The 51,893-nt window shown below is 43.8% G+C and overlaps 1 long non-coding RNA gene across 1 annotated transcript; it reads left to right on the top strand.

Moving 5' to 3' along the window:
- The first annotated feature begins 11,925 nt into the window (after positions 1-11,925).
- LOC107312667 lies at positions 11,926-51,618 on the top strand. The gene is made up of 5 exons (XR_001554542.2): positions 11,926-13,530; positions 14,239-14,371; positions 21,661-21,802; positions 49,952-50,193; positions 50,567-51,618. It is a non-coding gene; the product is annotated as an uncharacterized LOC107312667 (long non-coding RNA).
- Positions 51,619-51,893: the final 275 nt, after the last annotated feature.

A 51,893-nucleotide genomic window follows, 5' to 3' on the forward strand; every position in this document is an offset into this window, starting at 1 on the left:
ATAATGACCCCTATGCACTCACAGTAATGGCAGCTTAGAATCTACATATCCAGGAAGTTTAGTAATGCTGGAGACAGCTGTGTTTAGCACCGTGCTGCCTTTTATTTTCAATCGTTTTTCTCATTTAAAAAAATGTGTGTATCTCATTATGTCTTCAGCTCTGAGCCAGCATTTAATTCCCTGATTGCATATGGTCGGTACATCATGTGCCATCACACCCACCAAAATAATGAAATGACAGTTCCCTTTGCAAAGTAGAAGACTAGAAATAACTTACTTTCTGCTGAGAGATGCTATTAATTTTTCTCCTTCTTTTCCCCCTTCCCTTTCCCTAGAAGAAGTGAGTTGCTTGGTGGCCAGAATTCAGATCTCAGGAAGTATATTCTAACTTCTCTGTGACTTGTTACACACTGGCAGCATTGCAGCTTTGGTATTTATGGTCTATCACACATGTTAGAGGTATTTTGAAAAGCTACAAGACACACCAGCCTTTTTTAAAATTTATTTCATTAATGTATTATTCATTGCCCTCTTAATCTTCCTTTATGCCACAGAATAATTCTCTTATTTCCCTTGATGTGACAAAGCGATGGGCTTAAGAATATTGCTCTCACCAGGAAGATGCTCACACATTTCCCTTTGCAGTTTGAGCCGAAGCCCGGTGAGCGGTAGGTGGCTCTGTCAGCTCTTCTTTGGGAAGGTTGATTAGCACACCTGCGTTCTTCCCCCCCCCCACCCCCGTCTGTTTTTCCAACTTTATTTATGCTGTTCATCTTGTTTTAATCCCCTCTTCCTCCCTCAGTATTTCCTTCAACTTGGAGAAGCTTCTCCCTGCCTAATTGAGAAAATTTCTTGTGGCTTGTGAAAGAGCTTAAAATAAGCCTGAAAGCAGTGAGAAGGCGCAGTGGGGATTCTTGTCTGGCTAGACAACAGTGTAAGCAATGCTTCTGGTGCAGCAGCATCAGCTGGGAGGTCTAGAAGAGCTCCCACAGCCCAGGGCAATCAGTGCCCATCTGCTGAGCACACATGGTACACGCCTGGTTATGCCAGAATGCAAAGGCTCCTGTTATGGAGGTGTGTGGATGGGCACATTCCCTTCATTTAGCACCAGGGAGGACTGTTTAATATAAGAATCAAATTTAAAACACAGGGTCTCTAATCTCTTTATTAATTACCACTAGGCAATACTTTAGGGAGGGAGCTGGTGCAGAACAGCTGCAGTACTATTGCTATGTGCTGGGAGCCCCAGCTGGGCTCTGGGCTCAGGGTGGAGGCACCGAACATGCAGCCCCACTTCTCCTAAGTTCCCCCACCTACAAATTGATCAGTGTCTTTTGTCAAAACCCCAGTGACCTGTTTCCACTGCCTTTATATCCCTGCTGAAGTCTAAGTGGTGAATGTTGCTCCTGAGGGTGATAAAGGAGAAGCTGTACATTTATCCCAAAGGTATCTGTTACAATTTAATAATGTTTTTTTTTTCCCCCCCTTATTGGTTTGTTTGTTTTTTTCCTTTCCACATGAACTCTGCTGACATCCATTTGAGTAACGCTTTCCTTCCACTGTCATTTTATCAAGTCCCCTGTTGCTCCAGAGCAATTTCCTTCAAACCGATGGTGCTGATGGCCCTGGGTTTGCATGGCAGTTGTTATTGCTGTGCAGTTTGAGCAGGGGTGGGACTGTGTTCCAACGGGAAGGCTCTGCTGAAAGCAGGAACCACTTGGAAAAGACACTTGTCAACAAGCCCCAAAGTCATTGCAACCTTCATCTTACGTGGCGTTGTTTATTCTGCTTGACTTCAGTGAATGGATCTCAGAGAGTAAAGACAACACCAGGAAACAGGTGGGTGTTCAAAGGGAAGTAAATCTAAATGTGCTTTTCAACAGCCTTCACCTTTCAAGGTGCCAGCTCTTGTGAAGTTTCCTAGGTTGCCCACGCTCTTTCAAGCTGAGCTCCCAGTCTTTATGTCCCTGGTGTTGATAGTGTCCCTGGGAGCACAGCCCCTGATCTGCCAGCACCCACCTGTGTGTTACAGTCCACAGTGAGACATCCTTTTTCCTACCAGGTATTTTTTAAATAAAAGGCAGACTCCTTAGCGGGAGCTTGGTTATTCATCAATATTATTAGATTCTCCCTTCCATCTCCTAGTGCTAGGAATAGAAACCTATGAAATTACTGTGGAGGATGCACTCTTAAAACAAAGCACCGAGTAAGGAGGATGTGGGGGGAAAAAAGTACAGCTGAAATAGAGCGAGATTTTATGCACCAATGCAGGGGGAATGTTGCGTACAATACTAGAAGTATGAGCTGGCAGTAACCTGGCAGGGGAGAAGCATGTGGCAGGCAGGATGCACCATGCCCTTGCCACGCTGCTGGTGCTTCTCTCTCCCATCTTAGGTCACCCATGCAGCTTCTGGACAGAGCCAGCAAGGCATGAAGGCACTTTTGAGGAAAACATTGTTTTTTTTCCATGCTTTCAAAGCCGAGATGTATAGAAACCCAGAGAAAACTGATGTTGCCTTGAAACCTTGGAGAAGCATTTCTGTTGCGGTGCAGGGGCATGGACATCTCACGTTGGCACAGCAGGTAGCAGATGGGGTCGTGTTCCAGCTGGTTTGCACTACATGAATCAGGGAGAGGGGCAGCAGCAGGGATCCCTGCCCCAGCAGCACACCCTGGCAGGAGGCAACCACACCTTACTGGTCACATTCAGGTGTGGCATCACATTTATTCAGTGGGAGACACGAGGAAACTGAGTTTAAAGTGAGGGATGTACCCAGAGCACTGGGTGTTAAGCAGGTTGGAAGGAGAGGTGCTTGAGGCTCCATCTCACCCAGTTATGGCAGCAGGTAGCTTTCCAGTCAGTTTTTGTGTTCCTTCTCTTTGGGAGATGCCTGTCAGCCTTGTCACAGCCTAACTTGAGCCTGGGGAACTTCTCAGTGGGTAATGCCTCATTTCTAAGTTAACAAGCAGAGAAATAGAAAAGGCAGCCTTCCCTCTGACAGTAACAGGAGAGAAGCCTTCATCCCACTACTGCAGCCACTTCACTGTGGTGCCTGGTTATGGTGCCTGTTAATAACCTAAGACATCACGGGAACACAGCTGCTGTTCTGTTTCTGCTGCAAAAATGCAGCATACTGATGTGGCACTGCCTACAAAAGTCCTGGGCTTCCCAGGAAGTTACTGTGCTGCCTTTCCATCACCTTTCAGGCAAGGGTTAATAAGGCCACGGCGTGGTAGATGACAAAATGTAGAACTTTGTTCTCTTTTCTTAAGCACAAGGTTCACCTGTGGTTCAGTGTTTCACTAAAATTAAGGCTGACAGCTTTTCCACATAAATTAAATTAATGAGATGTTTGAACTGGTGCTAAACTGTTTGTGCGGATCTTTGCTGCTTGATATCATCCTTGTGCTCCTTTCCCATGGGCACCCTCTTGTTGCTCCCCTGGCCACACTGGGATTAAAGGAGCAGTTGCTACCAGCACTGGGAGCACATAAATTCATCACTTTATGCAGAATCATTCTTGTGCAGAGGAAAAATTGTACTTTCTTTTCAAGCAGTTTTCTGTCTCTCTGACCAAGCTGGATGCTTTAGCTGCCAGTCTTTCCTCATGATGCTCATGCATTAAGGAGGTTTCTCTGCTTTGCCCATTTTTGCAGGGTTCCCACTTCACATCCACTTAACTCACCCTCTTCCAGCTCCATGCTGCTCCAGTCACCTCCCTGCAGTTCTCACTCCTATTCTACAGGTGCTGCTGCTTCCTATCCCTTTCATTTAGAATGACATGGTTTTACAGGGGCTGCTGATTAAGCTAACGAGCTTTTTTAGGCTGGGTTAAGAAAGTTTCAAAGCAAAGGAAGAATATATGTAGCTTAGATTTGCATTTTTGCTTTGGTTGGAAGCAGTGAGTGGGGTCTGCTTGCTTGTGGTGATGCTGCTAGGAGCTTAGAGGTTGGATTCAATCTGGGAGTCAGCTTGGAGAGGTGACAAGACCCTCACAGTGATGGGAATCTTGCCCAGTGTTATATCTGTTCCTAGAATTCCTCTAGGAGGGTGCCTGGGGTACATAGTGGCTATGAGTGCTAGTGTTTTCATGATAAGGAATGCAGTACTGTGTGGAGAACATCTAATTTGTGGAGCAAACAGACAATAGCAGCCTTGTAGAAGGTGAACAGAAGAAGCAGCTTTGTGCAATTTGGTAAATTTGAGTGCTTCCTTTGCTGTATCTCTGCTTGCTTTGTTACTGCAGGGCAAAGAGGCAGTGAGATGGGAGCTGTGGTTGCCCGGCTGAGGAGGGGAGGGAGCATGTCTGCTCTTTGTTGCTTGAAAATTAATCTGCTAGAGGAGTTAATAGCAGTAGAAGAGATGAGAAAGCAAAGTACCAACTATTGTCCTTCTGTATTTGAAGAGATCTTTAGCTGTGGTCTTATGCCTTAAGGAATCAGTGCTGTTTGTGGCCACAGAGTCTGTGGTTTGTGGTTGAGAACAACACCTGTTTTTTTAAATTTCAGATTGCCTCATTTCATCTTCGTTCACACCATTTACTCTGCAGCTCTGTTACAGTTCAAGGTGGATGTAGACAGTGCTGTTGATAAGCACTTGATTATCATCTTTGCTGTGTTTTGGTCTCTGTTTGGAGCAGTGGAAATGCCACCCGAATGGTCAGCTTGCATGGCTGGAGCACAGGTAGAATGAGCATCACTTGTTTGCAGAAACCCACGAGTTAATTAGGCTGCCAGGCTGTTTTGGCAAAGGGGAAAAAGTCACGATCATCACTCAAACAAATGCGGTATCTCTTGAGCCATTGGTATTATTGCAAATATTACACTGAACGGCAATTTACCAACAAGAATAAATGTCACCAGAGCAGAAGAATGCTGTCCTTCTGGTGAATGGTATTTGGCAGAATGGTTTGTTACCCAGGATTCCTCTGCTCTGAGGAGCTGAAATGGGATTGAATGTCGAGCTGTGTTTACTGGGTGGTCTCCTGGCTGCTAACATTTCCATCAGGTCAATGTATTCATGCAGAATCCAGATGCTGTTTTATAATCAGAGCTTTTGATATTCTTTGTGCAAAACTTTCTGCTTCTTTCTGAATCATCAAATGAATAGTCTAGCCATTAAGTTATTTTTAACATAGCATCCCTTTCCCTCTCTGTGCAACCATGATCTCTTAATATATATAAACACAGGGGTGTTTAAAGAAGCAAATTAAAGATCCATCTAGCCAAATACCTTGGATTTAGGGAGCAAAAAGTACAGAAGACAAAAATGAACATATTACACAGCCATGGCTGTATAATTCATCAGCCACTGGGGAGAGAAAGGAAGATGGGTGCTCTGATAGGGATGGTTTTGGTTGAATAACTCTTCATATGAGTTGTTTCTGCATGGATGTCCAGTTAGAATGGTTCTCCAGAATTATTACTCTGCTGCTGTTTAATTATTGCCATAAAGATCCATCATAAGGACCCGAGCCTTTTGGGCTGATGCTGTGTTTCTTCAGGATTATCAGTGAGTTTTGTGTCCTTTCCTGTTTGTGTTCTCATCCGAGTTTTACAGCAAACAGCAATGAGAAATGCCAGAGGGCAACTTTTCAATTCTTAGCAAAACAAAAATATGTGCCAGGACTCATGCATATATTCATGTGGACACCTGTGTTATTGAAACGCATTTCCTTTGCTATTTGTGGTGTATTTACTTGAACCATTCTAAGATTCAAGTAATGCATAATACTAAAACTCTCCTGTGGTGCTTGGTAGGAAACACAAAACTTTTTATGCTTGGAAATGTTCCATTATACATTACTCACTCTTTCCTTCAAATGTAGAGCCTTTTTCTTGGCTGGAACCAATGCAACCCCCAGAGGTTCTCAACCTTCTTTGCTCTGACCAGGGTGAACCTGTAAATTCCTAAGGTCAGTATTTGTTTAAAAAACACGTTTCAGGGAAGCCCCATTTACCACCTGGGACTGAATTTACTTGTCACCAAGACATCTGCATTGTTGGTTAGCTTGTTTAGTTTATAGATTGGTGGGTTTTCTCCTCTTTTCTTCCCCTGTAGGGAGTGAGGTGACTTCAGAGAAATATTGGCCATATAAGGACTCAGTCTGTGTCTTAGAAGAGCCAGTGCCTCATGGCTGTCAATGGATGACAGACAGCTAAGACAGTACAATTGGGAGTATAATGGTGTAACGTTTGGTGGTAGTTGTGGCAAGGTCCTGACTCACTGCTCAGATATACTCCTATCCATCTCCTCCTGTTTGACATATGTCCAGAGTAAAGCTCTAAGGACATGTGCAGAACTTTATTGCTGTAACAAGCTTTAACGGCCTGGACAACACTTGAGATGAAGAGCAGCCACAGGCTTTTAATTTGGAGCAAGGGAAGAACACCAGGGAAGACAAATATCACATATCTATATACATCTGTGCTATGGTATCACGTTACCACCCTGTCCCACTGGCACAAGTCCCCAGTATGAGGGATTTAGTCTGATACAACACTGCTGTGAGTTAGTGCAGCCCTACTTCACCCCCTGAGAGCTAATGGAATTAGTCAAGAGTTCCTCCTGTGGGAAATCAGTGTGCTGGGTGCTTCCTGTAGATGTGATCTAAACCTCCTGCCTTGTTTGCTACCATCAGGCTGAAGGAATGACACTTGTTCTGTATCTTCCAGCCGAACCTGGATTCAGGGTCTCTTACCCATGAAAAATTATAAATCAAAATAGTGGGACGTGCCATGCTGATAATTGATTCTTCCAAGAATATTTTTTCCCAAAGCTTAAATTATTTCCAACAACAAGTTATAATGAAGAATAACTGTATTTATGAAGCAAAATCATTAACAATGGATTAGACAGTGGAATCCAATTTTCTGTTCCATCAGCGATGCTAACACAGACTGAGATTTCATTGATGTATTGGGCATCATTGTCATCCTCTTAACTGAGAGAAAAATTGTATTTGCAATTTTCCACTGGCTGCACTTGGTAGGCAGAACTGCATATTACACAAAGGATCAAGCCAGAATCCTAATGGAGAAAATATTTACAAGAAAATAAATATTTCACAGGCATCTCATATGAACTCTGTATTTCATTGTATTTAATGTATGATTGCAACTATTCTACTCACATGGATGTGGATTTTTCTTCTTAATTGATGAATTAAGGAGCTAAAGGTAAAGAAATATGTTTCTGTTGTGGGTGTTGTTAGGGTTTTGTAATAAGTGTATACAGGGTACAGGAAACTTTCTAAGAGCAGTGTGTGGAGTTATTTTTTTAATAAGAATAGAACTTGGAAAGGAAAGATTAATTCACCTCTTCCAAAGTATTAAGCCCTAAATTCCAGGCATTTGAGGTTCTCATCCTTGCTTTTATACCACGTATGATCAGCGCTGCTGTGGCTGACCCTGCTCCCATGTGGCTTCCATGCAGCTTGCCACAATGGGCTTCACAGGTGGAAGAATGGAAACAGACATAATCGTGGGTAGTCAGGGTTACTCTGGTGGAATGTGCCCCATTAAGATGAGTAGAGATCAGGACTAATCTAAACCCAGTGTCATCTGCAGGAGCCTGTCTACTCTTCTCCTGGCCAATTGGGAATGTGTTAAGCAGTAGAGGCTTGGTAGTGAAACTCATAAGGGAAAACAGAAGATTAATTCTGCTTCTTGCTTCCTTCTACCCCAGAGTTCAAGTCTTAGCATTTTAAGTAGCCTTTAGTGGACTAAACTGTACAAGGGATGTCCATATGACATGTGTGGTGGTCACTGAGAAGAGATGCTGGCTGTGTACATAGTAAAGCTGCATCTTTACCCTACTTCACACAGAATCAATCCAAGATAGTGTTTGCTGGATCTTGTGAGAGACCTTTGGTTCTTCAGTGTTGTGTGCTGTTATTGCAAGGTTAATGGCTTTCAGAATCATTAAGGTTGGAAGAGACCACTAATATCTATTCCAATGGAGAACTCATTGCCACCATAATGTGATGCTCTGGGAGGTTAGGTCTGTGAACAGTGGGCTTATTCTCATATATTGGTCATTATTTTCCCCCTCCCCTTTCTAAAATCACTCCCTGCCAGAATAATATACCTGGATGTCAGACCACTGAGTTATAGTGAAATGAAATATCAGATTTTTATCTCAACGTTATAGCAAGGCTGTGATACTACTCTGTTTTCTTCTAAAAGAAGTGTTTTTTTTTCATCTCAGAAGTTGGGGGGGGGGGGGGGGGGGGGGGGGGGGGATACTTTATTTAAGGGAAAGCAATTAAAAACAAACAAACAACGTTTTATTTGAAAAATATACACGAAAACTTTAACTTCAAAAGCAAAGCAAGCATGACTTTGCTGTAGGCTTCTAATGAAGTTTGTTTCTTCTACCATAATAACCCTCAAACTAATCAACTTCTGATTCAGCTCCAGGTGACTGAAAGGAAATTCAAGCAGAAAATAAGAAAGCCTGGTTGTGTTCAGACTTGTCTTCATGCAACCATGGTATTTTCTCACTGCTGTAAATTCTAGAGGATTTAATCTCCAGGCATGGGCTGCCCTCGTTGGAGGGCTGGGGGTGGTGTTTGGAAGGAAGACTTGCTAGAGGAGGTCTGTCACAGTGCTTTGTGCCTCTGCCCATTAACAGAATAGCTAAATACAAAACCAAGCTCTAACCTGGGGTAAGCAGCCAACAGGGGCTTTATTCCTTGCCTTCCCTCATTGTGCAATTCAGCCACTGTGTAGTGCCAGAAAGCTCCCCTGTTTCCTGAAGGATTAGCAGCCCCAGAATAGCACACTGGTTTTCTTTTGCAGAAAGCCAGGACCTACCTGGGACCTGATGCTGCAGTCTCTGTTTTATGTTGCCCTTTGGAAATAGCTCTGATGAAGTTTCTGTGGGGCTGGATCACTGTTGGTGTTGAAGGATACAAATGCAGTGCTGCCCTTGCTATAAATCTCAGCACAGCAAAGATATTACACCTCCTTCACTAACAGCATGGGGCTGGGTTAACACCTCCAGCTGTTGAGTTATTGTGTAAATAACATGAGGTCACTATCTGCATCTCCAGCATGTAGTGATAAAGAAAACCATCCATCGAGTACCCCAGCCTGCTCCTCTTGAAGCTTTTCTGTCCATTGTTCTTTCTGGGCACGGAGTGCAGGACCTGTGAGCTAGGGCTGGGCTGCAGGTGCTCTCAGGGAACTTGGAGGCCCTAAGAGAAAACAAGCTACATGGCAGAGTCCATCCTATGACTGGAAAAGAAATTAATTTCTTGCTGTTGAGGAATTCAAGTCAGAATGTGCCATATGCAGCATTTCCCCAGGGGATGCGTCTGGCAGATGTGTTTGTTGGTGAGCTCCTATGGCCCACATCAGGCTAAACAAATGTTCAATAATTACCATTCAGAACCATTCAGTTCTGCCTTCGAAACCAGAGAAGCTCTGGGATGCATCTAAGATGGACTTCCTGCTTTGTAGATTTCCTTTGTGAATTCACATCTCCCTGCCATAGGATACTGCTGTAAGAAGTGGACCACCTTCAAATGAGTAAGGAGGGGAACACTTAAACCTGTGCCCTACTGCTGAGGAAGGATGGAGGTTGAATTGGAGGGGGCCAGAGAATAGGAGAGTGTGGAGTAGGACCTGTCTGATTTCTTTTGTGTGAGTCACTCAGAGAATATCGGGAGGTCACAGATTAGGAAAATTCTTCTTAATGCTGAAACTGTTCTCTTTATGTCACGGTTGTGTATTGCATGTCAACATCAAATACAATGGAGAAAAATTATTCTGTTTAGAAAATCATCAAAAGCTGTCTTCAAAGAATAATGCGTCAGGCCCGTGTAAGCACTCTGACGTTTTTGATGTTGCCTTCATACTCATTAGCCTTTAATGACTTGATTGAGTGCCTTTTTGTCTATCAAAAGTTGCAGAGATTTCTAACTCTATGAGCAACTTGCTTATCAGCAATGTCTGCTTTTGTTAGACTTCCCTATTGCATTACACTTTGTGTGCTTTTAAGCCTTGTATTAAACAAAGCAGGGCTTTTGCTTTTTTTGGGCAAACACCCTTTACAAATTCTGCAGGGTTTGTCCATTTCCAAATCAAATGGATGCGTTAAATTGGACTGGGACAACGAAGACCCAAGGGATGGCAGGAGATGCCACCTTCTGAAGCGTAGCCTTCATCTGGCTGAGCCGCGGCAGCTCAGTGTAACGAATCAGCTCTGTTTACCGAAGTGCTCCCGGTGTTTGCTGTGTGCATCCCTAAATGTCATGGCTGAGAAGCAAGCGAAATTCCCGCAGGTACAGCAGTCTCAGCTGTTGGCTGTTGTTAGGGAAGGCAGCAGATTTCTAATCTGTGCAGATATTTCTTTTTAAAGCAGTTGACTCTTCAAAAATAGATCTTTGATGTGGTAACGATATCTAGAAATGAAGGGCACAAACAACCGACCGTGTTCCTGCTAGCAAAAATCCTGTCTGTGAGTGCTTTCTTGCAACTATGTTGGAGAAAAAAGCCCTTTCTAAAGTGCTGCCATTAAGCTTATCTGTTGTATGGGGCTCACATATAATAGCTAGATGATGCGATTTACTGTTTGCCAGGGAATAGCATATGCAGTGCCCTTTTTCTTTTAATTATTAGATTAATATTTTTTTTTAAATGAAGTAATGTATCTCCATTACTCCGAAAGCAGCACATCTCCAGAGTGCATCATCTGCTTCCACCACCACGTGGTGCATGCAGGTATCGCTCAGTGGAAGTCTGCATTGTGGGGTACAATTAGTACCATTCAAAACATACCATATGCTTGAGATAAACTACCTTCTGCAAGTGTGCTGCCTAGGAGGAGTCTACAGCTCGTGTTTGAGAGGATTGACAAGGTGTTTGGGCTTCTGTGAAAGAGGGAGAGATTTAAACCTGTGAAGGAACTACAAGTTCTCATCTTCCTTGGTGGTCTGGGGTTCTCTAATCCAAATACTTGCTTACATTTAATTACAGACAGACCCTGGAGTGACACAGCGGGCTGTGTGCAAGCTGAATCCACAGCTGAGACAAATTCATTTGCCACATGTAACACAAACACGGCTGAGCACCTCACTCTGAAACGCCACAGAGATCAGGTTGGAGGTGATTGTTGGTTTAACAGCTGCTTTGGAAATATATGCTTGTTGTAAAATTATGCTTATCAATGAAAGCAAGCTGGAATTAAGCCGTGTGAATTGCTGGAGTAAATATGCAAGTAAAATGCAATGGAACTAACTGATGGAGCCCTGGCAATGTGGTAGTTGTATCTTGTGATTTCCATAGATACATGTGACAGTGTTTTGCAAACACTGTACAACACCTGAAATGTTTCTGCTACTTCAGAAATAGTAATTGCATTTAAATGCCTTCTGTGGAAAACATTCCCAAAGTGTTTTTTGAATGATGATAGCAGAATGGGCTTTCAAAGGTCACTACAGCTTCCTCAGCTCTAATCTCAACATTCTTTCCCCTAAACTTGATTTGAAAGGAAAAAGGAGATGGCGAAAGCCTTCAGCCCAAGGTTTGTGTGTGTAATTTTATGACAGGCTTCAGGGAGAATAGATCAGCTTGGGGCAAAAGGCTTGGATGGATGCATGTATGTGTCAAAGCTGGTTGTACCCAGCAGTTGTACAGGCCTGATGGGGAGTGGCTGAGGGAACTGGGATGGTTCAGTCTGGAGAAGAGGAGGCTCAGGTTGGATATTAGGAAAAACTCAGAAAGAGAATGAGCTGCTGGCACAGCTACCCGGGGATGTGGCGGAGTCACTGTTCCTGGAGGTGTTTGAGAACCATGGAGATATGGTCCTGAGGGATGTGGTGAGGGTGGGTTGGGGTTGGACTGGGTGATATTAGTGGTGTTTTCCAACTTCAGTAATTGTGTGATTCCACCCATGGTGGGTAGGGAGTGAGGGGTCCACTGGGGAGATACAGCTTTGAAAGAAGATAAGAGGAAGGGACAGAATGAAGGTTCAGGGCAATGATGGGGTGAGCGATCATTTCTGCATCATGCAGTGACTTTGAATTTGGCTGGTAGGTGGGGAGGACAGTCATCCCTTTCAGCACATGACGGCATCCTTAGCAATAAGAAGTTACAAAGAAAGGAAACTTGAACCTAAGGCAGCACTTTGCTGATGGGAAACTGTCTTTTCCTAGAAATGCAATTTCCAAATGAGGTTTGAAAGATCTGGTCCCAGTGCTGGGATCAAACCATGGTGGAGCCCTGCATGCACCATGTTGTGCTGGGGCAAAGGCTGGATCTCTGGATCCTCAGCCCCATAGAGCACAGTGAGTTCTGGCCACAGCTCAGATCCGGCACTGATTGTGGAGGCTCATCTAAAAATCTGGCTCATCTAATGGAGGAATAATTGAAACAGTCAGAATTATTATTCTACTTGCTCAGTTCTCCTTCATATCAAAAATGCATTTCCCCCTCTATGCTCTAATTAAAAACTAAAGGAGGAGGAGGAAACCAATAATGCCAATTACACATTTGGCTTATGAAAAAGAAAAGAAAAGCACACTCTAATGCGTTTGTGGACAATAAGTAGGAAATGATTCACGCTTAATAAACCTCTTTGCTGTTAATCTCCCTTAACCTAGGGGTTCTGTTACTTATATTGAAAAGTCTCCTCACTTTCTGTCAGGTTATTGCAAGGAGCAAATTTTCATTATTACTTTTTGTGGGGGCTAAGGCACCTGCTGCCTCTGGGGCACTGTGCAGCAAACACAGAGCATGCAGCCCAGTCACTGTCATGGTGAAAGTGTTTTATCACTCTTGTGTTCCTCTCAATCACCAAAGTGTTGGGAGAAGCAGAAGAGGATGTCCCAGGCCACGCGCTGGCACTGAAGAGGGCTTTTCAGTAGGCAAACCTACCATACTCTGTCCAAATCATGGCTATGGGCAGGTGTGGAAGGGCTGCTGGGGTGGGCTGCTCATGAAGGCTGTTGGAATTCACCACTAGAAAGGTTTCTGAGTGGGTTTCAACCACCCAGAGGGCTAAGGATGAGTCTGGGATGAGTCTGGAGGAAAGGATCCCAAAGCTCACCACCTCACTGGAATGCTCAGGGCAGAGGGGACGGATGCGATTAGCACACTGTGTTAAAAACATATTTTTCTCGTGTGATGCACAGACTTTCACAGCTTTCTCATCCCATGGAGGAATGCCCAGAAGCTGATGTTATGCTGTTATTGAGGAGTGTGTGTGCGTGTGTGGGGAGGGGGGGGGGCTGCAGAACAGATACTGCTGACAATTTCTCATGCTTAATGATTTTCTTCCCAGCAGTGTCATTCTCTGACCTCTGCCTTGTCCCTGGGTTTCATGTATTCAAAGATTTCTTGACTTCGGTCTTTGACATTAAATTCCTCCATGGTTATTCTGAAGGAGCCATGGCAGTAGAGGCCGAGTGACTCATCCTGTCTGTAAGAGACATCCTGGGAGGATGTAGATTCAGTGCCATCAGTGTCACTGAGAGCTGAAGATATATAACTGAGCCTCTGCTGCATGTATACGGCCAGGTCAAGGTGAGCTGAAGTGCATTGGTGGGTGGGGGCTGAGCAGAAGCACCAAAGCAGAGGCATAACATAAAGAGAAGGAAAAAAAGATAGTTTTGTGGAAGACTTAGTGTCAGATCCGAGATCTAGTGTCAGATCCAGGCCCTGCTGGTGCCAGGTTGTCAGAGAAAGGCAGCAGCTCTGCCTACAACCTCTCCAACCCACAGGGTCCACAGGGGAGTCCAGTCTCAATTTGGTGTCAAATCCTTCAAAGGCAACTTTCCCATTGATTTAATGTGCTGGTTTTGTTTAATCTCATTATTTTTGTGAATCCAACCGCGTGTCTGAAGTCCTTTAATTTTCTTCCTGTGAGAATGATATTCCGAATTCAGAGGTGGATAAAAACTAAAGCAGGAACTTATCTAACTGGATTATAAGTCCTTTATGTCAGACATTCGCTGTACAGCTGCATGTTGTTCCTCGTTAATGCAATCAATACAGCGCTCTTGCAGTGTTGTTACAGGCAGGTTACCCTTCTCAGGTTCTTGCCAGAGAATTTTGAAGGAGTTTGCATAAATCTGCTCATTTCTCACTGTGTTTATTTGAAAATGCTTTTAATTAACTCCAAATCAAATTTCTAAGTCTGGCCGTTTCTCCCTTCTGTGATTTGCAATGGAAATTTCACCTGGAAAATCAAAGCTTACAGAGGTCACATTCACTTTCATCTTTTCCTTTCAGGTCCTAATACATGAAAAATCTATCCTTGGAAGCACATACCCCTACTCAAACAATTCAAACACCAGGATTTCAACACGGGGCAGATTGATTGTAAGAATTCTTCACAGGTGTTGAAGTTCTGCAGCCACCACCAGTAAGTAAAATGATGCAAGAAACCCCACTCGAGTGAGATGCTTGTTATAGTAAAGAGCAAAAAAGGGCACAGAGAGGAATCCTCCTTGCAGAATGTGATCTCTAAATGCTTTCCCTTCCCTCCCATTTAAAATGCAAGAAGCAAGCAGACGCAGGGAGGCACTCGCTTTAGGTTCAAAGAGCTGTTAGTGTAAAGGATCGATAGATCCAGTGCTGTATTTAGTGTTGTACAAAATGCTGGACCAGGCAATTATTTTTGATTCATCAGTGTGCTAAGTGAAGCATTCAAGTGTGACGGAGAATTATCATATTTTCTTTTTTTTCTAATGCAGCTGAAATATTTTATCTTTAGAGGTGGTTTTTTGTTAAAGATGAATCTGCTGCTCCCAACAGGCATTGCCAATGCTTTGCTAATTGAGTTTTGGTTTTTAAGGGTGTTTTTTTTTAGCATTCACTCCATCTCTTATCCACAGGCAGCTGATGCTGGAGGGGCACTTCCCCCAAGGCACCTGGCTGCAGCATTACACAGCAGATATGCTTGCTGATCTTACAGGGGAAACCCTGGAGTTGAATCCCTCTGACTCAAATAATCTAAAAGGCATAAATCTAAACATAGGGCAACACACTGAGTAACCAACAGGTTACAAACGCTTAGCCACTTTGCTTCAAAACACTTCAGTAGTGCTGTATTCAGTAACACCAACAGCCAGGTGCTGTAAGGTCTGAAGTAAAAACTGCATGGAAAGCTCATGCACTTCTTTTTACATAGGTAATAGCTGCAGGTGCTTGCAGCATTCCTTTTTCAGCCCACAGGAGAGCTGAGATACAATGAATTTATGCCTCGAGCCTGCAGGGGATGTCCAATGGAAATGACTTGCAAGTACTGTTTCTTCCAGATGAGATGAACAGAGGTTTTGATCATGAGACTAATGCTGTCCTGGGGACTTTGCAAACAAAATGATGACTTTTGCAAATCTTTTCAGCTGCAGAGCAGTGAGCTAAAGGCAAAAAATTAAATGCCACGGTAGCTGCTGATAGTCTTATGTGAGTGTTATGTGACATTCTGGGTAGGTTATGAAGAGCCAAAGGACTTACACTTTTCACCTAGGATGTCTATGGCCTTGGGTATCTAGAGAAATAGGAACTTGGTAGCAGAAAAGGTGTTAGAAATGAGAATAGTATTCTAAGAGGGGACCTAATCTTGTGCCTGGGGGAGGACACAAACAACCCCCTAAAGGCCAAGAACATACCTGCTGAAGGTATGCTGCTCCTGAGAACAGCCTGCTGCTGTTTGGAGCTCTGAGGCTTCAACTCCCTTCGGGTGCTCAGTGCCTGTTGCAGAACATGTTGGTTTTATAATGCCGAAGTCTTCCCTTGAATGCTACAGAGCAATTGCCTCAATCTGGAGGCAGAGGGAACTGATTATCCCAGTTCTGGAAGATGTAGCTCCTTGCACAAAGTTGCAGCTTTTCATTATTCAGTATGATCTGAGCACACTGAAAAAGTACTGCAGCTCTTCAATTCCCTGTGCTGTAATGGATTAGGGACATGGGTTTGTCCTTGCAATCCTGGGCTGTGAAAATGTAAATGTAACCCCAGGTGTTTCCTTTTTGCTATTATCCTTAACTGAAGGCACCCTTGCTCAAAGACACACAGAGATGTTTGTTTCAATAATGTGTGTATAAACAATGTCCATCTATCAAAATCCTTCCCTGTCTTTCAGTTCCAAGCTAAATCCTGTTGGATCTTTGCCATGCACAATACAGAATTTCCTCGAGCAACAGACATGCTTATGAGGAGGTAGATTGACCAACAACATCGTTATTTGCCTTTCTGTCTCCCTCCTCTTTCTCCATTTAGAGATCAGCTCTTCCCTTCCCTATGGGAAGGTGTGTGATGCTGGTTACAAGGCAGCCACCTGCTAATGCTTCCTGCATTGTGACATTGCTCTCTCAGTTACTGCATTTCTGGCTATTTTCTCTTTGTGTGGCTGGTATTATTTTACAGGAAAGTCACGTCTTTATTTGAGAAATGGTTGAGTTTAGGCCTTTGTAACTCCAGTCTGACACCTGAATATATTCCTCTAGTTCAGCACATTAGCAGCATAATCCATAAAATGATCAGCAAATGTAAGGCAAAATAAATGCATTAGTGGCAGTGATCAGCACTATGAGTTCACTTCTTACTTTTTTAATCACCCATTTGCCAGGGATAACTCTCAACACCCCGTGCATCTACAATAATGCTTCTACGTGCATTGTAGTGGTTTATCATGGAAAAGCTGCAAGTTCCTTTGTCATTATAGCTCTGCAAAGCTCTGCTGAAGTCTGCCTGGGCTCATGAAAACAACCTTGTGGGAAATCATCAGCCTCAGCTGGAGCTTTGGATCTGGGCAATTCTCTGATGGCCAAAGGCCAGCCTGGGGCCCAGTTCCTTCCTGGAGAAGCTTCATGGGTTTCAGTTGCCCCCAGGCTTCTGGATGAGACCAGGGTAGGATAGCTGAGTTGTTTTCTGGTTTCTGGGTTTTTGTGCTTAAACTCAGCTTATTTCTTATTGTTATTACTATTATTTTATTAATATTCAGCAGAGAGAATTAAGAAGCACAGCTGGCCTTGCTTCTGTGTCTTCCTGTGTTCTCGTGGCCATTTGTCATGCTGTGCATCCAGTGGCTTACAACAGCTGGTTATTTCCTGTGTTATCTTTTGCTGACAGTAATTTCTGCCCTTGGTGGTGGTCTGGGAAATTGGCATTCATAATGATTTTGGGTGGCCAATTCCTTTCCCTCCTGGGTCAGACCACCCCGGGTACTCTGCGAGCTTCAGTCCTCTCCCTCTGTGACAGACTAGTCCCACTGCACTTCGCTGACACAAATTACTCAGTCAATTTGTGTTTGGACTCCTTTTTACATCTACCTTGTGCATTCTGCATGAGCTGTTAGTGGTTTTCCATTGTGGAAGGCTTTCTGCTCCTGCCAATTAGAGGGTGTGGGGAAAGATGATGGTGATACCTGGGATTCAACACCCAACTGTGTTGAAGACAAAGCTCTCCTCAGGGCACAAACAGATTATAAAAGCATGATATCTTCCTAAAATGGAGGCAGCTAGGGAGATTCCCCAAGGTCTCCCACCTCCAAAATTATTTCTGATTCTTCTTAGCCTAGTTGCTTTGGATTTCATTATGGCAGTAGCACTATGTATTGTTCAGTCATCATGGTATGATTCATGTGTTCTCAGGGCTCCTTCAGACCATTATCTAGAACTAGTTTCCCATTAGCCTGGGGATATATTAAGCTTTGTTGAAGTTCTTACTCTGCTTTCTCCTGGGCAGTGTGGGAGGAGATGTGTTGTACAGCTGTCCCGCCCCAGATTAGCGTTCATGCCCATCCACTCAAAGACTTCTATTTCTTTGCAAATGATTTTAGCACATCACTTATAACAAGCAGCACATTGGGTGTCTGTGCCTGCTGGGGAAGCTCTTTATAGTGTTTAACCTAAATACATGCAAAAACAAAAATAAAATAAATGAAAGCTATAATGGTGTACAGAGAGGCAGACAGAAGTTCTGCAGTAATTTCTAATAACCGATGAGGTCTTGTTGTGTTTGTGCTCAGACTCTGCCCTGTGCTGCTCCTCCTGGCTACCTGGGCAATGCCAGGTAGGGGATAACTGCTGGGAAGTGAGCTTACCTCCACATGACAACGAAAGAGAGGCTGATTTGTCAGAAGGGCATTAAAGCTTTTCAAGTTATTGCTTTTCAGAAGGAAATAAGCTCCCAGGAGAAGTTTGCATCAAGCCTTGGGTCACTGGACAAACATCTCCTGAGCCACCTGGGGTAGGCATGAATTTCCTGGAGGTACAGGAAACTCACAAGCAGCCCTTTTGGTTCACGTCCAGTGTCTCCAGCACTGAAAAGAAAAGCAGCACTGCCAAGAGCTCTGGGTCTCATCCAGCAAAGGTGCTGCTACATGGACAGCTCGCAGGCTGTGTGCAGCCTCATTGTGGGTGCAAACTCAGCTGTTTTGCAGCCTGCAGACAGTGCACCTGCCTGCACTGACTCACACCTGATTTTGGAGCAGCTCCTTTTGCCCTGGGCTGTCCTTCCTGAGCACCTGGCACTGTGGGAGGAAAGCTGGCTGAGGGTTACTGGAGTGGCACAAAGAAGGGAAATAGGCTGGCCAGAAAAAAAAACAGCCTCTCTTTGTTTTGAAATGAGCTCTACACTGACAGTTTGTTCTGCCTGTGTTTTGTTTTTGTTTTTTTTTAAATGAGAGGTTCAATGATGTGCTGGAAAATATGTACCAGCAGCAGGAAAATGGAAGGGAGAGCACAGGAAATATCGATAAGAAGGATATTGACAGTGATTTTTCTTCAGACCTTAGCTCTAAGGAACACTGCACATCTGAATATATGCCAGGTCAAGGGCTGCAATGCCTGGTGCCTCCAGCTTGCCAGTTTGCCACATGATTTCAAAGCTCCCCAACATGCTACGTCAGATGTTTGGCAGGTTATAGAAAGAAAAATAGAGTTACTTTCAATTTTTAAAGCACAGTACTTGGTAGTTCTGGGAGCAATCCCATCTTCATGCATGGGAAGCTACTACAATGCTTCCCAGTTCTATCATGTGGAGATGAACCGTGCTGTGCCATCCAGGTTGGGGTCATCAAACATCACTTATTTTTGTCCACTAGAGTGGATGGCTGCTCTGCCATTGTCTTCAATAGCGGCAAATATAAGCCAGTACCCTGTGCTTTTTAAGAATGCTGTTCTTGATGAGTGCAAACAACTCAGAGATGCTGCTTAGGCTATGAAATGCCCTTGAGCTTTGGAGCAGCTGTGCTGGCCAGGGATACCCATTTGCTTAGGATTGCTGTGAGACATAAGGATTTCTGTGAAAGGCGTTTCAAGCTATTTAAAGCATTTTGCTGTTTGCCTATAGCTCCTTCTGAGAGTGAAACTCAAGTGAAGAGGCTAGATAACAAAATAACATAATGGAATATAAAGTTTTCCATTGTGGACTAAACAAAAAATATAATAGTGGGATCTTTATAAGAAGGATATGGAGTGAATTTTTAAGGTAACACAATTTCTGAACATCTGAGGCTGAAGAAATAGGTTGCAGTACTTTGTTTTGTTTTTACGTCCAGGGCAGGTGCTCCCCAGCTCTGCAAGGTCTGGTTTCTCCAACAAGGCCACAGCACATCACAGGGCATCAGATCAATCTGAAAGGTTTCATGCTCTGTCCCTTTTTAGGTTCAGACTGAAGCACTCAGCAGCTTGCCAGAATAAATGTGTTTCCATTGAGAGAGAAATGCTTGGAGCACCATGGGGCAGATCACTAAATGACTTCTTTTTTTCTCCTTTTTTTTTACCTGGAAAGTCAAACAGAGCATCCCCCGTATCACGCCCCTGCTTTCGTAGTGGGGAGTAAACTCCCTCCAGTGTAACTTCATAACTTATGGCCTCAGGTTGTGCCAGGGGAAGACCAGGTTGGATATTAGGAAAAACTTCTCCAAAGAGAAGTCCCCAGTCCCTGGAGGCATTCAGTAAATGTGGAGGTGTGGCACTGAGAGAAGTGGTTAACGGACAGTGTTGGTGGATGTTTGGACTGGATGATCTCAATGGTCTTTTCCAACCGTAATGATTCTGTGATTCAATGCAGTGTTGGATCTTCTGTCACAAACCCACATCCAACATCTGGAGGGGAAAATGAAGACCCCAATAGGAGGTAACTACAATGGAGATAGGGCAGCTATCCGAGAGACATGTGGGCATTACAAGGCATGGACATGGACCCTGTAGTAATGCAGGTTGTCCTCAGCTTCAGGGTGGATGAGCTGAGTCCTCCCCTATGCCTTGGGATCTTTGTGTTGGTTGCACAGAGCAGCATCAAGCAAGAAATAGAGTTCAGTTATATCACCTGATATATATGATATATATGCTAATCCGTGGGTGACTCAGCACTGCCAGGGCTTGCTCAGCAGAGGAAAGGATTACTCTGTTTCTAATACATTATTTTGTTTTATTATTTTATATCTTCTAATTACCTTCTCTTCAGTTTTGATCCTGTCCTCTTGTAGCATCGAGGTTTATCCCCAGCTTCTCAACAGAGGCAGAAAAGAACATGCTTGGAGCCTCAGGTGCTCTGCGGTCCAGCAGCCACATCTGCAGGGCTTGCTTCCTGGCTGTCAGTTGGGTTGGGACTCTGGATGGTGTTTTTTAAGGGCTGTGATTTTACAGCATGTCAGGATCACACGTCCAGCTCCCTTCTTGGCATGGCACTTGTGGACAGTTGACTGAGTCTAAGTTTTGTGCTTAAAAAATATATAGATATTGTTTTTCAGCTGTGAGAGTCTGTTGCCAACTCTCAAGTCATTCCTCTGTCTTGTTTACTGCTTAGACTTGAAAAGCATAACAATTTTTGAAGGCTTTGCTTTTAAACTCTGCTCTCGTTTTTCCTCTGTGACTGCTTTGACAGACTCCTCTGATGTATATTTTAGTATAGGTTGACGCAAAGCTAATGAGAAGGCAACTGTTTATTTACAGAAATATGGGTCCTATTTGTAAAATTATTTCCTGGTGAGAAAAAAAACATTGCTTTCCAATTTCCTTACATGAATTCTGTTTTTTTACATCTGCATTTCTTTATAGTTCCCTTTTTACACTGTATATTACTACAGACTTACAGCAACCGTAGATAGATAACACTGCTGATTTATGAATCTGATTATTAAGTACTAAATAAAAAAAATTACTTATAGATTCTCAGGCTTTGAGGTATCTCTTGACCAGTTTATCAGGGGAAAGACTTCAAAACTCAGTTGTTATTAGCTTAATGCAGTTCTGTCTTCCATATAAACCCCAACCCTTGTTGCATACATCCTGCTCAGGTTTTTATCACTTCATATTTTGTTATTACCCTTAACAATAAAAATAATGGCACACATAAAAGCACAGCTAATATGTAGCAACACAGAGTGAGGCAGCTCTTAATGCTCTTACCTTATCTGAGTTAAATATGGAGCTCTGCTTGTGTTTCAAAATGTGATTGATGGTGTGGGTACACAGCTGGGACAGGTCTTTTTTTTTTGCCCAAGAAAAGGGCTAAATACTCACTGGCTGATGTGTATCTACTACGTCTAGCAGCTAAATCTGCTTGTAAGGGGATGTGCATGCTTTATAGTGCAGCCACAAGCAGAAACATTCCTCTCCAAAGAGATGGATGATAGGCATCAGACTCAGAATGCATAGGCATCAGGCTCAGAATGACTCATCAAGGCCTTCCCTAATTGAGGTTCACAGGTGATGTGACTGGACCTACCCAGGTGGGAGAAGATAAGTAGAAGATGCCCAGAGGTGGTGGGTCCTCCAGGTGTTGTGAAGGCCCAGGAGGAGCAGCAGAGATCTGAGCCTGTAGATCTGAAGAGCTCCCAAAGGTACGTCTCTAACTTTAGGCTGATCTTACTGGGGAAAAATGGCCATCTGTTCTTCTCTTTCTTCTCTGCTAGGGAGATTTCCCCCCCATCAGCAGCTCATGGCTGCTCAGCAGGCTAAACAGACTGGTGTGGGGAGCCTTCTGTGTGCCTTCCTTACCCCATCTGTGGAGCAGTAAAATGCTTTGAGATTGTCTCTGTGATGGTTTCCTTCCCTTCTTTTGAGCTCCCAAAAGCTGGTTTTTCTCCACAGAATGAATGGTTGCAACATTAGAGAGTGAGACCATACAGGATCTGACCACCCTGAAATTACTGGGTCTGCATTGGAGGGATGTGGAGATAATAGGTTTAATGCTGCTCCATGTTTTGCATTTCAGTAACTGGGCACTTTCCCACTAAGTCTTGGAATCCCTGTCAATAAAAGAAAAGGGAGAAATGAATAGGCTCAGCAAGAAATGTACCCTAGCGGAGATCTTATTGGCATGGCAAGTGGTGAAACCTGGCTGCATTCCTGTTCAAGACTTTGAATGAAATATGTTGTTTCAGTTTTTGATACGCTTCCTTGAATAAGAATTACAGAGGCCCATTACTTTGCCTTCAGGGAAATGGCTTTCAAGACATCTTCTGCTTGTTTACTTCTAGGCTTAATTTCACCAGGCGTAGTCTCCATTCAGGTTTTTTTTCTGAGGAAAGCATCTTCTGCTTTTGGTTCAAAATGAAACAAATATTTTTACCCTTTACTAAAACAAGCAAACAACAAAAACCCACAAAGAAAAGAACATTCTGAAATGTACCGTGTGCGTTTGAGAGAAGGAGTTTTAAGATGATTAGCCAACCAGAATGGGAAATCTGACTTAGACTTGTGTGTACGTTGGGACTCAGTGCAACCTCTCAGCAAGGCAGCACCGACAGCAGCAGCAGAATGAATGGCATTGCAGCTGCTGGGCGCAGCACAGCTTGTGCATTTGCATTCCGTTCACAGGAGCCATGCGAAGGAAGCCCGTGCTGCTGGAGGACTGCACCTTGCCAAATCATCTTGGCAGCCGCATCCGTGCAGCCCATCCAAGAGGGGTAAATGAGAGCAGGATTTGGCCGCTTTCTTTTGGTTAATCTCTCGTTTTAGAAGAGCTCTGTGTTTGTCTGGTTGGCACGTTGATGCTCAAGAGCTCAATTCTACTTGTTGAGGATGTTAGTAGTCTGACAGCAGCCTATAATTACGGGATGTCATGCAGGGCTGGTGATAGATACAGCAGTGCTGGAATCTAGGGGCTGCTAAATTCATGAGGCACTCGAGGGTATCTTAGCAGTGAAACGATCCTTGGTGTGACTAAAGCATGCGAACACTTCAGAGCAGGCTTAATATAAAGCCTGCAAATTGTCTCGATGAAGTAAATGGAAATATTAGTGTATGTGTACACATACAAAAATGTCTGTAGGCTTGGAGGCTTAAATATCAATTCAGTTTGAGAATTAGCTTACATTTACTTTGTGCTATCTTCGTTTATGTAATTATCCATGCTCAGGTTATCTCTCCCCACTAAAGTCCGTGTGCATCGTGGTGGTTTTATGTTATGCTGTAAGTGCATGTATTTATGCCACCAAAGCCAGTTGTCTCTATCTGTGCAAAAGAAGCTTTGATAATACAGTTCATGTGGTATCACTAAATAATTCAGTTTATCCACTGGCCATGCTGATTTTATTTCTAACTTAATACAAGTTTTGATCTGTAACCCTGTATACCAAGATGAGTTGCTTTCTAGCATTATTCATTGTTTCAGCCCTGATTTGTCTGGAAAGGTGATTCACCTTTAGTAAAGGTTTAATTCCATATTTATAAAGTATGATGTTTTCAGCTCTATAATCGCTATTCTGTTAGTCACAGCAGTCTTTTTGTCTCCTGGTGTATGAATGCAAGCAACTGTGCAAGCAGCCACAGGCAGACATCACTTGCTCTGCCATAGGACACTGGGTTTTCAGATACCATCTCTCCTCCTTGGCAGATTTGGGGTTTTCATGTTTCTAGGGCACTTTATGTAATTGAATATCCAACAAGAGCACTGAATCAGTCCTTTTGCTGATGGCCTGGCAAATCTAGCCTGTTGGTGACTGGAAAAAGCCTGGCCCAGCCAGGTGTCTGAACTCTGCTGTTCTGTGTTTGGTGCTGTTGAAGGTTGATAAAAAAGAAACACCATATGGAATCATTTTCTTCCTTAGGAAGATCTGAGACAACTTGCTGTTATATGAAACGGAATGAGTCCCTCATTGTTAAAATAATTGTCCCCAAAGAGTACTCTTAGTGAATCTGGGCATATTGAGGGGCAAGAAGGGCTATTTGTGGGCTGGCTCCTGTTGGCACACATCTCTGCAGGCATTGACATAGGAAAGTACAGGAAAAAGGGCACTGCTGTGCCTTGTATGGGCTTTCCTATGCATTCGGATTCCCCATTTTGGTTATGTGAATGATTCAATAAAGTAGAAAAAGTAAAGAGGGTAGGAAGGTCGTTTCATAAGCGAATTTCTTTAACTATGTACTACACTTCTGTATTTTTAGAGAGAAAAGGTTAAAAAAAAAACAAACCCAAAAAGCTGCTGTATTTGCTTCTTGGAGAAAAAAGATTCTGTGTGTGCAAGTTTGAAGCAGGCTAAAGGCAGCGGCTGTCAGTTCTAAGGCGTGCAAAAAGGCCAAAGCTCTGCCCAAAGTACTTTGTGGATTCAGTAGCTCTTCTTGTTCAAGTATATTTCATAGATGCTGTATAAGGCCAGGCTCAGGTGCACAGAGTTACGCAGTAAAAAGGGAAGGAATGCTGTAGTGTAAGGCATATTCACCCCTGTTCTGCATTGCTTAATGTTATGTTTGAGAAATTTTGGGCGTGGGAGGAGATGGGTAAGAAAGGGAAGGGGCCAACAACTTTTGAATGATGTCTGTCATATGTACTTTCTAACTTGCACCCACATGTGGAAATGCTGCTAATGAGCACATTTTTCCTTTGGTAGTATTCATGGAGCTACAGCAGTTCAGCACTTAGAATGGCAGTTTCTTACAGAACCAGTGAGCGGCAACTTCTATACTGAGCATGTCTAAGGTTTTCTCTTCAGTAGGCACATGCAGGTTCAATTAAACTCAAAGTGATCCTAGGGTGTAATGATACAAGTAGATGGAAAACAAGAAAATTGAGGGAAGTGCTTTTAACTGCAGTGATCTGAAGTGTAGAAGATAAATAATACATAGATTGGCATTGCTCACTGAAGTCAACCACTGAGTATGCTGGAGATTTTAGTGCTGAGGAACATGTGTGCCCTGAGGAAGTTCCTTCTCTGTGCAGTGCTGGTGGTGGCAGGTCCTCCTTTCTCAGGTTGCTTCCTCCACCTGATGTTAATGATCTCCTTGCAAGAGTTGGTGGAGTCTGTTCCCACAGCAGAGGACACCTGCAGTGAGGAGGGGGGAGAAGGGAAGGATGCTTGCTTAACTTGCTCCAGAATCGCTCAGTGGACTGCACAAAGGCCCTGCTATCTGCATCTGTGCTCCTGACTAGGAGAACTTTGCACTCGGTGGAATTGTCTTCCCTTTGCAACCATTGATAGATATGGCTCTGCTTGATTCTAACGAGGCAAATAAAGACACGCCTTACAAGCCAGCGGCAGTCTTCTATTGATTTTGAGTTGTTCTGCTTTCTCTTTTGACCAGTCATCCCTTTCTGTTGTGATAATTAAAGGACATTTTTGCATTCTGTGGCAGGAAGCCACTGTTTTCTGTTCAGGATATGTTGAATTCCCACATCACATGGAAAACTATTGGGAAATCCATAATTACGGGGCTTTGGCAGCTTTTAAATATTTCCATGGTTACCAAGGGGAAGGAGGTTCCCATTGGTGGATGCAATAATTATTTCAGTGACAAGGATGAACATGAATTTTGAAGTTCTTTGTTCAAGTATTATTTGTAGTACCAACTCAATTTTGTAGTGCACGGAGTTCAATTTCCATATTCACTATTTATTGATTTTTTTCAAAGCTGATAAATGGGAGGCATTAAAACTTCAGCTAATCCAGACAGTGGAAGGATGTGGAAAACTTTGCTGCTGGTACTTCTCTGTTACATTCAAGTAAGGAGGAAAGCCAGGCGCAGTGCTATTTGATTTCATTGTGGTCTGTGTGGGGTTTTCATGCCTGTGCCTGAAACTCTGTTTTTATTGATATAAAAATCCCCAGAAAAGGAAATCTGGTTAAAACAGACAACTGTAAGTTTGTACTTTTGGTATAGAGCATCAATAGTCCATCTTATTACAATGGTGTCTCCAGAATATGCTTCTCACAGTCAACAAGAGCCAAATAGTACCTGTGGGTAGGCTTGAGGTGCATGGACAGGGTGAACATCAGTATGTATATATTACACTGCAACTTCCTTTCTAGATGTTTCCATGAACAAAAGAGGGCAACACTGACTGAATGAGTAGCTTATGAAATCCTGCCCAGCATTCCAGTAGGGAGGATCTGACAGTAACTCTGGAGAGAGCCCCATTCTGTAGCACTTGCTCTGCTTGTGCAAGGGATGCGAAACAACGCCAGCTCTTGGGAACCACTTTCCTTTTGTGCCTGTTTCTGACTCCTCTTATCTTCTTCAAGGAGTGCCTATGTAGAGCAGAGGTGGAATGTTTCTATGCCGGATGACTTCTTGGTGCATTTACAACTTTAGCCTGACAATTACTAGAGTTAAAGATTTACAACTGGATACTCTTGCCAGTTTTTTGGGGGGCTCATTCTAAGCCTTAAATAACAAATCTTCAGATTTGTATCCTGTGGAGAGTCTCAGCATGTTTGTTTTCTCAAGGGAAGTTAAGGCACATATTAATGTCAAACCGCATTTGGACTGAAAGCATCATGCAGGATCTGTTTTATGGGATAATGCTCCATTTTTATTTCTATTTTCTGAGCCCACCCCCTACTCCTACCTACCCACAGCCCCAAATTAGGGCAGCTAGACATTTTCTGGTTGAAAAAGCTCAAATGCAGCTGCCCTGAGTGCATCTCTGTGCTAATGCCATGGGTGCATGAATAGAGGCAAGACTCAAGGCACAAACGTGGAGCAGTTTGCGCCGTGGCAGCTGCAGGCAGAGAGGCAGATCATGTGTTGAAAGGTAAATGCTTGAAAGCATGTCCAATTTAGCCAGGATTCAACCCAGTTAAAGCATTCTGGGGGGGCTGTGTGCAGGGATTGATTTTTAAATTATTATTATTTTTTTAATGTTTTTAGTTGGGACAGCTCGTCTTGCTGGGGGTTCACTCATTTATAGGCCTGCAGCCTGCTTGGCAGAATGTTTCACCTCAAGAACTGTGTTCAATGTTGTGTCCCTCACTATGAGAAAGACATTGAGGTGCTGGAATGCATCCAGAGATGGGTGGATGTGGTAATGAAGTTATGAATGGTTTGTTAAGTAGAAAAAGAGGGAACTGGAGTTTTTTAGTCTGGAGAAAAGGAGACTGAGGGAAAATCTCATCACTCTCTATAACAGCTGAAAGGAAGTTGTGATGAGCTGGGGTGGGGGTCAGCCTCTTCTTCCAGGTAACAGTGATAGGATGAGAGGTGATGGCCTCAGGTTGCACCGGGGGAGGCTCAGGTTGGAGATTAGGAAAACTTATTAAAATGAGTCCATGCAGATGCTCCAGAACAGTGGAGATGTGGCACTGAGGGACATGTTTATGGGCACAGTGGGGGTGGGTTGGACTAGGTGCTCCTAGTGATCTTACCCAACCTTAATGATTCTATGATACTAAAGGAAAAAGCAAAAGGAAAGACCACTTGCCACAGCTCCTAACCACATGTTCTAAAGTGATGCAGAACAGTGGAAAAGCAGTCTAATAATACAAATGGGAGGTTAAAACAAGAGGGTTTTTTAGATAAAATCTTGTAGTGGTTTCTAAAACTCAGAAAGCAACATGGATGCTGCTGCAAATGTTGAGATAATTGTGGGAAGCCTGGCTTGTATCCAGGAAGGCAATGAGTGTGGCTGCTGGTTACAACCTGATGCCATGGCTGCTGCTTTTTTAAAGCATTTAACCCTTTTAAAAGGGTTTTGTAATCCATCAAAAGTGCAGATGCTGTGGGGTCAGCAGAAAGCAAGCCATCAATGACACTTAGAAAAGTGCAGCAGGAGGATGGTAAAATGCAGAGCTGGTCCGCAGAGTAATTTGTACACGTGGAAAAAAAGCCCTCCTCCTTTTGGCCTATGATGTAACCAAGCCCTGAAGTAAAAGCTACCAATGGGGATATTTAACATCCTTTCTCCCCCACTGGAAATGAAAAAATAAAGCAGACAAGCAAGCCTGCCATCCTTCAAAGCCTCTGGGAAACAGGGACAGGCGAAAGGAATGGTGCAAATCAATCTACATTACATTACCTCACTAGAAGGACTTGAAGGGACTACAGAACATTTTCATTAATCTTGTATGGGGCCGCTCAGTGTCATCCTAAATTGCATCAAGACGAGATGAAGCCAGCACACACCGTCAGCACACAGGCTGGAGGAAAGGAAGGGAAGAGCTGGGCCAAATTCCCCTTCACAATAAGGTGCTGAAGAAGGGACTTTATGCCCAGCTCAAGAGCTTCATGATGAACTCTTGCTGTGACCAAGCAAGAGAAGCACTGAGTGCTAAGTGCCATTTAAAAGGGGGTCATATCCAATGAGAAGATCCCTTTGTCTGCATCAGGCTTTGTTCTATGACTGTCCTGAAGTCAAGGAGGTGGTGGTCTGTTTATGTGGGCAAGAGTGCATTTGGCCTCTTAATCCACAATGATATCATAGAATCACTAAGGTTGGAAAATACCACTGAGATCATCAAGTCCAACCCCCTACCCACCTCCGCCATGCTCACCCCCACGGCCCCCAGTGCCACATCTCCACAGTTCTTAAACACCTCCAGGGACAGTGACCCCACCACCTCCCTGGGCAGCCTGTGCCACTGCCTCACTACTCTTTTGGACAGTGATTTTTTCCTAATATCTAACCTGGAAGTAATTTTAGTACCAGATCCCAGGGGGCATTTGTTACAGCAGTGTCAAGTGTACCTTGGGAACAGAACCTCCTGGATGCTGCTCTGCTGCTGCTTTCTTGTGAACATCGTTTACCCCTTCCTTGCTCACAGGGTTTTCCAGAATGTTATGGTCGCAAATCTTCCTAACTCAAGTCTGATTTCAGTGTTTATTTAAAACACTCCTCCTTTTAGCAGTTCTTTGGAAGCTACAGTGTGAGACGACTCATTATAGCATGATGGAGGGACGTGGACATATGTATGCACCAGACTCACGTATGAACAAAACTAGAAAAGGAATGGTGAGGCAAGAAATAGTACAGCAAAGACAAGTGGGAGAACAAGCAAGTGTCAGATGTTTCAGCCTCCACAGAAGAGGAATGACGCTGCTATGGTTAGCCACAGCTGTAGCTCCTGTCCCAGACTGCAGGGATGAATAATCCCCATTGCCCCTTACGATGGATCCAGCAATGAGGCAGAAGGTGTAGGAGCAAAGAGTGGGACCTGGGTGACCTCAGGACAGGACGGAAGGGCAAAGCCTTCATTGCTTCCCTTGGTCGGAAGGGAAGGCATTGTGCTAATGCCAGGGCTGCTCTTGATCATGGCAGCAGTAGCTGTGTAGGTTGCTAGAAAACACAGAAATAAAGCAAATCGACCCAAAATGGGAGGCACTTGTGGGATGTGAGTGTAGATTGTGCTTGGAGCAAAGCAGAGCTGGCAAGGTGGTGAGGAGCTGCCATTGGTTTTGGGAAGTGAGAGCCAAGCCTTGTGTAGGTGTGACAGGGCTGAGATGCTTGGTCCCACGTATAGCACAGCCGTGGCTGTCACCAACCCTGCTCTCCCCACTGTACCAACTAGAAATAAGATTAGCCTGTGGCAGTGTCTGCCACTTTGTGGGTGCTGTGTTTTTTTGGGGGGAATGGTGGCTATTTGATGAAAGATAGCATTAAAAACTTCTTCTTGCAAATGTGTAGAGCCTCTGACAACCATGCTGCTCAGAGACATGGTGGGGCTGTGAGAGGGACCCTCTGGAGGTTGTTCTGCATGGTCTCCCTGCATGAGCCCTCCTGGGTGTGTGAGAGCTGGGGGTGGATGGGGTCCTGCCCAGATTCTTCACTGCTCCTTCCCACATGCTTCCACATGAACTGCAGGGCATGCTGCTGGATTTTGTGCTATCCTAAGTTCCAGAAATGCCCTTCAGCCTTGAGGTTTACAGCAATACTTGGAAAGGGTTTCCTGTAGGTAACTTTCCTGCCAATGTGTTTTCTGAACTATGATTGTACTTAGTATGAAATATTCTGGCATTCTGCATGAGCACCATCAGGGCTGAAAAATCAGTGAGCAGGTTGGAAGGGTTAAGGCAGTGTTGTGTGTGCCCTGGTGACCACCCTTGGCACTCTGAGCGTCCTTCCCTGGCTCCTCAGTGACACTTTGTGTTGTGTTTTTTCTGGAGCATCTGTGTCAGTGTGAGTGTGCTGGTGTACATGGTGTGGAAACACAGCTAAAGGCTGAAGCTGGAATGAAGGGCATTGTAGGTGAAATAAGCTGTGTTTGCTGAGAGCTGAACTATAAGCAGTAGGTTTAGGCAAATGCTTTAAAGCAGTCACAGTGTTACTCTGTGTTACTTGATGACCGCTTTGTTGTTATAAGCTGGACTTTGCCAATAACATTATCATATATTGTGTGGTTCTGAATGCTGGCTTAATCTCAGAGAGAGCTAATCCATTTCAAGAAGCAAAGTGTTGCTTTCATTGTATGCTTTAAATCATCACTTTCCCTTTTCTCTGGGTGAGAATCTGAGCCTACCACTGTGTAATTTAAGTGACTAAGATGGCTTTATATTGTCACTGTTGTCAGCAGTTCCAGTTTCCATCAAACAGATACTTTTTGGTGCGGAGAATTTAGTATTCACATTGTCATGCTGGGTGCAAACTTCCATGTTAAAATACAGCTTAATGCAACAAAAAGTTGTTTCAGCTCTCCCTGAAGTAGTCTGCCCCACTCTAGACAGACCAGTCCTGGGGATGGAAAGGGCACACATAGCTGGAACCAGCCTGGAACTGGGAGAGAAACACCAGGCTTAAGTGTGCAGGATCTGTCCCCACACCAGGGACTGGCAGGATTTCCTTTACCCAGTTTCAATCAGTGTGGCTTGGAGGCAGTTGCTTATTGATAGTTCTTAACAGAGGGAGGAGTTGTGCACATAGTGAAGAACTGGGGCTGCAGTGCAATCAGATCTGCCCATGCTTTGCTTCCTTCTCATGCTCTACTCGAGCTGCAAGATTTCTGCTTAAGATACTGAAAATCCTGCAGATTATTCATAGAAAGCAATGCTGCTGCAGCTGTCATACGGATGTCCCATTGGAGAGAAACTGCAGTATGAGCTGAGCCCTGTCAGGAGCTGGTCTTTACATCACCTGGTGCAAAAATGTGTGAAACTGAGAACTTTAATTAACTGCCTGAAAGCACTCCAAATACTTGCTAGCAATGAGTGGTGGGTCCTACAGCTTTCCTCTACGTGTCACCTTTCTGGGCAGCAGTGACTGGCAAAGAGGTGCTCCCTACCTGGTAGGATGTCAAAGAAGTGGAGTAGTCTCTATGGGGAAGACCTTGTGACAGGCAGAAGTTGTAGTGTCCCAATAGCTTCACAAAAGCTGGTTCTTGGCAATGCAGAGTGATGGCAAAATGCACCAGACCCAGACCTCCAGCATCGGCACAGGGCAAGTGGTCTGCTCCTCCTCTGGGTTTTGGTGGATGTGCATGGGAAAGAAACATCATGGGAAAGGATGTTTCTGCAGTGCCTGCAAACACAAGAGTTCAGCAAGTTTTTTTCTCTCCACAAACCCTTCCAGTTTCTCCCTATCAGCACTCCCATGCTGTGGTTAGGGGAGCATTCCTATGTGGGTGTATGCAAGAGCAGAATAGGACCCGTGATACTTAAGTCAGCCTCAAGTGGGAATCTGGAGGAGGAGGAGCACAAATGGAGATAACACTTCAGCTTGGCTTTGGAAAATTTGCTTTTTCATAGAAGATATTTTAATTTTTTTCAGTTTTTCCTAACTGAATTTGCAGTTGCACAAAGTTGAGCCCTGTTTGGAAACAGGCATGTTTTACTTGAGGAGGTGACCCATTGGTTGAAGATGCCTCCAGGAAATGATAGGATGCTGCTTATAGCATAGAATAAGAGAGCAACCTTCCTGCCTGAGGGCACCTATAGAAAACCAGACGAAAACTGAAGTCAGTCAAAAAGCCTTGGCTTTGAGATTTCCTTCCATCTTCTGTGCTGTAGTTCCTGGGGAAAAGGCTGACCTTTGAGAACGGAGTCACAGCCATAGAGAGGTTTGAAGGCTCTGTTCAGTTAGCTGAAATGCTTCCTCCACACCTCTGCTGGTGAGGTCTCTAACAGGCCAGCTCCTTGCTGAAGCAGATAAATTAAAAGGACTGAAAGCATTAATTGGTGGTACTCCTTGATGAAGGTAGAGATGTGTGCTGAGATGGAGGGAGCTGCCCTGGCGTTAGGCTGACGGTTGAGAAAAGCTGAAGGAACCTGTCCAATTGCTAAGCAGTGCTTCTGGGAAGACTTTAAAAAGAAAAGAAAAATCAATTAAAATCATCCACTCATCAGAGAGAGAGGAAAAAAATTATATTTGCAGGTCTCTGTGCAGCATGGGGAGCTCTTATAACAAGCACATGAAGCGTCTTTACAACTGATGCTTTCTTGCTAGGACTCGAAACTAAAACTAGTTTGCAACCTACAACAAATCTTATTGACAGGCGAGACAATGTTTAAAGCTCAGTATTTCTGCTTCAGGAGTTTCTGTTATAGAGGATGGTGTGACTGTTTTTCATATGGAAACACCATTTAATTAAGACTTAAACAGATGGTGAACAGGAACGGTATTGTAGGCTTCGTTGAAGTAAAATCTAAAGGGCACAATAATATTTCCACTTACAGCAGCTTGTTTTGATTCCTACCAACAAATAAATTAATTCCACGTGTCAGAGCAAAACATTTTCACTGTACAGTTCATGTGTTGCTGCTTGTGTGTTAGGTGCAGATCACAAAACAGGCACACAGTTAATCTCCAAAGCAGGTACACATCTACACGTGGAGCAAATTACGCAGTGCTTGAAATCTAGCGATAAATGCATGAAAGGGCAAAAAACCTCCTTTTTGTCATAACCAGAAACATCTCTCTGTGAGCTGCAATCTCACCATGTGCTGTACCCTGCATCCCCTCTTTGTGCTTGCCTGCTTGCAGAAAGCCCATAGAAAGAGGAAAGCAACTGCAGGATGTGTTTGTAGGTGGTGCTCAGTTACTTCTCCACTACAGCACAGCCCCACTGAAGGTTTTGCATCTGAAAACAAGAAAGCGCTGTATCTAAATCAAATTGCAGTGAAACTTCTGGAACTGAAGGCAAAGTGTTATTTTGATAAGGATGCTTGCCTATCAAAAGGGAGAGGCTGTGCTGGCCCTGCAGCTCACCTTCAGAAGGTGAGAGCAGCCCTGCTGAGATAAGTGCCCTATTTCTGGGTATGGCTCGGCAGCCTGTCTGCCTGCTGCCCTGAAAGAGGATTGTGGGGGACGAAGGTCACGGCAGATAAAGCAGGGTATTAGGAGCTGTCACGCTCTCCAGTCTCTCTGCCACTGCTCACTTCATTCTCACGTGAGGGTCAAGCGCAAATCCCAGCTCAGCAGTTGCTCTGCTTTAGCAGGAGTACTTAGGGTATTTGTTACGTCCTTGGGGTGGAAATACCTGTCCAGATGATGGTGCTCAAAAGACCCTGTAGATTGCCAGCAGAGTTGGGAATGTGAGCCTGGGCTGTAGCTTTTAAAGGAAATACTCTGAGAAATATAAGAATGGAGGCAAGCATCACTAGAGACGTCCCATTTATAATTAGCACAATGCTAACAACAGGAAGACTTTCCCTGAGCGAGACCTAATGTCATTAAACTTAAACCTGGCAAACATCAGTTAGTGGAAACAAAATTAGCCTTGTCTGGGAATACCAGCTCCTGCCTCAAAGTGCTATTTTCCCCAAACATACAGGCGACGGCCTCGGAAACTGTAATTAGAAAACCCTGCCAGACTTAAAAGGAGATTCTTTCACCCGCAAAGGCCCAAGCTCATAAGCTTCTCCTATCGCCCCACAGCTCAGTGTGTTTAATGGCCTAATTGCTCAAAGTGATAACCAGACCATGTTGGGAGCATAGAAGTCTGAAGGAATATTAACAGCATCAAATCGCATCTCAGTCACTCTTGTTTGGTTCTTAGGGTTGGCTAGATGTGCTTTTTGTCTTCTTGGTTGCTTGTTTGTTCCAACCATGTTGTCACCTATTGCCCTGTTCTTGTGTGATCTTCCTCCAGGCAGTATTCTGTTGTCATTCCCCAACTCACAGGGCTCCAGTTGTATCAGCATCTCCAAAGTGTGACAGCAGGAGCTATGTGAGTGTGGCATGAAAGTTAATAGCTGGTGAAAGGATAATTTAACAGAGCATTAAGAGGCCAGATTCTCAGGTGATACCCACTGATGAGAAAATCGCACCAATTTGCACCAGCTGAAGATGCACTGTGTGGATCTCTAGGTAAAAGTAGCTTATGTAGTTAAAATTTCACACTAACTTATCTGGAGAGAGGGAATTAAACAACAAGACTAAGCATCTCCCAGAAATAGATGCATCAGTGGGAGTTGGAACAAGGTTCTAAAAGTAATTACTATCCTGCCTGGAGTGTCAGATTCATCAATAAAAGCAAAGCCTTTCCGTAGTAGTGTAGCTGTATAAAATAGAACACACCCCACACTCTGCAATAATGGTTGGAACTCGATATTTTGTAGAAATACTGAAATAGTGGAGCGTGTCTGGGTGGAGAGGTGAAACCTGTAGGTCAAGGCTGGGTAAAGACTGTGCAGTTTGATCGCTCCTTTTGGGGCTCCATGGAAACGATCACTGACTGCGCAGTGTCTCATCCCTCTTCTGATGGCAGCAGATGGCCAGGGCTGCTCAATCCCAGATTAATCAAAACTCCATTTGGAAGAGGCACTGAGGAGCAGTCCGGAGATGGGACTGGGCTGACAGAGGAGGCAGTAGGATTGCATCTGCTGAAAATCCACATGGGCTTCAGGGTGCAAAAACAAAGATTAAAGTTCCAGGAACAGAGGTCTTCAAAATGAAGGGGAAAACAGGATCTGGGGCACCAGCCAGACTGTTCCCCTAGGCTATTTCCAGGACAAGAGCTTTTGCTATGGCCTTTGCAGAAAACAGTAATGTGACAGCATTGTAATGCTGAGGATCTAGAGATGTTTTATTTTGCTACACTGCAACAGCAGAGGGTTGTGCTCGGGGGGAGTAAGCAAGCCCACAGGGCACTGGTCACTGATGTGTGTAGCAGACCTTGCAGTTTGCTTGGCATGTTGTTCTGTGTGCGTGGCTGCTTCCTGAGGAACAGTGGGACTTGCAGCATTGCCTGGACATTTGGACAACACACACATGTATCCTCTTGCCAAAGGAAAGATTGGAAACCCAACCAACAGATAGAGCAATGCAAGATGTAGGGGAGAGTGTTGACTCTCAGTGCTTTGGTACTGCATTGCACCATCAAATGTCCTGCCAGAGGGTTAATGTACTCTTTCCTCCCTCTTACCCTTTCTCTATTCAAAGATCAGAAAGATAGTGAATAACTCAGGTTGCACCAGAAATAATGTTTCTATTTCTCTATGTCATGCCAACAGGCTGAAGTAGCTTTAGGCGGAGTTTAGTAATATATGATATTTGGATTGGACTTTGCTTACAAACAGCAGTCTGGGTGATCGTTTCTGCTGTTGTTATTTTTCTTTTTTAATGGATTTGATGGAATTGCATTTTTTACAGTGCCACGTGATGATGCTCTGATTGTCATTGACTTGAACACTGTTAGTCCTGGCCCAGCACTTGATCCAGAACTTTGTGAAGTCATTTCAAAAGCTCTTATTGATTCCACTGGGTGCTGTGTAAGATTCAGGAAGATGCTACCAAAATACAAGCCTTCTTGGTGATGCTTTCTCACTGATTTATGAGCTGCTGGGAAAGATAATTAAAAGGGAAATGACATGTAACTGCGATTTAGTGGAGACCAGTGTCTATGCAGTAATGAAAAATGTTCCAGAACTTTTCCTTTAGGGTGCCTACCTCATTTTGGGGGCTGCATAAATCATCCCCGCAGGTTTGCAATAATATTTTGGCTCACTTTCTACAAGGGATTTAAAGTCTGTGTTTGACAGTATTCCCTGTGCTGTGTTTCCTTCGCTGCATGAATGTTCTTTGGCATTCAACAAAAATCCAGACTGCTTATGTTAATCTGATTTCCCCAATCAAGCCACCCTTAAATGCATTTCTCGCTGTGTGGTGAGTCATGCTGTAATGATCAGATACAGGTTATTCTGGGTATTGTGCAAACATGAGACAATGTCTTTCTTGAAAGATGTGGAAAGCACTTCTCTCCTTATCGTAAGAGATAAAGGGATTATAACCTTTCTAACTACTCCAAGAGGATACCAAAACTTCTGATTGCATTTGAAAACAAAATCACTATATTTTAAACAAGAGAACAGAGATGTGATGAATTATCAGGTGAAATCAAAGATCCTGACTGGATTGGTGCAATGAAAGCATGGTGGAATAGAGATGACAGAAGTTGTAGCCATAATCTGTAGACAAGGAAGATGTGTATTAAAAAGCAATCCAGGACAACTAATTTGTGGCCAGGTTACCACAGGCGTAATGTTTAAGTTTCCTTCTCCCATGCTCTTTCTCTGCAGTTAACAGAGAATTTCTGGTTGCTTTAGTGTAGTCCTTCAGTCAAGACTGCCTGACTTTGAACAAGAGCAGCGATTTAAGTGTATTATTATTGTTATCAACATTTTGTTTCTGAGTTGCAACTGCACATGTGAAGTTTAATCCAAATGGCGAGACTGGGAGCTGGAGGCAACGCAGCTGGCAGCACTAAGCCCTAGCTAATTAACTGTGCTGCAAGGCAGACTTATTAGCTCAGGCAGCGGTTTCTAAACAGGAGGGGACTGGTTTACTTGTGAGGAAGGGGCTATAGTAGCATGGTGGGGTCAGCAGATCATGTTTGGGCCATGTAGGAGTGAGGTTGAAGAGTTGTGAAGACCAGGGTGGACCACTTTGGTGCCAGTTTGCTGTGCCACTGCCCAGAGACCATGCAATGCATGGCCACATACATTCTGGTGAGAAGGTTCTGCATCATGTTCAGAACCAGCAACTCTCGTGTGAAACTGAATTCAAGTTTGCAGCTAGCTTGAGTAGGAATATCACTGCAGGCTCTATTCCTTTGTTCTGCTAAATGGATATATTCTTTTCTCTAGGAAGGCATAGGGTTTTTTTTTGCTTTACATGGGTGAGAAACTGTAACTTTCACCTGGAAAAATACTGCTTATCCTTTGTCTACTGATTAATTTCTCATATGCACAATTTTTGAAGGGCTATATCAGGATGACGGCTGTGGTCCTCTCCTTTCTGCTACCTGGGATCCCATGGGAACAGGACATTTCCAAGAATCTGCTGCTTTAGATGCAGTGACCTTTTATGTTTGTTTTAAGTTATGTTGTTCTTTTATCTGCGACAAAACCTTGGAAACTTATAACAGTTCCCTTTGGTTTTTTAAACCTAAATGCAGAAATTTCATTAAGTTATTCATTCTCCCTCATTGTCATTGTGATCACCAGCCACGTCAATCACAGTAGCGCTTCAAAGAGTGAGGTTGAGCTGTGCATCAGATATAACTTTATTCTTTGTATTTATAAGGCAAAGCATAAATTCTAGCAGGTCCACTAGTCATATCTATTGATTTGGTACTTAATCACATGAACACAATGAATATTCAATGACTGTATGATATAAAAAGAACAATCAGAATAAGCTATTATAGGTGCTGGAATCTCATTTAAAATCTAATTAGGTCTAGTACAAAACTAGAGGAGTCCTGTCTGAGTAGGAAGAAATGGATGTGTCTATATAACAAGTGAAATGTCTTCTTTTTTCACCCTTCTCCTGGCATATGTTAAGAAGCTAACATTTTTCTCAGCTTCCACTTAGAAAACCATTACTCTGTCTAGCTTGGGCAAAGGCTCATGACCTCATGTTTTAATTTACAGACTAAGGCTGATCATTCTGTATAACTGCGTTCTGCTTGGTATGCAGCATGACCATAGATACAATGTTAGGGTTGGTCACTGCAACTCAAGCAGCGATGGCTTTGTAGCTGTTCCCATTTCACAGCTCTGTCTGCAATTAGTGTTGAGTTGGCCACAGTGCTAATGGGCTTCTGCAGAGTGAGGTTCTTTTACAGTAGAAAGAGTGGAGGTGGTAGGAAAATCCCACCCCATATTTGAAAACCACTTAAAGCACTAAGATGTCACAATCTTTGGTAGCAATTGTAGGGACTTGCGGGCTTTATTTTAAAACCTACCTATGCAGACTACCAGAGTAGGACAGAGCCTGCCTTGCCATTTCTATGGGGAGATGTATGGATGGATGTACCTCTGCCAGTGTTACATCATGCAGTGCCTGCATGATTAAGTAAAAATAGATTATGATTTGGTTCAGCACTTACATTTTGCAGGAAAGTGGAGTGCCATGAGATACGCTTTTACACAGATACTCGTGTAAGTGAATAAAATGGGTTTTCAGAACAAGTATTGATTGCCTTGGGGCAGATGAAGAACAGAACTAAGGAAAACAAACACCTTTCAGCCAGCTGTGTTCTGCAAACAGGACACAGCCTTCTGCCTTCAGGGTGCATCTTCCTGTTAAAACAGTGCTAGCAAAGTGAGTCTGTTGTTTAGTGCCTGTTCTAGTTTCCCTTGTGCTTTTCTTGGTGAACCAAGATGTCTGTAGGAGTAGTTCAACCAACTGTGTAGGATTATTCGCACTCTTGCTGTCTCTCACTCCTTTGCTTTTTGTTGTTTTACACTGGAGATGGAGTGCAGTTGGAGACCAAGTCAGGAAAGGCACGTGGGGTTTTGCTCACTGAGAGTCTGTAGTCGTCACGCAGGCAATGTTTTTCCTGCTTTTCATTAAAAAATAAATTTTAAAATGAGGTTAGGCTTCTAATCTGATTTACCTTGAAACGTTGCTAACTTCAAATGGCTATAACTGGCCACTCCACTTGCTAATCATGGGGATTTTACTTCATAAGGAGCTGCAGGAAACAACTAGAGGGCTATGAGGCTGTTCAGGGGAAGCTTTGCCACATGGTTAGGGGGTTAGATGACTGTGCTTGATGTGCTCACGTTATGCTGCCATCTTTTAGTCATCTTTTATTCAGTGGCTACATCTCAGTTTTCTCCTCTTGTGCTGTTTCCAGCCCATAACAAACATTCTGATGTTTCAGGTGAAAGTTTCAACCTTATTCCTTACAGCTCAGATCATGTAGGTTTCCCCTTCAGCGAAATCCGAGAATGGTGGTACCATGGGTTAGCAAATTTGGAGGTTAGATTTTGCCCAAGAAGCTGGTTAGCAGCTGCTCAAATACGTGCCATGCTGAATGTTAATTTCCTGGAAATACAGCTCTGGATACAAAACTGACATTTCATTCATGAATTAATTTTGTTGTTGCTGAACATTTGGAGCTGGAATGATCTTTATGCTTTGAAAACGTGTTCCTATTCCACCTCCATTGGTTTCTGACAGCACAGAAGCCAAGGCAGCTGTTCTAGGAAAAGTGCCATTTGCAACCACATACTCTGATGGTAAGAGGCTTAGCCTGAAGCAATGTTGCAATGACTTCAGAGCTGCCAACTGCAAGTGTCTCTGCCCCAACTGGCTGACTAGAATTAATATCATTATTCTAAATGTAATGAATTATATTCAAAAATACTTCACGTGTAAGTAGAGAATTAAAGGAAATCAGGGAAAGTCATTCTAATATTCAGTTTGCATACTGTATTCATGTAAGTAAGGACATATTCCTTGCTAGTGTTTCAGAACTATATAGTACCATTGTATTGAATATGAAGACTCAAAAGTATAACCCAAGTAGTGCACATCTTCCCACCTGAAAGAAGAAACTGAAACTCTCAGTTTCTATTATTTCAGTCCTGAAAATTTGAGTTATTGAGACTTGGTTTGATCTCCGTACCACAGTCAGTCAAGAAAAGTCTCATGATATCTCTTTGCCAAGGAGAAATTGTACTCAGGAAGAGATGGGTTGGGCAAGAAGTGTCTTGATAAACTCCAGTCACTCAGTGACACATCTGTCCCTAGACTTTGTAGGCTGCTGCGTATGAACCCTAATTTTTGCCTGCTGTGTGTTGCCTTCCATACCTACCTTGTTCCTAAGATTTGATTTTTGGCTCTGTTCCGTGTCATGTGAGATGAATGGCTTTAATCAGAATCTCTTAAACCCACATCAGTCAATCGTAACCCTTTGTGAGATGCATTGTGGTCTTGCCCTGGCAAGGCAAGATGCTAAACATAGGGCACAATCTTAACTACATTCTATCTAAGAGGCTCTTAGGCTTTGTAAGATTTTTCCAGTGATGGTTTCATTTGAGCTCTATAAATGGAAACCAGGCAAGAAAATGAGATGTCTGCTCTGAAACATTCATATTGATTTCAGCAGTCATACTCTAATTGTTCTCTCCAATTAATTAATTGGGGTTCTGAGTGAGAAGTGGCTTAAGTGGCAGAGTATTTTGCAGTTGCCCCAATGGACAGCAGCTGACCAAGTCTGGTATTCCTCGTTAACTGAGTATAAACTTCTAGATGCATTAAACTGAATGACTAGTGTTAATGAAGTTTATCACAGTACTTGCAACTCGCATTTGTCTCTTGCAAGTGGGTTTTGCAAGGCTGAGCTGATGAAAAGTGCTCCTTCCAGCTCCAGGCAGTATTTACAATGGTTCCTCTTCTCTGTGCTTGGAGCATTTTCTTGTTTTAGAGACCATGGAGCATCACGCTGTCTTAGTCAAGTTAGCACATGTGGTTTTCTGCCTTCATTTTGCAGCTTTTGCTGATAGGAGAGGACTCTGTGAGATTCTTCTGAATGTAATATTAGCATATTCTGTCCTCTGAACTTCCATGTTCCAACCAGAGGCTTTTAGCTGATTATCTCAAGTCTCTTCTCTCTAATGACTTTCCAGTTTCTTGATGTTGAGCAAAATCAGCGGATAACTCTCTCTATTAGATATAATTATCTAATGTATATTGAGCTTGGGAAATTATTCAGTTAATTTTGTCTTTAGTCTTCCATTTCCTGTTAGAGATTTGAAAGCATAAGCCTGCGTTTCTCTCTTAATTACTGCATCCTGTTGATTTCTTGTTCCATTTTTTAAAGATAAGCACGTGCTTGAATGAGAGCATTTAAATGCAGGAATAAGAAGTCTTCATCAAACTGTGATTGTGGTTTGAGTGCACTAATATCACTGACTGAGGTGAACCATGATTTTTTATTACAAATTCACTACCAATGTAGCATTTGTGTGTGTGTGGAGATAGCAATGGGGAAGGGCCCACTCCCTATAGGAGGAAAAATGTCTTTCTCTTGATTAGATTTTTGTACTGCTTCTAGTCTCCATCCTCACAACGCTGAGCTCTTGTTCAAGTGATTCTACATTAATGGGAATGATCGTGCCCCATGCTCAGCTGCTTTCCATCTTTTCTTTTTTTCTAAACGTTTGTCAGCTGTTGAGTTGATTAGGAATAAGCTGTTACTGTGTGAGGCCAACCAGAGAAGGGACTGTGCTGCCTACTGAATGCCTCCAATTGTGCATCTGGGATTGCTGTCTGTGCCACAGAGCCTTTGTTGCCATAACTTCTCTTCCTGGTAGATGAGGAGAAATTTTTCTTGTGGCTTTTACAAGGTCATAAAAATCATTTTAAAGCCTTTTACTCCACACAGACTTGGTCTTCACCTCTGTAACTATACTTGCTTTTATGATGTAATGTTGCTGGATGGCTCTGCACTAGGTTTTCCCTCAGTGCTGCCAGGACAACTGAGTATTTTGTTCTAGATAAAGCAGCCTGCAATATTGTTGCATTTCTTCCCCCTCCTTCAAATCAAAAGTTGCCTAAAACTTAATTCTCCAATTTCTCAGGGCCCTAGAACAAGGCCAGCTGAAGGGGTCTTCTGTCTATGGTTATTCCATTCTGAACAGAGCATGTTATTTCTTATATTATGAACAGAATATTGCTACTACACGTTCACATTTTAAAGTAAGGAAGGAAAACATTCAGTTAACTCAGCTGAGAAAGTCAGCCTGGATCTCGCTGCTGGATTTCCTTCCCTTGCTTATTCTTGATGTCTCTTGTCCCCTTTTCATGAGTGCTAACTTTATTGCAAAGCAGTCTGACAGCAGGGACACACTGAGTTCTTCTAGTTTGATGTTTCCATTGCAATATTAGGCTGAATGGTAGCTGGCAGCAAAATCCATCCCTGTACCTCCTGAGACTCATTAAAACCGGGTAACTCTGAAGAACAGCAAAATGATTTCTGTTTGGGCTGTGTTGCCAATTTAACAGATGTGTGAAAGGTAAAATGATGAAGTAGTTTCTTCTAAGGAAATTCCTCTAACTTTGCACTTTCTTAAAACTTTCAATAAATGTTCTCTTATCAGATAAACTCTGTAGACATAACTGCTTGTAATCACACGCTGAATGCCTAAGAGAAGAGTACACAGATTTTTCTAGCATCACAGACTTTATTATATATATATATAACACAGCTTATTATAATTGCATTAATTTGTGCTTAGACTACTTGGGAGTATAATTATTGCACCATTTCAGGACCCATTTTGGTTGATGGAGCTGCTTCCATTGGATCTTGTTGGCTTTATCTCCTCCAGTTCTCCCTCTCCTGGTGACTGTGCAGCCACCAGCTCAGCCCACCATGTGGGTGCTCAGCACACATTGCTGTACCTGAACTGTCCATTTAGCAAATGCTTTTGTTAAGGAAGTGGATTTAGGAGTTCTACATAAACAAGCAACTTTCAGGCTAGGATAAAATCACAGTTAGATATTTTGGTTGAGTTCAGACTGAACTGAAATATTCCACATTTTGAGTTTTTTCTCCTCTAATTACAAGATTTTTTGCTGTCAAGTTACAGAGAGAAAGGAAGGGTTGTTCTGAATCCCCAGGCAAGCCTGCTTCAATCCCGACTCAAACTTTTAGCTCTCATCATAAAGAAATATTGGCTGTAGTTTTATTTTAATCTCCCCTTGTGAAAGTGACAGACTGAAACCGTGTGAGCCCTGACACTGGCAAAGAAATAATGCCTCTCTCAGGCTGCTCAGTCCTATGGAGGTGTCATGCAGGAGGTCAAGGCAGCCACAGGAACTGCCTCAACACTGAGATGCCATGGTGTGACCTGTGGTGGGTTGGTGGCTGCCAGCCAAGGTGCCAAGGGACGCTGCAGCTAAGAACTGTGCCTGCCAGCACCCAGCACAATGTGTGTGCAGCACCGACAGGTTGTCCTAATTTGCTCTTACGCACAAAATCAAACGGGAAAATATTTGATTTGACAGGGCAAACAAATGGTGCTTTTGTGGAGAAATGATACTTTCAGCATATGATAGCCATCTGCCTGCTCCTCGCTGCGATTGTTGGGAGTTATAATTGGACACGCGGCTTTGACACCTACAGCGAGTAGCTGGCGCTGCCACCAGGCAATTTTAAGTGGGACAGAGCATTTATGAGTGTGAATTTTCACTTGGCTGCCATCCAGACAGCCCTGTTAGGGACCAACGAGTGATCAGGGATAGAAAATGGTTAATGAAGATTCTGCCTTCAGTTAAAGCTAAACTCAAAAATGGCATGCGTTTTTGTGTGGATGGTTGATAAAGATTCTCCTTGAATCTGTGTGTTTGTGTGCTGTATCACTGAGCTCTGGCTGCTCTCTGGAGATGGTAGCAAACCCTTTGTGGCGTGGGGAGAGTGTGGCAGTGCTGTGGTGGGGGCTGTTGTCATTGGTGCTGGGTCTGCCTGGAGTCAAGTGGTGATGTGGCTCTGGCATTGGTAGTAGGCTTGGAGGAAACAAGCTTTTAATACATTGTGCCTGACTCATCTTCATTTCATATTGGAGAGAGCTGCTTTAACAGCACATAATGGGCCAGTCGTTTCCCATTGGGTTTTACTGATATATTTGAAATGCGACTGCTTGCTGACAATCTATAATCCAGTGGCTCTTACCCAGGCAGAGGAGGGTCAGTATGGCCGAGGTTTCATAGCTAGGCAAAAGCTATGCCAGCATAAATACATTCCTTGGCACCACAGAGGTTTATTAGAGCCAAGACCCAGTTTCTTTATTTATTGATACATTTATTCTTGAAAGAAAAAGGACTGGACACGAGCAGATCTGGACTGCTCCTATCCTTGACCAGCAGCAACATGAGACCAGAGCGTGTCTCAGTCCCTGCCCCACGGTGTAGACCTGGTGCCTGTGCTTGATCTCCAGCAACCGTGGTCTATGTGTGGCATAAGTGATACTGCTGCAAAATTGCTGTTTGTTTATTAGCGGAGGTTAGATGGTTCAGGAGTAGTTTAGATACATTGGCTTCTAAAATCGCCGGGGGCACCATCACCTGCTTTTCTCAGGTTTAGGACATTGACTAATCCTAAATTCCAAACCTGCCTCAGTTCCTTCCTTTACTGCATTTCCTACTCTGTCCCGGGTGCTATTTAGCTTAAGGGAGTGCACTGTCCTAATTATCTACAAACAAAAGCACAAAACCAAAGGTGGATTATCTGTTGTTTTTCTTCTCTGTTGAGGGAACGGTGCTCTTTGTCCATTCATTTCAAAGCACACTAATGTTCATGAACAATTTAAAGGAGAAATATTTGATTCTGCAGGGGCGTTGGTAATGACTTAATCAAAGGCAAAATGCCCCTTTGCTCCAATTTAATGTTCTTACAGTTTAGTTCTTATTAGCATTGATTTTTCCCAAGCCTTTAGCATCCTATTTATGAAAGGCAACATAATGAAATTTAGCAATAAACAAGAATGTTGGAACAACAGAACAGACCTTTATTCTGCTGGCTGGTACGTAGGTGTGGAACATCTGCATCTCCAGAAGGGCTGCATTTTGGTGGGCTTATACAGGCACATGGAAACACACTGTGCCCCCATCACCATCCATATGTAGGGCGGGAGAAGGGACACGCTGAATGTCTGGTCTGATGATGTTGGCATGTAAGCCAGTTGGGAATCTCTGACATTCTCAATTAGAGCTTGTTTGCACAATCTCTTTGCAATTACCAAGCAGTTTGCAGCCAGTGCACCTGAAGGCTGCTCTGGGACAAGCTAAAATCTCACTGTCAAAGCTAGGAAATATGTGGCATTTGCAGTGCTAACAGAGAAGGATCTAAAATAAATGCCTAAACTTTCCTCAGACCTTTCAGTGGTCACCAGTCCTTCTGCAGTTCCTCACACAGACTGGTTAAAAATAGTCTTTACATTTTCATCTAATTGGTTGGAATGTCTGCATCTGTGCTACAAAGAATTTCAGAGGAGAAAGTAGTGCTTATAGGGGTTTCTTAAGTAGGACCTCCCAAATATTTAAGTGTCCCAAACAGATAAGGCAGTAAGTCTATATAAAACTGTGGCAAGTCATTACCACTAACCCTCCTCCCTGCAACATCAAATATCTGTCTTAGATTGTTCATGAACAATAGCATGCTTCAAAATGAATGGGCAAAACCCATCCATGGATGTTGGAGAGGGCTTGGTCGCCTCGGAACCCCTGGTGGACTGATGGGTGCAGCTTTTGGCTGCACTGCTGTAATGTAAGCTGAAAAGTGACTTCGTATTTATGGATAGTGAAATTCCAGGGCATAAGTCTGGAGGCAAAGAAAAGGAGCAGTATCTGAGAAACAAGCTGTTCACTGTTTTGCCCAGCTGAAAGATACTGTTGGCAAAACTGGAAAGCTGTGGGTCAATTTAGTTCAGCTTTGTGATGAACTATGTATTATCCCAGTAATTATATTTGACAGTCAAAGATCTTGTGTAAGGACAAAGACCATTTATTATTGCTTAATATATTCTCTGCACACTCAGTCCAGCTGCCCCAAATGCAGCTGCCCAAATCTGTCTTGGCTTCCAGAACTGATTCCTCCATCCCCTGCTCCCTGCTGTGGCTGGGGTTAAGCAGCATTCTGCCACAAGAGGGATTTCTTGGAGCCAAAACCTGGATTCAGCAGCTCCTCCTTGGCCTGCATTGCTCCTGGGAAGCTTTGGAGAAGTGATTTATTGGGCTGAATCTCACCCTTCACCCGTGTCAGGGAAGTGGTGGGAATGCAAACACTGTGTTCCGAGATCATAGGACTGGATAGAAATTTTTTACATGTTTTTGTGAGAGGAACAGCAGCTGTTCTAATTCATCTTCTAGTTTCTAAGCCTCTGAAATCACTGATTTACTATAATTAATGCTTCCCTCCCCCCCCCACTTAAACCTCCAGAACTTTGTCCATAATAAACCTTCTTACATACTGAAGGAAAATGCGGATGTTTTCCTGTGGTACCTCCCAGTAAGAGCCCAGTGTATCCTCTGGGTAAATGGCCAAGTCAGCCTGAGATCTGAGCTAAAAAAGCACAGGGTTAGCTACCTCGGGCCATTGCACCATAACCGTGCAGCGTGCTTTGCTCAGTTCACAACCACTACTAAACCTTGCAGGAAGAGCTCAGAGGAAAGCTCTGCAGCACGGATGGATCCTGCAGCACCACCTACGGCGGGTTGGCTGGGTGCTTCCTTCTGCAGGTGCGGATGCTGAGCATCATTTTCTGCCATTTCCACTTTACGCCGGGCTGCTACAACCCAGCCTTTAGGGGGAACGCCGTCTGCAGCACCTGCAGAAGGAAAAGCTCTCTCCTTGTCCCCAGCAGCCCCCGTGCAATGGTTTCCCTCCCCCTCATGCTGCCGCGGGGCCGTGCGGATGGTCCCTGCCGTGCGGATGGTGCGGATGTGACGGGAATGAGAATCGCAGAGCTCTGTCCTCACGCGGCGCTCTGGAAACGAATCGCTTTGATCTCAGGCGGATTTCCCCGCTCTATTTTTAGATGAGGCGAGGATAACCGAGGGATGTCGGTTCTGATGCAGACAGAATGGAGCTTCAGATGCGTTTTTCCTCCTGGGATAGGAGAGGAGAGCAGAAGGAGGAAAACAAGGCAATCTCCAGCAGTGAGTCTGAGCCTTCTGGTGCAGACAGAGACGGAGAGCTGAGCCCCTGAGGCTGCAGAGGGATGTCCCCAAATACAGAGTACACCACATAAGCTGATAAATCTCCCTATGCTGCCTCTTGCTGCTTTTTGTGTAACTCACTATTCTGCAGCAGCCCAGAGCCAGCAGCTGTGACTGAATTCAGCTTTGTAGTGTAGTGGATGTGTTTGTGAGGGATTGCTAATAGTTATCCTTTGATTTAAAAATAATTGCTGTGTCTCTCACTCTTCCTGCTTCCAGGGCATGTTGTAGCTGTACGAGACTACTTGGTTTTGATGGTGTCAATTCCTGCTTTGCATTTTGCATTCAAAGACTTCAGCAAAACAAGAAACAGACAATCAAACCAAACCTTTATCTGACCATGGGAGTGTTTCACCGACCATGGGAGTGTTCAAGAAACGTCTGGATGTTGTGTTGATGAATATGATTAAGCCGGGAAGCACTGATAATGGTTGGACTAGATGATCTTCTAGGTCTTTTCCAACCTTGATAATTCTGTGATTCCTGGGTGGCAGCAGAAGCGTTCGTGTGCATGTGCGGGTTTGCACGCAGGCTGCCGTAAGGGAGAGAACCTGTTTACAGGGCACGAGCTCTGGGGAAGGATTTGCTTCCTTTTTCTCCCATCTACCGTTGCTGGGAAACGGCCGCCCCGGTGCTGACAGTGTCTGACTCACCGCACCCGGTCCTCACTCGCACTGCGCCTCGAGCTACAGCGGCAACAAAGGAAGTACAGATTCAGCAGTTAGACATGAAACACCGGGGAAGCTCCTTCCCTGGTGGCTCCAGGATATGGCTGTTGGCTGCCAGGTGTAAGCGGTCCCCGGGGGCTGTAGCAAAGGCACGAGAAAGGCTTTTGTTTGGCGCTTCGAATCACACAGCAGCCAACAGAGCCATGCGAGGATGACTCCATGGACATCCCTTTGCACCAAAGGTTATAGAAACCTATGGAAAAGCCGTATTGATATCCACTGAGCTTGCTCACTGCCCACCTGTCCTTAAATACTCAAAAGAACATGAATGAGTCCATTTCTTGCACTCTTTCCTCTGCCGTGTTTTTGTGTTTTATGGAGTAGAGCTCAGTTCTGACCAGCTGTGAGCACTGGGGTTTGCCTGGACATTCTCTTTTTACTTGTGTGGACAGTCTGACTTGTATGGGTATTCCCTTTTTTATGTTCGTAATTGCACTGCTTACTGAACCTATGTTTGGTGGACGGCTTTGCACAGCCAAATGCAATGGTGCAATGAACATAGCATAAGCATAAAGCTTGAACACAGATCAAGATAATAATATAATCAGATTCATAAATTCCACACCATGACATCAATCACCTAAGCTTCAAAGTAAGAAATTCGGGACCCATTTGAGGTTTGCTGTGGGTTTACTACTGTTTTGTTCGACATTTCTCCATCTGGAGAGCTCTTAGTTGCAGCTTTGGTGCTTCTGGTTTACTTTTTATCAAACGCCACAGATCTGAGGGGCTGGGTGGGAGGGGGAAGCTGGAGATGTGATGGAACTGTAGGATAGCAGTGAGTACAGCAGGACTGGCAGCAGCCACAAATCAGGCTTAGCAGAGTGTCACAAGCCTGGTGTGCTTGGCTCCTTGCCCTGGCAAGCATTCAGAACCTGAGCAATTGCTAGAAACTTCCCCTAGCTTGAGTTTCTGGACTTCCTGCGGTGTCCAGACTGTTCCTAGCATCTGCATCAGAGAGCAGAAGCTGATGTTGCAGCCGCTGAGGCCCAAGACAGACACCCAGCTCTAAGTTTCCAGTACTTTCAGCATACCATTTCCCCCCTCTTTCCCTCCTGTTCTTCTTCCCAACTCTGGTGTACTTCTTCAGGATGAGCTTACCCAGCTGCTAATGTCTGAATCAATAAGATGCAGACTGGGTCTCCAAACTCAGTGTGATGCAATAGACCAATCATACACCCTTTGCTGCAGTTCACCACACCAGAGCACTCTCTGCAGGTGTGCTCAGAAGTGATGACACCTCTTCTTGGCATTGCTGGGGCCATACTTCACCTCCATCACCACCGCCCCTCCACAGTGAGACATCCTTCCATCACTTTTACTTCTTCTGGAGTTCCTCTGGATTTCATTTTATCGGTGGATTACATCTGAATTTTGCACCTGTGAATGTAAAGCTTGTGTCCCTTTGCTGGCTCCTGCTCACTCAAGTAGCTGGGGCTATCAGGGCAGCTTGAGCACCCCAACCTGCACAGCTCCAGGAGTTGCCAGGAAATGGGACAGGATTGTGGTGGTTTTAGCATGAATCTCAAAGCAGTATTTTAAGCCCATTACAATCCAGGACTGGATTTCACAACAGAAATCTAGATGTCGAGGGTGGACTCCCTCCTGAATCCTGAAACCCAGTTCCTGGAGGATTCCTAATTCTGCAAGTAGGTCACGCCTGCTGTCTGCCTCTGGGTACAGCAAGCAGAGGCTTGACAGGTCTAAATAATAACTCTTATCTCCTTGCTCTTTGATGTGAGATGTCACTAAGATGTTCCCTGCCATCCGCTTTTCATTTTTCCTCTTCCCTTTTTGCACAACTCTGCTGAACACACAAGTTAATGAAGGATAAGACATTTCTAGGTCCCACCAGTTCTTGCAGCACGCAGTCTTCCCCCCAACCTCCAGTGTGGCTCTTTGCATTGGCCTGATGTGGGAGAACGGCTGGCAGGACTGCAGTGTCCCAAAAAGCCATGGGTAATCTAAAGCTGTCCTTTAAGCCACATTTTCAGCATGCAGAGCCTAAAGCCAACAGCCCTCTGCATATAAAAGCAGCATAAATCACAGCTACTGCTTGTGCAGGGGTGTGTGCGTGTGCAGTCTTTACATCAAGATATTGCTTGTGTAAAGCACCATGGATGTCTCATCCCGTCCTCTTACAGCAGTCTTCTCTCTCTTTACAGCACTGTAGATCGAAGCTTTACATAACTTCAGGAGCCAACGGCTTTGTGAGGGAATCCCACTAACAGGAGCTGTGTCAGTGCCATCGGCAGTTCCAATTCTGTGATAAAATGCACACGCTGTTTGCATTCTACCAGTATGAATTCTGCTGGATCTTTGTCACAGAGGTTTCAGCTTTTGCAGGGAGTCTTTTGAAGACCTTGCCCTAATTGTGAAGCAATTCCAGTGACACTTTAAATTATGGGTGAGTTTTACATAAGTCTTTGGATATGTGTTGTTATGACATGTAAAATTTTATCTTTGCAAAATGCAGTGGATTATGTAAGGTCTTTGTTTTGCTTTTGTCAGGATAATTTGAACCACTGCACATTTAACAAATGTACTTTCAAAAGACCCAATCCAGCACACAGCTGTGATAGTGCAGATAGATAAGCTTAATAAACTTTATTAAATTTCTATTAATTTATATAAGCTATCAGGCAAGTTTATGTGACTGCATTAAAACTACAGATTCAAGCACACAAGGAGCAGCAAAAGCCGTATCCTGAAACACAGCTCCTTTGCTGGGCTTCCAGGGGCGGCTTATTATATGATCAAATGCTGTTTTTTTTCCACAGGGGCCCTGCCTCCATCACTGAGCAGGCTGCCTGATGCAAATCAATGGGCAGCAATTCAGAAATCTGTTTTCTTCCTGTCATTCAGCATGTGGCCCCAGTCCTTGTTTACTGCACGCTGCTTAGCTTTACTGTAAAGATGAAATACTCTTTCCACCTGGGTTTTTCCATGACACTCATTACAGCAGTAGTGTTTATTTCACACGCAAGCAATTAATTAATTTGTCTCTCTGAAGCCCAGTAAGGCACACTAGAAGCATTATTACTTTATAGACAAGGAACAGAGACACAGAGAGTCATTCAAGAACGTCAATTAACTTGGGATGCTGAACGTGACATGCTCAAGGGCTGATATCTCCATGCATATAATGGGGCTTCGCAGGCTTAGTGCCCCTGTACATTTCAGCGCCAACAGGGCTGGACAGCAATGGGCAGATGGAGAAATCGGATGGGAGATGCCAGATGAATGCAAGTCCTTGGCCAAGACTTGCAAGATCTGAAGGTGCAGAGAGCTTTAAAAGAAAGAGCTGAAGGGAAGCAGTGATGTGACTTCGTGGGTGCCTCTTGCTATGATTTAGTGCTGTGTGTGTACTCAGGTACCAGCTTAGATTGCAGCCAGGCATCACTCCTGTCACTAAATTTGTCCCACACACTGCGTGGATAGCCCACAGACTGATCAGAAGAGGACAAAACATCTCTCCTCTCTCACTTGGACTACAGCATACATGAGAAACTCACATGACAATTGTATTACCCAGAACTTGCATGATGACTTTGCACACCATAAAGTCTGGGCAGTCACAGGAGTGCAACTGCAGGGGCCCTCCTTGGCTTTCTTCAGATCACAATTTGTCAGCTCCCATCCCAGAAATGAGAGTCCTGAGAATGACTGCAGAAACTTTTACTTGTCTGAGGTCCAGGAGTATTTATGTAATTTAATCGATGAACCGCATTGATTTATTTGCACTAAGTAACTCCTTGGGATCTGGATAATAGATAAGGGTGTGCACAGTGCTGTACAAACACATCATAAATAAATGTAACTTGCAAATCAATTGTCAGATATTGATGATTAATCTCCTTACAGTAAAATAACGTTGTCTGTTCTTTTTTTTTTTTTTTTTTTTCCATTTGTTTTTAATTTAAAATTTAAGTGGTTTCAGAGTCAATTATTTCAGGATAGCTGCCCTTTAAGCCAGATCTTACACTTCTTAAAAGGTCATAGGGTCTAAATATCATGGTTACTTACGAAGCATGGCTCCCTGAGAGGTCTGACAGCTGCCTTCATCAGAGCAAATCAAGGTCCTGTACAAATAAATGCTTGGCCGTG

Source organism: Coturnix japonica, chromosome 4, assembly GCF_001577835.2.
Source record: "Coturnix japonica isolate 7356 chromosome 4, Coturnix japonica 2.1, whole genome shotgun sequence".
Taxonomy (NCBI): domain Eukaryota; kingdom Metazoa; phylum Chordata; class Aves; order Galliformes; family Phasianidae; genus Coturnix; species Coturnix japonica.